Consider the following 72,089-nt stretch of genomic DNA (forward strand, 5'->3'; position numbering starts at 1 on the left):
TGAAGCCAAAAAACAACCACTGGTGATAATAGGTATTACAACAGTGATTATCAACTGTCTTTGCCGACCAAGACTTTCTGCTTGAGGCAAAAATTGTGAATTTTCATTTGACTTGTTTTTTGGTCAAAATGGATAAATTGAGTGCCACCTGCTACTGCCAGAGACAATATGAGACACAGGTGTTAGAGACACATAAAGAATATAAAAAATATAACAAAAGGCAACCATTGTTGCTGCAAATATGGAATGGGAGAACTGCATCACAAAATCATCAGTCTTGTGATGTTAATATATTAATATATAATATATTGATTTATCCACTCAGTAAGCTCTTAGCTCTGCCATTTATTTCTAACACAATACATTACATCTACCACATTACTTTAATGACAGATGTGCAAAATGCTTTTTTTCTTTTTGTTCAAATCACACTGATGTTATCTTTTGTGTTGCTCTAATTTTACAGCGAAGCTTCTCTCACCCATATTAATGAGATCCAGCTTAACAGGTTGTATATATGCATGCATTGAGCTGAGACCGTGTATCAAACTTTGAATGGCATCAGAATGTTTAAAGTGGTGCTTACAGGTGATTTTATAACCCCTAAAAAATGGATAAACCGCAATTTTTTTATTAAACTTTTATGAGGATAGCTATTTAACTTTGTACTTTTTTAATAAATAAAAAAGCAGATATGACAGAAAAACGAATTCAATTAAATTATTCATTTTCCAGATTATTTGGGGACAAAACTGAATTACCTCGTAATCTACATCTCCAGAACAAATATTTTGCACAGTCTTTACGAGGTTTTGATAATGCTCTAAAAACTCAAATATGCTTGAGCAGCCTTTACCCCTGGGACTATTACTGGATGTCGTGTATGGGAAATTAAACGTTTCCTCAACATTTTGGTGAAAAAGAATTCTATAATAATAATTTATGTAATTAATATTAATTATTATAAGAGACTGAGTGATTGATTGGTTGATCATTTATTTGGATCATATGTGTACATGTATACAAAATAGACATATACATTTAAATAAAATAGACTGGGGCACACTACTGGGGGCCCACTACTGACCCTTAGGGGACTCCACAAGCAATTTCCATGTTCCATGTCCCAGCTTCACAAACTCTTGTATTCTAGATAAATAACTTCTGATCCAGCTCAGTGCCACTCCAATTATGTCATAACGTTGTAGTTTATTTAGTAGTATTGAGTGATTAACTGTATCAAATGCTTTCTTAAAATTAATGAATACTACAACTGCGTATTGTTTTAGGTTCAGTACAATTCTTATTGCTTCCATTGCTTTAATTATTATCCAGTGAAGTTCTACTTCCTTTGGTTATTTAAATCATATTTATTTAATTTCTCTAGTCTTTTGCTAAAAAGTTTTTTTCCCAAAATGTTTTCAAATTGAGAGAGGAGCATTACTGACTTATAGTTTGTGAAAAGGTGTTTATTCCCTTCCTTCTTGTTCTGTAATCTTTGCTGCTAAATCTGGTCCAACATTTACATAAAAGTAATTAAATCCATTTACTACCATATATAGAGAGATACAGACATAGTATAAATAGATACTGTGAAGTTAAAATATTTGAATCTTAACTAAATTATTTATTTAGTAGTTTGAATTGTATACTGCAGCTCAGCTGTCACGTGGCATATTAATTGACCAAAATATGCTGAAGCACTGACATAATACTGTCTTACAAACTACTTTCTGGATCTGTCTATAGACACAATATGACTGACCTTATAGCATAGCTTGGAGAGCAAGAAAAAGAAATCTTCTTTGTCTCTTTCTCACACATGCTGTGTGACAATATGTGTGAATAGAAGAGTGAAGATACAGCAAAGAGTAATAAACTACAGACTTTAATTTGTATTACTAAAACCTTGGAATAATTTTCCTGGAGAGACTCCCCCCCCCCCCCCCCCCCCCTGCACAATATACACTGAAAGTAAGATAATCACTAATATGTGGGTCCAGACAAACACTAGGAAAAAAAGACCTCAACAGCTTTTCAGTATAGCAATAAAATGACATTTACCTACAACAGAAATATTAACAAAGACAGCCAGCTCAGGTCATAGGGGAAAAAAAGCTAATAAATGTCAGGAGGTTGAAAGCTAAAACATCAAACAAAAACCGCTCACTGCGTAGAAAATAAAAACTCAATTTATTACAATAGTGCACTCCAGTTTTCTTTGCCCTAGAAACGCAAACAGGCAAAAAACGGAGTAAAAATAAATGGTAGACAATTCCTACCAATTTTCCTTAAGTTAACCTGAACAAGCAACATTGAAAACACTGCAAGCCAATGCAAACTCACTAACTGCACTCACTCAGAACATAGGGCAGTGGCCATATAGCAAGAGCGACTTGGTCCTGGGGTTTGATATGCAGTTCCACTAATGACCAGATGGGTATACTACAAAGGAAGTTTAACACAGCTTGGCTTTCTTTAGGTTAGCTGGTCTGGGAAAACCTAAAACCCCAGTCAGAGATATTAGGTATCATAGTTTTCAGCGTTCTCTGTTAAGCCAGGCTTTCTGTGTGTATCTCTGTGTGTGTATTCAGATAAAGGGGGGGATTCATGTGTCATATGACTCATCTTGTGCACAATGTGATGCTTGGGAGCGCCGCCTGCTCCACTAGAGACATTATCACATCACAATGGTAAAATGGCGATAAACGTCTATAAAGACCATTTGCAACACTGTTGCAAATAAGACAGGAAATAATACTGTTGAAAATTGTTAATTTGGGGATTTAGCGCACAGAGACAAAATAAACATTTTAATTTGAGTTATTTTATTGCTGAGTGCATTCTCAGTGCTGCTGTTTATTTCTGCCACAATGACTGCACATTAGAGCTCTGAAAGTTTAAACTGCATGCATTTAAACATTAAATGTTACCGTCTCATAGCCTAACAGAGACATGAAAATCACTTTAGTTTGCCAGCAGATCAGAGTGAAATTATACTGAACGAATAAGAATTCTTGGGGTGTGTTTGCAATTGCGGCACTTTAATTAAAACAAACTTAGCAGCAGATTAGAATCAAATATAAAAACAACCAACATTTTCCACATTACCAAATTAACACATGCATGTTTCAGTGTCAATGAAATGCACAGTTTGCACTCCTGTAATTTTACAATTGTGGTTCACTGGCGAAGTACAACTTACTGTAACAAGTTGGACATAAAAAGCTCTGCTAAATATCACAATAAGTGCATGAGAAAGAATCTAATTTTAAAGCGGACAGGGGCTTTCATTTTATTAATAGCAAATTGTCATGTTTTTGCTTCAGAGCCATCTTTTCAGCAAAACACAGAGATTCTACTTTACTTTTTACTTGACTGAGCTCTGCAATTTGATTTGAAGTTAAAACAAATAACACAATGTGCAAGTACAACATTAAAAGAAAAGTTGTATGTGGTTAGGTCAGGACTTATTTCAGTTATGTCATTGTTCTTGTATTTATTGCTTCTATTGGAAATTAATAAAAACCCATTATTAACAACCTTTTGCGAGGAACCTAGGAGTGATTTCTGACTCTAATCTAACGTTTGACAAACAGATTAATGCTGTAATCAAGACCAGTTTCCTTAACCTTTGGCTACTTGCTAAAGTGAAGCCATTTCTCTATTTTAGACACTTTGAAAGAGCTATCCGTGGCTTCATTTCATCTCCTCGACTACTGTAATAGTCATTACTCTGAAGTTAGTCTGTCATCAATTAGCCATCTGCAGCTGGTCCAAAACACTGCAGCATGATTACTAACTGGCACATGCAAGCGAGGCCACATATCCCCCATACTGGCATATGGGGGACACTGGCTGCCAGTTAGTTTTAGAATTAATTTTAAGGATTTTATTATTTGTTTTTAAGGCGTTGCACGGGTTAGCACCCTCATACCTTTCTGATCTTTTAAATTGGTACACTCCAATGTAGCTTGCCATCACCAGTGTGTGAATGTGTGTGTGAATGGGTGAATGACTGAATGTAGTGTAGCGCTTTGGGGTCCTTAGGGACTAAGTAAAGTGCTATACAAATACAGGCCATTAACTCCTGCAAGATCACTGAGGTCTGCGGATCAATTACTCCTGCCTGTCCCGAGGTCCAGATTTAAGCACAGAGGAGATCGGGCCTTTGCTGTGACTGCTCCTAAATTGTGGAACAAACTGCCCCTCCACATCAGGACCTCACCAACATTGGACACTTTTAAAACCTGTCTGAAAACCCACTTTTACTCCATGACTTTTAAATCAGAATAAGTTTGTACTACTTTTATTTATCTTACTTCTTACTCAAATCTTTTAATTTTATGATTCTTTTTCTTAACTTTTATCATGTCTCTGTATGTTTTTATTTCTTTTGATTATCTTAATTGTACAGCATCTTGGTCAACATTTGTTGTTTTAAATGTGCTATATAAATATATTTGACTTTGACTTTGAACAATTGACTATACTGGATATCTCTGTATCTACTCACATGGCTGCTGTAATTGCGTGAATGTTAATACATTTGTTGTCCAATACCTTTGAGGTTATAAACAAAAACAGAATCAATACCAACTTGTAAATATAAACAAAAGCAGAATGAGTATCAACAAGTAGCCACTTTTGGCAGGAATTGTTCTCCACACCTCCCACAAACTGCACTACATGAAATTTCCCCTGTGTCCTGTGGTGTGCCAATATCCAGGCTGCCAGGGATCTAGAAAGCAGCTGACTAAGAACCAAAACAATGGTGTGTGACATCCCAGTGCTTTCGTGGGCTGGCCATTTGTGTTTTCTTTGTGGTTTTGCTTTGTCATCAACAGTATTGCTTTTTTACTTTCTGCCACAAAGGCAACAATAATCTCTGGAAGCCCCCAGGATCAAAGCATGCATGGCAACAGCCAGAGGGTGGTTTGGGGGGCTATTTCGCCATCAGCCACTACTGTGCAGCGCTCAGTCTAGCATGAGACAGCCAAGGGTGAGCAACCAAGTTTTCACACATTAAAGGTGCTAAGGTGGACCAAGCACTCCGGGAATACCACCAGCCCACGGGAGAAAAGCGTGCCATCATGTTTAAGACAAGCTACCGGCATGAGGTGCACAAGGAAAAGTATGAGCGCTCAGATATCTTTGAGGACGATGCTGAAGAATCTGCAGGTATCTCAGCCATCCAGGGCTGGGAGAGCCTCCAGGAGCTCAACAGCCGTTTTGCCCGGTACATCAACAGGGCAAGAGTCTTAGAGCAGCGCAATGCCGTGTTCCGCAAGCAGCTGGAGACACTGCAGCGAATGGAAGAGGCCAGCGGCTTGGAGGAAGCCTTCACAGAGCAGATTGAAGTCAACAGGCAGCGTATTCGAGAGCTGTTCTCCGACCATGCCAAGCTGCAGCGGGAGCTGAAGGATGCTTGCCGCTTGCTGGATGAATATACCAACAAGTAAGGGAGTGGGTAGTGGCTGGTGTTTTATGTGTGTAACGAGTCAAACTTCTTCCTCAGATATGGAGTAATGAGAAAAATGTTGTTACTATAGAAATGTCATTAAAATGCTAATGAACCCAATACTAAGATGATGATGACAATTGTTGCAAGAAGCGTGGCATTTTTAAAAAAGCCTTCAAATGATCCTATTCTATAATTAAGAATCAGAGTACGGCAGTCAGGAAAATGTGGTATAAATGGTTTAAATCATATGTGCTGTACTGTGTCACTAGTAATTATAAAACACAATGTTAGACATTAAATTGTGATAATGCTGTGAACTGTATAAAGGAATCAGTTTATATACTTTTATATACTTTTTTCCTTTACCCATAACAAAAAAGCAACACAAGCAAACATCCATCCACCCATTTTCTAATGCTTATCCACTCCAGGGTCATAAGGAAAAGTCTCAAATGTTTTTGAAGTGAAGCCCGAAGTATATCCATGGCTCCAGTATACTATTAGGAAAAACAGAGAGAGAGAGATATTTCTTTTGTAAACAAGGTGAATCAGTTGATTAATTGGAACTGTCTAGAAAGGCCTTGTAATCATTTATCTGCAGGCTTTCTTGCTGCATTATTGATCAGTTAAGAATAACATTGACCAGCTTTGGTTGAATTAGCAGATAAAGGCAGGTGGATTTCAGCATGTATAATCGGGATTTTTTTACTCTGACACATTACAAATACAACAGAGTTTGTTCAGCTATCCCTTCTCGCTGTGAGCTTACCATGTCAGCAGGGCATTATATATAAATAATGTGGTGGTATATAGTGTAATCACTGCACTCTGGCTTTATATGAACACATAAATGAGTTTTTTTGTCATTCAGATACAGAAATGAATGTGATTATCAGGAGCAGCTTCGAGGCACACTGGAACAGTTAAACAAGGTAATATCTATAGTTAAAGCTATGTTTGTTTAAGCACCCCTACAAAAGGACATTTATGACTGCGTTTCAGTAAATGTGCACTGTTACTCTCTAACATTTAAGTGTGGAGCATGTAGAGTAAGTAAAAATATAAAAAGCTTCGCTCATGATATTTTGGAAAAATTAAAGTTTGCCTTTTTTCCAATGCATTCTTCTGTATTTTAAAAACTGAAGAAAAGCAGAACCACAATGAAAAGATATTTCATCTGAAAAATATATATATATCAGTATAAAGGATGAGATATAATTCATTTAGATTGAAAATACCAGAGCGCTACCACTATGACACTTTGTGGGACAGTAGAGAATTTTCTTCATTGTTATTTGAATGCAGTCTGCCACTGATGTTTTTGTTAAAGAAAAAAAAAACAACATTGTGGCGTTCAGTTATTTTTTCCTCTCTTGGGTCTCTTTACCTGCAGGAGGCTGACAGCGCTCTGCTGAGAAACCTGGAGTACCAGATTCAGTCTCAGTTCCTGCAGGATGACATCAGTTCCACCAGAGACAGACACAAGAAGGTCAGTACTCTAATGGGAAATGATCAAAGTTAACCTAAACCAAAAAAAGGAAATTACTTATTGAGCTTTGCTAACTACTAATCCTCTTAACATCTTATTTAATCATACATGAAGTATTCTCAGCACAGAAGGCATTAAGAGCTCACTGAGATCTGACTTCTATTCTGGCAGTGAATAGTATTAACAGCCAACTTAGCGACATAGCAACAAAGCATGTTTGCCTAAGTCATTAGAGATTACTATATCCTATTTCATATTTATCTCATTTTTTTATATACATGGCAATATCTTTTCTAGACAGATCTTGATTGAATACTATGATTGCTACTTGAAAGATTTACAGCACACCAGATTCTCCTGAGGCTAAATGTAGTCTGCAAAAGCACTACTTTATTAAACATTACTAGAATAACATGGACTTTTTTTCTGCATATTTACACGAGATTATCATTACCTAACTCATGTTTAGGGTTCATAATTAGCAATGCTAATACTTTAGTTGCTATCAGCAGATATTATACTGCTGAAAAAAAGAAAACGTAGAAAAAAGGCAAAGTCATTGTTGTGCTTTGTGCATTAAGTTTCCTTCAAAACTCATTTGCAGTAACAAATTATGCTAATTTAAAGGGAAAATAAGCAAATGCTGTAATGACGTGGATTAGAGGTTTCTAATCTGCTCTGCTTGTTTATGCCATGTGTCTTTAAAACATCAAACAATGGTTAAAACTCTATAAAACACAAATTTTTTATCAACTACAAACAAAGAGCGCTCATATAATAACCCCCTTTCAGTGTTTAATTACGCTCTGGCATCTTGAAATTGTTTTTTGACAACATAAATAAACTCAAGAGAGTTTTTTTGGTCTCGATTTATTGCCTATTCCCCACTCAGTCCTGTTCCTTTTGACCAGGCAGCCCACCTCAGGCTGCAACTCTTTGTTGTGACTCAAATCCTTGAAATTATTGCCAGTGGATATATTATGATGTTCCTGGGGATTTGTGAATTTACTGTCGGTGATGTGAGCGGGGAAAGTATTGCTCAGAAAATGCTCATCATATGACTGGAAAGCACATAGAAAAAATAAAAATAGACCCTCTTTTGTGATGTAGCAATAGCTAGAAGGTCCAAAACAATGGCTGCAAAAACACTGAAATAAAACAAGACAGCATACTTTGCACAGAATTTCATGCCTAAGCATTTTCTCTCCTTTTTACTTTCACCCAGCAGCGTGTTTGGTAATGAATTAATACATGACTCTGCAATACTGAGATCATGAGAAGATCAATGGGCACTACTGTCAGTGTATTATGTCGGAAATAATAGAGTCCTCTCACATGAATATTGGGCTTGTGGTCTCGAGCTTTGAAGTATCCTTGTGGAAAGACTCTGAGCTCAGCCTATTACAAAAGGATTTGGACAGAAAGTCTCGGCCATGCTCGAAGTAAATGTTGTTCCATTTATAAATACATTTCAGCTAAATGAAAGCCTTTTATCAAATATTTCATTTTCAGCTGATTTTCAATAGATTGTGATAAAGAAAGGAGAAAGGTTTGTTAGCTGAAGATTTTAGTCTACAAAGTGGAAGAGTTACAGATTAATTATTTTTATTTTCATTTTACTTTTGCAGAGTTTTCTTACTAAAACTTTCCTTTTATATTGTCTTTCTCTCCATAGAACCTCGCAGAGATCCAAACCTATGTAAACATTTTAAAGCAAATCAACCAGACGCTCCCCCTTGTTCCCAATGTGTCAGTTGGCATCTCCGAGGTGAGGTCACTAATGCTGTCATTGTGTGTGTGTGTGTGAGTGTGCATGGCCCTCCCTGGGGGAGAAGATGGTGTTTGCATGTGTGCCAGCCCCGGCTACGTGTCTGGGGTTGATGAGGTTACTGGCTTCTCTGTCCAATTGGTTGCCTGGGACTGCATCTGTGTTTTTGTATACGTGTGTGAGTGCATGTGCAGAAAGCACAGGAGAGAGACAGTCACAGTGCCATCCAGACACATTGACAGGCTTGCAGTATGAGAGTGTCAGGGCACATAATGAAGCAAATGCTGTGAAGAACGGCTGTGCATGCTAATTTTCTAGTAGCGGCGCCACAGTGACAAGCGTTTGTGTAGCAAATTGGAGATTTATTTATATAAACATTTCTCAGAGGCATGTTGACTCTAAATGCAGAAATTGTTTAATTGGTTGGATTAAGTCTCTGCGGGTACTAACAAAGAGCCACAACTCTTGGCTCTGCTGTGCTGAGCTGACATCCAGTGGAAAATAAAGTGTAAGCAAGTGGGCATGACTTGTGCATGTGTGGCAGTTCCAGATGTTTCCACAAAGGACAAAGGAGGACACTGATTGCTGATGAAAATGGAAACTGTGTGGCCTTTGGAATCGACAGACCACTTTGAATTGATAGATATAATTTTGTTGCACATGTACAATGACAATAAAGGGGTGTTTTATTATATTCTACACTCTAGTCTAGTCTATTATATTTAACTGGGTTGAAATGGGGTATTCTTTCTTCTGAAAAAGATAAATGAGGGTATTTTTTGGGGTATAGTCACCCTACAGGGAGGTTTCAAGAACATCAAATACATGTATACTGCAGATTACTGAAACTACCAGTTTGCCCAGTTAGACTTTAATATGTCACATTGTATTTATGTTATCTTTCATGTCATCTTGAGCTCTAGAAATCAAAGCATGTCTTTTCGGAAAAATATTGGCATGGGCATTTTTTGAGAAAATTGTGAGACATCACTTCTCCTCAACAAAACTTTAATAATATTTATTGGTAGCAGTAATTAATTTAAAGTACATGTGAAGTGTTTTGTATGTTTCTTGGTTTCTTTTTAGTTGTTTTGAATGGAAAAAATGAAATAAACTTATCTTCTAAACCTTTAAGCTATATAATAACAATTAAGCTATTTCAGTCTTATAAATGGATGCCTTTTAAAGGACAGAGAAGCACACCAGCTTGTGACTTCAGTGATGCAGATGTGACTGTCTCTATCTTTGAGGCAAGATTAAAAAAAAACATTCTGGGCACATTGTGAGCCAAGCTGATCTCTGTATACTGTATTTGACTCACTGACCTGCCAGCAGTTTGAATGCCTTGCCATGAATGTAATGTGAGTAATTATGAACATTTATCAAATCCCAATGTATCTTTAGTTCTACTTGCAGCCTTTAGTTTAAGATGACCTAAAAAGTGTAAATTTCAGAAACGTCCTCTTAGTTTAACCTTTTATTTTACAGCAGAACAGCCGCACGTATTAGAGATTGTCAGAGTAGTACAAACTTTTACTGCAGTAGCTGATGATACGTTTCAAGTATGGATTGGAAAAAATGTACAAATGTTAATAATGTCACTTTCAACGACAACAGCAGAAAAGCCAATAAGTATTAAAAAATTACAAACTGTTAAGATCTAAAAGGAATGCATTTCAAATTAACATAAAAAGCCACAAAATTCATTAAAAATTCCTTACTTCGGGAAGAGAGACCTTATTGCTGGCTAAGTATGTGTGGTATTACCTTCATGTTGTAGAGACGCACTGCATTTGTCTGCATGTGTTCACTGATTTGTGCTCCATGTGTGAAGGAGCAGGAGAAGCTGCTGGCCCAAAAAAAAGTACCAGTGCTACAGAGTCAGCTGGAGGAATACAAGAGTGCCCTCTGCCAGCTGCAGGCCCAGAAACAGCGACTACAGACTGAGGTGGGTCACCATGACAACAGGAGGTTTCACCTTAATTACATCATGTTTTTTCTTTTTTCTTTTCTTTCCTTTGCTCTTTTTTTTTTTTTATTGCCAAGCTGATATTTATAGAAGCACACAAAAGGATTTCTCAAAGAAGCCAAGAGTGTTTTTATTAGAGGAAAACTATATTCCACAAAGACCAGTCCAAACTCCCAGTGGCTGCTGTAACTAAGCTCACTTTTAGCGTTAACTGATGATTCATTTGGTCTAATTCTGCTAACATTATTCAGTTACAAAATACACATCTGAAAGACTACAATATCACACTGCTCAGTATTTGATTTTTCTCAGACCAAAATTCCAAAATCAGTATTTATTCTGATATCTTTGCACATTTGAAAAGCTGCATTTTGTGTGCTTTTGTTCAAGATGACTCAAATATGCTGTGTATGTATTTCCTTGTCTAATTAATCAATCCTTTCCATTCTAATGCATAGAGTGGGCTGTTATACAATTTATTTACAACAGTTTACATTTTTCAGTATATATATATATATATATATATATATATCAATCCGCTGTTCTATGAATTGTGTTTCAGTCTTTATTTTCCTACACTTGGATCTGTAAGATATCCATATCAGTGGACATCCTTAGATATACATGCAACTCTCGCTCTAAGTTCAAAATCCTGGACTGAGAGATAAGGATCCTTTAAAGCTATTCTAGTAAAATTCAAAAGTTGAAACACGAAGCTTGAAATCGAGGTAACAAGTTCCCTTTAAATAGGTTTTCACCTAACAGCGTCATTATGCCACAGCAAAAGATGCTGCAAATGTGCCACTAGGTGTCAGCAACGGCCCTGCTGTGGAAGATTAATAAGCTAAAAGGTAGAGTTTTGTCAAAGTAGTGTGTCCTTTCATGAAAGAGAAACAAAGCAGTGCTTTATTTCAATAGCACAGATAACTCAAAAATAAATATATTGCCTGCACTGATTTCAAAGCACCTGTTCTTTCATCTGGCTGCTTTGCTTTTGATATAAAACCTCTGTTATATGTACAAATAACGATCTTCAGTCAGCTTTCGTTATGCACTTTACATACCTGTCTATTTGATCCTGCAGGTATAATAAAGATGCATCCAGTGCCATTTAGTTCATTCGCAATATTTCTTAGACACATTGCATTACCGCTAATAACGTGAATTTCTCCTTGAAATCACCCTTGTCTATTCTTCTCTGCCTCTTTCTATTCTATCAGTCTACAATGTTGGAGCAAGCCATCAAAAACACACAGGAGAGCTATGACGATGAGATCCAAATGTACAATGAGAAAATCGAATCTCTGCGGAAAGAGATTGAGGAAACTGAGAGGTCCTTGGAGAAGTACACCAACGAATGTCGCCACCTGGCAATGTATCAGACATCCCTTGAGAATGAGTTGGAGAGGTACAAGAGGATCATTGAGAATGAAGATAACAGGTAGGCTAACACCACTTTGCTTCTATTACACCTAAAGACACACTCGCGCACACCTGAATGAGAACATTAGTTGCTCACTTCACTGAGTGATCACTAACAGGAATGTCACATACTGCTGGCGCTCAGTAAATCTGATACAGAGCAATAAATTCATTTAAACGAACAAATTATCACACGGCTAAAAAGGTTTAATCACACAGTCAGCGTGAGCATAGTCTTGCAGCAGCTAAAATAAATGAAATTTTAAAAAATAAAAATAAATTAAAAAAAATAAATTAAGTTTCTGAGATCAGCATAGATTCAGGCAGTGCACACTTCTGTAAATATTGTCTCTCTTAAGACCCTACAATAATAGAGAGAAACAATCAGAGAGCCCTCTATGAGAAAGCCTTTGGCAATGGAGCTATTTTTTATTAACAGGCTGAGAAGTGATGGGAAAAAGAAAAGAAAAAATAGAACATGTTCAAAACAAGACAAATTTGATGTACGTCTTGCAAAACATCCTTTTAATTGTGTGTAAAATCTTCAAAATTTAAAACATTAATACTGTCATGGGTAATTTGTAATTGGGCAAGTATTTTTATGTATCACCTTTGTGGCTTTTTTGACACTTAAAGCCAAAACTGCCAGCATAACTTCCAGGGTCACTTTCTTGAAAGACCTTTGGTCACCTGGCCTAAGGCGTCTAAGGAGGTTAGATTTGCTCCTTATGACACTCAGTAGGTTTATTTTCTCTGTGCAATCCACCAACAGATGGCACCGTGTGACAACAAATGTGTCCTTCCTTACCAGCTCAAGGATTTTTGTTTTCATGTAAGATTGCCTATATTTAGGTCATTTTATGTGTTATGTGTTATTTCATATTTTGAATCATATGAATGATCAGGTTCCTCTGCACAGGAAAACTGTTCAGAACATCACTGTGTAACAATTTACTGCTCCCTTTCCTGTAGGTTGAATTCAGCAATAATTGGCACTCCCATTACCCTGCTTACCCCTAATTACCGCTACACTCCCAGATCTACTGCATCAAGCAGAGGGAGAGGTAAGATCACCAAGAACATAAAACATAAAACAGCTAGTTTCAGTCGCAGTCGTTATAGTTGAGACACCAACACGAGTCTTTAAAGATTATGTCTAATAAAAGCAATGTCCTTATAATATTTAGAATTTACAAAGATTTAATAGTGCTGGTGTATACATTTTTTAATTTTATTTATTTATATCTAGTTGATCTAAACCTCATTTGCGTCTAGATATCACACAGGCTATTCAGGAGATCACCAGTATCAAGCCACGACAGAAGATAATGGTTAAGAAGGGCCTGAAGAAGAAGGATCTGACCCCAAAAGATGTGATGGACTGTGGCCAGGAGGAAGAAAATGGAGCCAGTGGAGAGGGTCCAAATGAAGAAACGAAGGGGGTCAAGTCTGAGGAGGTGAAAGAGGAGGGGGTGAAGAGAGAAGAGCAGAGACCTGCTCTCAGTGGAGTGTCTCCACAGGATGTTCCAGATGGAGCTCAGATTAGCAAAGCCTTTGACACTCTCTGTAACATTGTCAGAGAAAGAATGAGGAAATACAAGAAGCCTGAACCAATCGCTGATTTCTACACCAAGGGTCGTTATGTGCTTGTCACCGGTGACGCAAGCTACCTAGATCCCTGCTTCTACACCTCCACACCATCAGCTGGCCACATCTTTGTTACTATCAGAGATGGAATGATGGCTCCCTATGAACCATATGGACGTGACACACCATCCCCTCCACCTCCTCAACCCATGGTAGATCCTAGGCCTCTCAGTCCAACCGTGCCCACCTCTGGAGGAGAAGGAAAGGAGGATAAAAAGGGTGGAATACAAAAGGATAACGGAGAAAAAGGTAAAAACAACAATAGAGAGCCTCGACCTCACTCAAAGGAGCCAAGACCAGTATCTCCACCCTCTGGCCCAAGCTCTGGCCCCAAAGATCCCACCCCAGGTGCTAAACATCCCAAGAAAACTAGGGATGACAACGGCCCAAGCGGGCCCACTCCAAAGCCTGCACCTCGTGGTGCCAGCACCAGCTCCAGTTCAAGTTCCAGCACTAGCACCAGCACCAGCTCGACTAGCTTTACTCCAGATGCCATGACTTACGAGAAGCTGGAGGTTGTGGAGTCCGTGGAAAAGTTCTCCAATGGCCGCAAGATGAAAGGTTATGAGGAAACTTCCGTGGTGGTGGAGACCATGATTGAGAAGTCCAGCAAGAAGAAACACTGAAACCATGTCACCTGACATAAAGGGTCAGAAAACCAGGACCCTACATGAGACAGGTCCTCTAGATGGAAGATAATATTGATACACTCGGACTTCATAACCACCACTGTTTCTAAAACTACTGTTTTAACTCTAATGTTCTTGTCTCTTAGGGAGACCATCCACACATAAAGAGCAACTAGACATTCCTGCTTTGATAAACATTGCTCTTCCATTTGCTTGCAGTCTCTGGTCTTGCGTCCAGAATATGTTTTGCAGGTTCCATAAGTACTGCTGTTGTTGTTCGAGATATTCACCCATACTCATGCTGAGTCCTTTACTGTCTGAAAACTTGGAACAATGAAAAAAACAAAGCGCCACCTATAAAAAGAGAGAAAAAACCCAAAAAATTGAAAACAAAAAGCTGGGCCACCCTTTTTGAACTATGTCTTAGAACTCTGACCTTCCCCTTTTTAGCTCAATTGTTCAATTGGATGCCACTGCCTGCCCTCAGCACAATTTTGCTGTGTATTAATTTGCTTTGATATATTTAATAATAAAAAAAAGACCCAAACATCAGTTGATACATTGTTGTGTTTGCCTTCACATAACCAACATGTAGCAAGCACCTTATACGTTCTATTAATATATGATAAAAGTCTTTTTTTTACTGGACATTGTAGGTGCCTTTGAACATTTACAAATGGCTCAGAAGGTCTTACTGCAAAGGCTGCAGCATCTGCAAAAAGAATAATAATAAGATTTTTTTTAATGTGACCTTACCTTGTTCATAATGTAAGACAATTGTAGGAAACAAACAAGATACAGAGTATGTAAAACACTTCAGAGAAGATTCCTAAGACGTATTTGAACAGATTAGTATGAAATCTCACTTTATAAAAATGCATATATTACTTGGATTACTGCTATTAATTGTGCTAACTTATTTGAGTAAGATTGAATAATGGCTGAGATAATTAAAAGTCTTCATGCTAGTAATGGTCTTTTCCCACATTCTCTCCTCATAAATGAACACTGATTTAAATTTCTGCCCAATAGAGGAAGTGGAAGTAAGCTGTAAAAGCAATTTACTGACATTAGATTTTAAGAGCAACAGTTGCTTACTTACATACCAAACTGCACACTGAAATTAGCACAGGCATTAGCATTCATTTTGGATTATGAGGCAGCCTGATGAATGCATATCTGACATTCACATTGCTTTTAGTTCGGGTTGCATCTGGGTAGCTAGTTCAGACAATTGCTAGATTTCTGCTCTTTGCTGCTGCTCCTCTTTCATTCTGAAAGAGTTTGTTTTGTAGGAAAGTAAGTGTTTTAGTTCTCTTTAGACGATTCTTACTGAGTGAAGGCTCTTTGTTTTAAATATTTACAGTCAATAGGCTGTAAATAATTTATATGACAGTGATTTATTGGTGCTACATTTTGCTTCTATAAATAAAGGAAGTGTCTATAGTACCTAGGCAAGGAGCATTTTAGGGGGGTTATTCTGTTTATTGAACAGCACAATACAGAATGAAAGAAGCCTGGGAAAGATTAGACGATTTTACTTGTTGATGTGTTTTACAGTAGGGTGACTGCTATCCCACGGTGATCCTGCCTGTGCTCCAGTTTTAGTGGAGCACATGCAGCATCATGTAACTGAGAATGGCTGGTTTTCTACATGCATTCACTGCCTTTGGCGGCATATTTCAAATCACTCAAGTGCTTTAATAAACAGCTGAATAGATTTATTATAGTCCATCAAAGATTATGAAATATGAACTGATGACTACAGGCTGCAAAATGAATTACACATTCTTTCCATGTTTATCTAAACAGTGCATGTCACAAAAATATAAACAGAAAGAAATAGCACTGCTCTGTTTGCAAGATATTAAACTTTAAGTAGAATGGCACAGAAAATCATTTACAGTCACAAACTGTACAACATTTGGCAGAAGAGAGGTGTAGGGCAGTTAAAGCAAGAGCATGAAAGAGTGGCTTGCGTTTGCTTTATGTACAGTTCTGTAGAGTGTAAAAACCCAAGTGATATAGTTTGTTTTCTCTCTATAGAATAGATTATTGAAGGTTACACTTTTATCATGACTGGATTACAAGAAACATTCATCGAAGGGGCTAATTTTAACATCTGATAACAAAAAGCAGAGACAGGAGAGGAACGGAGGTAGACCAAAGGGAGGATAACAAGGGACTTAGGAGAACTTAAGAGATGCAGTGAAATTTTAGAGAAGGACAGAGCGAGACTGCAGAAGGAAGATAGGTGATAGGTGAGCTGGCAACATGCAGATGGGATTCTAGTTGTTTTTACTGAGCAAACTCTTCAGACTTCTCTCTACAGCCTCATCCAGCTCCTCCTCCAGCTCCTCCTTTTTGGACATGGCCAGTTTGGACTGATAATCACGTACTATCTGGTCTATATAAGGGGCACTTTGTGTTCCGTGCAGCATGAGAGTCCACTCCTTCAGGACCCCTCGCTGTGGCTCGTCACCCTGAAAGCCCACCTCAAGGACCCAGGTCCCACGGGGGTCCTCTCCCCAGGTATGCGTGGTCATGAAGGGCCACTTGTCAAAGCCCACCTTGGAGTCATCATCACGGGGCCTTCGGCTCAACAGTATGGATTTTGTGCCCATTGGTGAGGTCATGTTGATGTTGAGGTCACCACGGCGGCTGGCATTGACAGTGACTACAGCCTGAACATGCTCCAGGTAGCGGACAAAGTTGTCCTTTCCCTGACAGGCTTCAGTGGTTATGGCCAGCACCAGCTTGTTACCAGACTGGATTTTACTGGGGAAGAAGAATCAGATTGGAGAAATGAAAACTACATGTTAGAGAAACATAGCAAAGTAACATAACAGCTATAAAAGAGAATGATGAAACAAGACCATGTAGTATGTGTAGTAAGTATTATATGGCACTGGACAATGGCACTGGGAATCCCTGAATGTAATCATGAGAGAACAGGTGAAAGAACCGTTACCTTTTACCTGCTCTTATTTTAATGTTCCAGTAAATACAGCACCTGACCTATTTTTTTCAATAGAACCAGCCAACCCTGACAAAAAAAGGAAGCACCTTTTTTTCTTGTTCCCTCATTGCACAAAAGCATTCATGACTGTCATGTCTGATTAATTTACTCTGTACTTTTTTTGTTGCAGTGAGAATAATATGCTATTTGGTCAACACTAAAAGACCACATACTTGATATTCTAGAAGTAACCAGTTTGCAGTCTAAAGCTTGTTTTCCAAAATTTAGAGCACATATGTCATAAGTTCTTCTTACTCAGTAATTTCACATGTGTTCCCTATTTGTTAAATTGACTGGTAGTTGCATAGCACCTTTTTACTACAAGTCTCACACAGTGTGTTTATTCTAATAGAATAAATTATTGCATATGATCAAAATTTCTAATGATTTCTAGGCTCATCATGAGATTTGCTGTTTGCTATGATGGCTGGTTTCACAAGTGTTGTCGCTTTTTGGTTGGTAAGACATACTTTTATATCTCCCTGGGTGATGGGAAGAAAGAGTGGGAACACAGCAGGGTAGGGGTGGTGGCCAAAGGCTGTGAAGAGGCTTAATAACATTATTAGAGGCTAAGGCCACATCACAGCAGTGGGAAATGGGCCTGGTTTAGGGGGCGAAGAGAGGGAAGCAGAGAAGAAACACAGAAACTGAGAGAGAGAGAGATGCATGGAACAGCATTCAGTTTGAAAAATGATTAATAGAGCACTATGCAGAGCACAGCGAGGTGAGTGCAGTGGTGAGCTAATGAAGTAAATTGCTATTCCCAGAAAAACAGAACAGCTCGTAGCGCAGTACTGGACAACAAGTTACACCCTGTGATAAGAAATTTGACATAGCCAAATATAAGAGCTTTGTTTTTTCTCCATCAACATTAGAAGTGTTATATGTAAAAAGCCCATACTGTAAAGAAGAAACACTTCTTTAAAAACATGTAGTTAATGTCTGGATGTACTACAACAGCTTTTCTTGGCATCTTCATTTTTAAAAGCATTATTCTTGGGGAGTTAACTCATGATTTATTTTTTTTATTACAGCGTGTGCATATGAACCTAAAAGGGGGATCTTGTGTGCAGCAGCTGCATTGTGCCTATCAGTTAACATGCAAGAGTAATTACAGCAGTCAGCCGTGGAGCAGGGACAGAGATGCCTCTGAAGGGCAGGACCAGTGGAGATTAAAAACAAACCTGCCACACAGCGTGGCACTGTGTGCCAGCTCCACTGATAATGAGAAGTTCTCCTCCAGCAAAGTAAGCTGCAGCGAGCCCGAGCAGCTATCAGATCAGTGCTGAGAGTGTGTTTGCTAGAATGGCGATGTTAGTGTTTATTGCTTTTCTCCGCTGATACAATATCATCAGAGGTGGGCTCGTTGTAATTATAGCTCTACCACAATAGAGGCAGCAAAAACCCTGCAGTGCTGCTTTGGAAACAGTGAACTGATGAAAAATATGGCACAGCCAGTATAGCTTTCAACACACCACTCAAAAGAAGAGAGAGGTTTCTTTTGGAGCTTCTTACCTATGAACATCACCCGCTACTCATTTTTCCCTGAGATATGCAAACCTTTTTCATGTCAGTGTAAAAAATAGGTTATTTTTTGTTTGGGGGTTTTGTTTTGTTTTTTGCACTGGAAGCTTAAATATCCAGATAATGATGGCAGTGTAAAGTCACCAGCACTCTGTATAAGAGAGCAGGTTCTTTCCACCATTTGCATGTGGTCTCTCCAGGGATGCAACAAAAGCTGTACCATGCTCTTTTTTTATGTGTCACTGAACTCAGGGGAGGGACACACAGACACACAGACACACGCAAGCACACAAAGGAACATTTTCACACCATGTTGTCGTGACTGAATCGTCTGTGAAGCTCTGATTAGAGACCGAAATAAGGTACTGTGGGTGTTGATGGTGGAAGAAAATACAAAGACGGACTGCATTCACTCAGCTTTTTATCTTCACCCACACACTGACACTTTCACAATACATGTTAGAGCATTACTTTAGGTCACACACATCTACACAAATGTACACCTCCGCCAGGATTGATGGCATTTCCAGGGAACTCCAAGCCTACTTGTGTTGCTCTAATTAGAGCAAATAAGAGGGATGGAGGAAACCACCAGGCATCGCACACTTAAACTCAAAGCCTTACGATATGACAGATGAATGGATACCAGAACCCTTGTGACTGGTGCAGTGGTGGGACAGGGGAATCAGAGGAAGGAATCAGAGGACGACAGAGATGGAGATTGGAAGCACAGTGAAGTGAAAGCAAGGCTGTAGATGGACAAAATACAGGGAGAGATCATGTACTAATGTAGTGAGGATAAGACGAGAGGGAGGACGCATTAACTACAGCTGCATCTGTGAAATATGAGGGCAGAGACTGAAGCTGCCAGAGCTCAAACTGATGTAGTTAACATTATTTCATGTGAGAAATGCATCATGCTTAGAATGATATAGTCATTTTAAAGGAATCCCATCCAAAAAACTATATTGCCTCCTTCCCACCAACTCCTGATGTAGCCACAACTTGATTACGCACTCAGACATATGACTCATAAAGGTCACTTGTAACAGGCATGCAGTTTTAAGCATGTTACATATTCCCTTCTGTGCTTTAGTAATTCTGTTGCTAAAGATGCTCTCCAGATATTTTTTAGACATAGATTTCTTGTGAGTGCACACTGGGAAACAACAATAGTAATGGTAACATTAGCAAATTAAAGGAAAACCAACAAAATTTTAAAGGTCTCATGAAATCTCCTGGAGACAAGGACCAAAGCTGTTGTTTTATAGGTGGTGGAGTAGAACGTTACCTTAGACATCAGGTCAAAATCTCGCTTAGGTTGTGATATAGTTCACTGTGTACTTCATATTATTGTCATACTCAAACATTCAGTGACTGCTTGTATCCTATGGTTTGGAGTATTGACATCCTGGAAGAGACCACTCCCAGCAGAACAGAGGTGTTCCATCATAGGATAAATATAATTATCATCCATAGCAACTTTGTATTGATTTGTAGGAAAGCTTCGCACATATGACACATCTGGACCCAAACCATGCCAGCAGTTCCCCTACCCCTCACCCTCACGGCTTTAGAGAACCACCATATCACCTTTCTCCGTAGGCGATTGCAGGCTTTTCCTTTATTTTGTCCCCTATCTGTAGTTGTATTGACACAAAATACTTCTGGTAAGTGCAGACTTCATGATGTGCACTCAGTCACTTCCCTTTAACAGATAAATTAGTCATCTGATAAACTGAGCGCATACGTCATTCTTCGCGATGAAGGTCAAACATCCCAGGGAAGTAAAATTAGCAAAACTGTCACTATCAATCAAAACAAGACAACACTAGACAAAATGCTCAAATCTATATGACCACTTTAGATGTTTGATTTAAGCTGAAATTTAGAAATGTAATTCCTCCTCTGCCAGTGTTGATCTTTTAGAGGTTCAAGACCAGCAGAGAGACTGATGACCCAATCCAAACATTACAGCATCATGAAGTAGACACTCCCTTTGCAATGTTTTATTGAATTGGGCTGTACTGGGATTACCCAGTAATTAGTTGAGTGTGTCTTTTGCACTCAGCAGGGTTTCCCTTTTAAACTTTTGGGGAAAAAAAGCAGTTTGAGATTGTGGACTATACGTACATACACAGCGTACATATGTAATATGCAGCATTTGGGGCACAAGAAAATGCAGAATAAGTAAAAATGTGACTCACTGGACTTCCTGAATGGATCCAGCTACACAATGAAAACGCTCAGGCACAGTTTTCCATTCCTTTGCCATTTTCACCATGCCCCCAGCATCCAGCACGCCATAGCCAAAAAGGTGATTGAACTCAAGTCCCACGCCATTCCTTCGCCACTGGTGAACTTCGTCATGGAGCTGGTTTCTCTTAGAAGTTAGGACTGACAGGTGCTGCATGTCTCTCCATGTCAGGTTAGGGCTGTGATGGATTGACAGTCATAAGCATACATATGACAAAGGCAAGGGGGGGAAAAAAGAGTGACAGAGAAGAGACAGCATTGTAGGTTAGCTGTGGTAGGGCTAACTAGAAAAACACGGAAAGCTTAGTTACAAGTGGTAAAAGCAAAAGAAAACAAATGTTACGATTGTAAACATTTCTGATTCGTGGGTTTGCTGAAATTAATTCAATTATCTAAAACATCATCGAGTCTATGCTTGGAGGCAGAAAGGTTGCTTTTGTCTGTGTCTCCCTCCATTATATTGGCTGTGTGTAGTGACAGCTTTGTTCTGGCTGACTCACTGACTCCTGCTGCTGCACGATTCAAGTGTGTTTGGGCAGTAAAAAGGCTTGTGGGTTATTTGCTGCCGGACAGGGTGAGCATCCGCTCCTCCCAACAGCAACATCATTATTGTGTGTGCAAAGCAAACACCATTTCTTTACTCAACTTTACTATCTGGTGTTAGTTAAAGGCAAGAGAATTTTGTCACCCTTTAACGTGAGAAATGAAGCATCTGAGAAAAGGAAACGTCTCCCCCCGAGGATTATAGAAGCTGCAATTCTCTAGGTTTCATCATAATGTGTGGGTGGGTTTGCTTAAGTGGTAAATGTTTTCAATTACTTTCTGATCCACAAGGTTCCTTTTCTTTAGAACTAATGAAACTCATAAAGTGAATTCTATCTTGTAATGGAGTGTAAATGGCATGATTAACAGATTTAGTATGACACATCAAGAATGGAATCCATAGATTGCAAAGATTAGCCTCCAGACAGAAATGTTTTCAGCAAGCTAAGATAATAAGTGTTGTTTTTTTGGTATCATCTGGCATATAGGGGAAAGTACTGAACCCTCATAAAAGAAAATGAACTGAATTTATTTTAGCCTTGCACTAAGGTATAAAGAGCATTGATCCAGGGTTATTTGTGCCGTTGGTACAAACATACATTGAGTCTGTGCTCTGTGGGCGTTAGAGTGAGTGCAGTTTTTCCTTTTCACAGTTGTGATAAATAAGCAACTCTGTGAAAAGTGGAGAGATTATTTGTGCTCTCAAGGAGTTTAGATGCACACAGACAGAGGACGTTAAAGCCATTACTTCAGAAATACACAAAAGCTCGAGGTTGTACTTAAAAACAAACTGAAGATTGTCCAGATCTAATGGTTAAAATTATACCTTGTAATTATCACTTTCTCCAGCAGAGTGAAGTTGAATAAGGAAACCTAATTATGTTTTTATACAGACAGTCTGTCTAAATCAATAATCGCAATTATTATAGCACTTCGAAAGGGCCAGTAGAGTACATACTTAGCCTCAAGAGCCAGAGCAAAGACACCAGCTGCCTCTGGCGCTGCTGCTGAGGTTCCCGAGTGACGCAGTGTGCAGTTCCCATACAGATCTGTAGTAGCCTAAAATAATCACAAAAAGGCAACTTTATACGTAGAAGATCAACATTTTTTATTGTTTAAATTTGTTTTTAGAAGGCACTCTTCAAGTACAAGTGAAAAATATATATATCAAAGTAATTTGAATCTTTATTTTGTGTAGTTGATTTTGCCGTTGTTGCAAATATGCAAAAAGATGTAATGTTATAATCAAAATTTCATTTTAGTAAGTCAGTAATATGTTATAATAATTGTTGTATTAAATCAGATAACTCAATATGCATAAAGAAAATCTGATATTTCTTCATATACGGTACACAATTTCATTAAAGGACTTTGTGAAATACAAATAAATGTTGTGGACACGGGGAACAAGGACAAAAAAAATTGTATGAAATAACAGTGATTTTGTCTGAAATAGACACAGTTGTGTAGTGGAAATCGGTGCATGTGCTTAGCAAGACGTCTGAAAGCCACAACTCCAGACCTGTTACTGAGCCATTATGAAATTTAAAAAGCAAACGTTAGGCCAAAAATGGGAAAAATTACAACGGCTGGTCTACTCGGTTCCCGCTTACAGAGTGACACGTGATGCAAGCCAGGGGCAAACATGCTGTTGTCCTATTTTGAACCATATTGCTGGCATCAAATTAAAAACAAGCACAAATTTTAAAAGAATATATACATTCATGCATTCAATTTTTTGCACTTGACATGTTGTATTTATACTATTTTCAATGAAATCCTTTATTTAACGTGTTTTCGTTGTCTTTGCATATATTATCATTATGTTAGTGAGAGTGCACAAGATACAAAACAACCTTTTTATTATGTTTCTGCACAAATATGAAAAGACATAGAGAGATGTGCATGACCAGGGTGCTTTGGCTGAACTGCTGTGCACACACATTGAGAAAATGTTTATGTCTCTGGATAAACAGTGTTTTCAATTTTAATTTGTCCTTAATTAGAAATGATAACAGACTGACATTAATTAGAGGGGAAACCCTTGGGAAGATCCATGACTTTGTCAACAGCCAAAGGTGATTTGCATAATCGCTTATGCTGCCTTTGCATGCTTCATTCACAGCATGTTATATAGGATGTTGATCAATTTATGTGCATACAAAGACAGAAGAGCAATTTTTATTATATATTATTATCCTGGGATTATCCTAAAACAACCCAAGATGTCATGTATTTGTTCTTTGCGTAAATGTGCAGATAGGCTTTAGTCAGCTGCACTTACACACACTCACACAAACACACAGACATCCATTATGCAATTAAATGCTGGGCTGTACGTCACAATGAGGAGCAATTCTTCTGTCAGAAACTGACAGCTTCATAAGTTACATTCATAGTATCTTCTGACTGCATGGCGAATTGAAAAGCTATTTCCAGTTCCATCTATGAATCAGAAGAGTCATCGTTTAAAGGCATTTAACATCACAAACGAGCCTTGAGTCATCTTTGAATGGAAAAAGATCAGGGACCCTGAACTATCAAAACATTTGATAGACATTACGGCAAACATTTGAGGTTGTTTCTTCTTTCAGAACTGTGTTGCACATTGAGATCAAATAAAGCACAAGCACACTCACCACTCCAGCCTCTGGGTTCCTCTTCCGTCCATTACTGAATGTAGATGCCAGGGTGGATGAGCAGCTCTCGTCATACAGAGCAGTGCGCCCATCGTTGATGGCAGAGTTGATGGAGATTGTCCACATACTTGAGGCATAACCATCGCAGTTACAGTCATCATAGCTACCACCATCTCCTGAGGCCCAGACATAGATGCTGCCTTTCCCTCCGCGCCCCTAAAACAACATTATCATCATGATCCTAGTGAAATAAAAGTGTGTCACAGTGCTTCTCTTTTTCGCTGGAATTCATTTGGGTGAAATGAAAATTGGAAATCTGAGAGTTTATGATGCACATCAATGCGTGATACTTTGCTTAGAACTTTAAATAATTGAATAACAGGACTCCTGTGTATATTTCTCAATTACTCACTGACAACAAGCCAGTCAGACCTCCCTTGTCACAGGTGGTTTCCTATTTGGAATCATTTCTTTTAGTCACTTCGGGCGTGCTCTTTAGAAGAAACTGCTTAATCACCCACTGCCCACTGAAAGCTGGCAAAACTCTGCTGTCTTTTGGCAGGTGTTTTTTTTTTTTAATTATTTGTCTTCTTTATTATTTCATGAAGTAGAAAGAAGGATCTGGGGGAAACTGGCAGGGAGTAAATGAACAATCTTACATTATTAAAGGATCGACACAGAGGATAGCGTTTAAGCAAAACACATAAACTCCACTGGCCCACGCTGTCCAGCCCACTGGTATTAAAATAAATTGCTTTCTAGAGCTAAATAAATTTTATTGTGATATTCTGTGCCTGTAAGCATGCAAAGCAGGCAGATCTCATCAGAAGGTCGTAATATTAAAAAAAGAAACAATGCTATTGATGAAAAACTTTGTGATGGCACAAATGATAGCAACAAGAAAAAAGAAAGCACTCAAAAGAATTCAGTGAAATTTCTATTGTGTACCAGAACTGGCAACTCACACAGGCACACAAGCCTGTTTTGTCCTGTCTCTTATTTTTCCATTACAGCATGTAAATTGGCATTGCTACAGTCAAGGAAGGTAAAATGACAGCATTTTTTTGTCTTTTTTTCTACACCTCATTCTGCAAATTTAAACACAGTAAAATGACATCTTTGTTACCGATAGAGTGCCTTGAAACATGAAACAACTGACTGTGGCTCCACGCAGAGAGCATCCTCCTCACCAAATGCTGCACCTGTTCTACAAAAGGCCGACCATTTCCCCACAGAACAAAGGATCAAGTGGAGGAGGAGTGCCATGTCCTACCTTTCATGATGCTTATTTATCTCTTTTTATTTGAAATGCAAAAAGAGGTTTGAGTATTGTTGAGCACACCTATGTGCTCTAGGCCTTCTGCAATCTGTCTCCTGCACTATCCAAACAAAGTGCTTTCATTTGGAACAGCACCCAGTGTATTTAATTCCATTAAAGCCGTGCTGCCTTATTCAGCTGTTAATATGAAATAATGTGCTTCTTAATTTTAAATGTTTCCCTTTGTGCACAATGCACATCATGTTCGGCCTACACAATAGCTTACATAAGTGATCATTAGAATCTAAGTTGCAGATCGCAGAGTGGCTGCTTGATTAGTTGTGTTTACATGATCAGACATTACAGTGAGCTTTGCTCCCGCTCACCTACCCTGCCTACGACAGGGTCGTTTCAGACCAACCCACACCTGGCTAGATGATGATTAATCAGGCAAGCAACTGGCAGTGGCACTACTAGCATGACGGCTGTGTGAGTGTTTGTGTGTGCGTTTGGTCCAGACATTGCTGATGTTGTCTGGCCCTAAATTGAAAAATTATTTATTTTCAAGGTTGGAGCAATGGTTAGTAATAGGTTTAGGTTAGAGTAAGTCTCTAGGAAGTGAATATGGAGTGTGTTCATGCATGCTCAGTCGTCCAGTAAGGAAATCCCAGAAAGGTGATTATGTTTAACTGGAGAAAGGCATCCTGGACTGGGAGGAATGCTGGTTTGAGTCAAGGAGGGAAGACCATCCCTTTAGGGGGCCGAAGGGTTCATCTTTCACCATCTTCCAATGCTTTGATTGCAGCCATTCCCCAACTTTCTGTGAATGGTACTCATGGCCACTGATCAATGGTCGTTGACAGTTTGTATATTAATAATCAGGAAACTGACCACACGGCCCATTGTTAGTCAGTGGTCTTAGTTTCGGTCACTATGCAAATGTGCTGTTCATAAGGTTTGGAAAAATCTGCAGTCAGCTGAGACTGAAGAAGTCACTTGGATGAGTGAAAAAATCTACACTGATCTACACTGGCTGTAGATCAGCATCAGTGTACTGTAGAGCGCATGGTACTCTGAAGGTACCACCTTTTCATCTTTGCGTTAGTATAGTAGTTACTTGTGCCTCACCATCCGCAAAGAGTAATTTGGCTCATGAGTATCACTCAAGCAAAACATGACAACGAGTGTGAGGCCTCTATGAGTCTGCATTGTAATCTACATGCTTTAAGCTTTGCTAAAATGCCCACAAGTACAATGCTGTCATATTAAAGTTGAGCGATAGATTGTCAACATACAGTTGCACTTGTTTAACTACATTTGCCTACATTTAATAACTGCCACAAAACACAAAGTATATTTGTGGGTAATTGGGATTGTTACGTACATGCAAATGCTTTGACTTTAACTAAAACTAGATTAAAAACTAAAGCTAAACATTTTAATTAATGGAAATAAAATAAATATTAGATTTAAAAACTAACAGAAATAAGAGCACTCACAAATCTGAGATAAAACAAAAACAAATGATACAGCATTTTGTTGAACAAGGCCTTGGTTCATGTGTATTGAGTCTTTAGACTACCTACATGATAGTGAGTCAATTAAAGGTAATTAAATATATTTGTATTCTAATGTCTCTTATGAACATGTAAAACATGAGCACCTGACAAATCACCTCATTCTAGAAGAAAAGTAATAAAAAAGAAAATATAATATAACTAAACACAATAAAAAGAATATGAAATCATACTCTAGAAACTAATTGAAACATTAAATTAAAAACAAAGTGAAAAGAAAATCTTATGGTAACCACAACCCATTTACAGTTTTGAACAGGTGACTTTACTCAGTTTCTCAAAACCCTACAGCTGCAATAAAAGACCTTGTTTACTTGTTAGTGCCACTTCAAGGGTGAGTAAAACCTTCACAAATGGGCGGCACTAAAAAATGAAGATTTCTTTCAAGAGATTTAAAGATACATCAATAAATTTCCATCACAGGTTAAAGCTCACAGCACAAGGTAAAGGTGTGCCTTTACCTTGTTCACGCCGTCTGCCATAGCCTGCAATGTGAGCTCTCTGGGTCCATCCACTGTCTTGCCATCATCAGTTGGTCCCCAGCTAGCACTGTAGATGTCAATAATCTGGGGCATGTGACTGATGGATGATGCCTCAATGATGTCAGTCATAAATGGCTGGTCCAGCATTCTGATACCTGAAAGAGTAAAAGTCTGACTTGACTTTTTTGGTACAAACGGATGCCATCAAGTTGATTCCAAAAAGTAAGTATAAGTTACTAATTTACTTCTAATTAAAGAAAGCATAGGTTTTGCATATCCATGGTGTGCAAAAAGTATGATGCATTCATGCATGTAAACCCTAAACAATGTTTAAAGCAAATCTTTATGTTAGCTTTGTAGCAGAACATAAATCAAGCTGTCAGTACTGATTTTCTTATTTCTAATTTGTCACTCAAAAAGCGAAACAAAAACAATAAAAATCAAAATGAAACAAAAACTGGACTCTTGTCCTGTTTTTCAGCTGAATCTAAATCTTCCTACTTCTGTGAGCAGAGAAATACCATTTTAACATGTTTCAGCGATGTAACTCTACTCTTCCACAGTGCCCTATAGTATATTTTATAGGAGAAGCATTTAGTATCTCCCTTGCTGAATCACCCTCCCAGCTTTCACCACATCACCATCATCGGGCCTGATGTTTAACATTGCTGTCCCCTCATTGTTATTCCTCTGTTGAACCCGCAAGCTTATTATAACACACACCTGCCACCTTGGAGTTGTAGGCGACTCCCACACCACAGATGTTGTTGTTGGCTGCCGCAGAAACCTCTCCAGCACATCTTGTGCCGTGACTGGTGACAGCGGAAAGCAAAGAAAGCGCTTAAAATGATTTGCATTAATTTACATACATTTGAAAATGATATATTGTGGTTTAGGTCTGAGCTAAGCATTCACACATTCATTGTACCCCTTGTCATTGTTGCCTTTGTGTGTGTCTTGAATGAGGATATTGATAACAGCATGGGTAGATTTAGCCATAAATCTATTATAATTAACAGAATGGCTCTGCTTGAGGAAAAGCAACATTTCCATCCATTTTCAGAGCATTTATGAGTCTGAGTACGACTGCACATATCAGCGTTTTGTGTTCGCCATGTGATGCGTGTCTATGTCTCCATCCCGTTACTCCCCACAGGGACACTGCAGTCAACCCTTCTTTCCCAGCATGCTTTGCTACAGACAGGCAGCTATTTATAACAACCAGCCGATTAACCAGCAAGTATTGCCCGACAGTCAGCAACTGCTTCAGTACCAGACCCAAATACCCGCTTCTCTATGTAACAGACACTTGCACATATGTAGATATAGCTGAGCAGATGGAGGTACAGAAGGAGAGAGAGAGAAAGAATATAGTTCCCTTTGCTCCTTTGCTCCATGTGTTGTAGTGGTAGTGGATCCCCTGGTGTGATTGGGAGATGGGAGGCAGATAAGACGTTATCAGACAGAAGGTCACCACCATGAACACTTGTCCCTGAGAGGAGACTAGACTTGTGGTTGTCCGCCTTTATCCACCTTATCTCCTCCAAGTGAGAAGCTAAAAATAGCCATTGTGTTTTCTATTCTCTTGTGTTGGACAACAGCTCTGTTTATACCACACCATTATGTCTTAATGGAACTATGTGGAGAGAAAATCAATAGAAGAGAGCTGCCAGACTCTAGGGAGAGCACACACGTGCACACAAAAACACACTGAGTATGTGTATATAGAAATAGGCAACGTCTGGGCGAGCTTTACCTGTTAAACCAGTCATCTGTGTAGCGCGGAAATGGGAACGGGTCATTGCTGCTGAAGTCGTAGCTGGCATCGGCATTCTGAAAGGACCGAATGGATGCATTTACGAAAACAACATAGAGACAGAAAAACAGCAGGAGAGACGACAGGGAAGAGCATTTCACAGTCAAGTGCTGACCTTATCACAGTCTGTTCTGTCATCCTTATGCACCGGTCAGGGGTGATTTTGAATTCTAAGCTTGCTAGTGTGGAAGTTAATCAGGTAAATCTAGCCACCCAACCTGCAGCTCAGGGAAAATTTAGGCATTTTTAGAAATGTTTTCATTCACTTTTTTTTTTTTTTTTTTGCCAAAAGGCTACATCTAGTCTGATATTGTTTTTGTTAAAAACAAAAACAAAAAAACAAAACCAAGTTCTTTGCGCATTTCTTTATATGTTGCATGGAAAATGGAAAATAGGTGAAGCATTTGCAATTATACTTGAAAACAGAATATATAAGCCAATAGTCATTATTTGCTCTGACCACCTTTATTTACACAGCCTGAACTCTCTTAGGTTTTCTGGGAATTATTTAAAGTAGTCTTCAGGAATAACTCTCTGAGTTTCTTGAAGGACATTCAAAGCTTTTCTTTTACTGTTGAGTTTTCCTACATTGTGTGTCAAGATGTTCACACTGCTACAATAATGTTGAAGTCCAGGCTCTGGGGAGGCCAGTCCATGAATGATAGTGTCCATTATGTGTTTTTCCATCGTTTATGCTTTTATGTTTGACCTCATTGCCATGCTGAACAATGTAGTCATTGCCAATTAGATTATTTCCAGACATGGTACAGCATGGTGTGTTGGACCAAAATACTTTTCCGTGATCATAATTTCAACAATTGTGAAAAGATCTTCAACACCAGTGCCTGAAATGCCACCTTAAACTATACCAGACCCACCACTGTGTTTCACAGATGACTTAAACACTCACTGTTTTACCTGACCTCTTTCATACATACTGATATTTGAATCAAAGATGGATTTATCATTCAGTTCATACCTGCCAGTTCTTGTGTAATTTGGCATACCTCAACCTGTTTCCCTACCTGAAGAATGACTCCGTCCTTGACAGCCACACTATTATTGAGATCATTTCTGTTAAGACTTCAGAAAAAAGTCGATGAAGCAACTGAAATGACAGATGCACCTCTCAGGTCTTCTGGCAGGTCTTTTGATTGTTTTCCTATTTTTGAGTACATGACTTTCAAATACTGTTCAACTGTAGTAGTTTTTTAAGCCTAGCACTTCCTCTTTTGTCCTCCGCTTGTCCAGTTTCTTCAACACTGTACACTATGCCAAGACTTGCCTAGGTTTTCATTTAATAGCTATTTTTTTCACCTTACTGGAAAAAATATATATTTCATGCAAGTCAAACTGTGTTATCTTTGACATTTTTCACAGAGTCAGCTAAGAAAATTGGAACAAATAGGTTCTTTGCCAAGTTGTCACCATAGAACAAATGTTATCTAGACAATACTGACTCATCCTTTAAGATATATGCCTTTTTATGTTTGAAAGATTGATAGGTCAGTGCTAAATGGCTAAAACAAATAAAAAAAAACAATTCCTCTGAAATTAAAAAGATAAGACTCAGTAAAGAAGCAGTCAATGTCCAAAGAAAAACACTGAAAGACCTTTAGAAAGCCTGGAGAATTGTTGGCCTAGATCACTTTAAAAAGTCTGGCCTGGTTCTTTGGAAGCAAAATATAAACAAATGAGTGGCGGCTCAAGACTTTTGCACAATACCTCAGAGCAGCAAAGAAAAGCTTATGTCAGCATTGAACATTATTGTCTAACCTTCATAAAGACATGATTTATTGTAGTGCAGAATTGTATTCAACTGTATTAGATTTAGCTAGCTCTTCCTAATAAACTTACAGTATAGTTTATACATTAAAACTCATTTGAGCACCTTCATGCAACACTTAACTACCAATATTTAATCTGCGGCAATATTAATGTAATGTGTGGTCACAGTGGGGATTTCAAACTGAGAAAGTAATGGCCAAATCACTGCCAACATTTAATTCCACATGGCCAAAAGTAATATGATCAGAGCACACAGCAACGGAAAAGCAAGAGAAAATGCAGGAGACAGACACACATCCGCTGGACAGATAGTAACCCAGTCAACAGAATTATCAGAATAACCATGTCTGGAAGATATACACACACAGTAAGACATCCTCGGGTAAACACTACACTTGTTCTTACTTTAATACAAAATGGCCTATTGACTTATTGCAGCAGGTGAAGTCTCTCCTTTACTTGTCACTCTTGTCACTTGGAGTGCATCCTGTTTTGAGCTGTGTATTTAGTCCCTATAACATGTCGCTTTGTGTGGTCACAGAGAAGCCACAGCACTGTTCATTAACTACAGACCCAAATACATCAGATCATTCTTGGAGGCTGTTTCCATGCTGCAGATTGTGAGCTGTGTAGGCTGGCATTTGGAGGAGATGACTCAGTCAGCAACAATGGAAGAAGAAAAACGACAATAGCTTAGTGACCCAATGGAGAAACACTGTAATTATCACAATGTGGAGCAGACAACTAGAGGACAGTACAAATACTTAGAGCCACTAGGGTTACGTGATGGAGATCACTTCATAACTATCTAATTGTTTAAAGAGAAGGGGTAATAACCAGAAAGGTGAAAGTTACCTAAAGTATTTGTGACATTTGGTTTCCTCTTTTTCCTGCTCTAAGTAGGTATGATGCCACACAAAAATTGCATATAACATATTGCTCAACAAAAGCAAAGTTAAAAATCTAAGGTTTTGTCTTTAAATGTTAATACTCAGAGCAGAAACATTTGAAACTAGAACATGCTGTTCCCTAATAGATTTTGAGTCCACGTCAGACGCAGGAGTGTGTCCTTGTTCTCTTTTATTAAATGAAGTGAAAAGTCCTGAGCCCTAGTAATAAATGACACCAAGCCTGTCGATGAATCACTTTCTGTGCTTCTCAAGCTCTTCTTCTGCTATCAATCAGGCTCTACTCTTTCTCTGCTGTCCTGTACACAGCAACAGTCGGAATAATGGATTCTGCCGAGCCTCAGCCTTGTCGCCTTTCCCCAGCAACCACTAGCTGTTCACTGTCACATGAGCCTATGGTACTTAAGTGAACAATGAAGCAAACTTGTCATCCATCCAATTAGATCACACGAGTTAACAGCTCATTCGCTCAATTGACAGCTGCAAAGCAAGGTTGTGCAACTGTACAACTTTGCAGCCTCACTTCGTTTGCTCCATATTTCTGTCAGCTTTTTGGCTCAACGGGCCAAAAGGAGAAGATGTATCCGGAAAGGACTCTTGCCACATTTACACTAAGCATTTTTAAGATATCCTGTCAAAGAGATATTTCACCTTTAAATTTGACTATGGCTTTATTTAAACACTACTTTTAACTTTTTAACCTGAAGTGGTAAAAGCACTGAAAATACAGAAAACATTTAAGAAGAGCTTAAAGATTTTAATCTAACCCTCTTCTTATTTTACAAATCTTGTTGTTTTGTCCAGCCCAACATGGGAATGACTGGACCAAGTCAGTGTAATACGAGTGGGATCCCTGAGAAATTGCTCGAAGTAGTTAAAATTTGTTTGTTTCCTGAGGTATGTTGGTGATGAAGGGGAAAACTCAAACAAAACGTCCTTATGTATCTCTCCCAGAACCATTTATCATGTTATCAGGACAGATTTCAACAGGCCACTAGTGCTGATAAGCAAATTTATAATGCAGGAAAGTTAATGCATGATTTCTTGGAAGCCCTTGGCAAAACACTTTAACTATAGTACAAGGTCCCAACCAATTTCAGAGAGTTTACACTGCCTATTCTCTGTTTTAGTGGACATAATCTTAGGCCACATAATTCTCTTTAAAATCTTTTAAAAAGTCTTTGTGAAGACATCTCTCCGTTACAGAAAACAACATGACATTCCTCAGAAAGGACCTAAAACTCAATATTACAACCTTTCACAAAGTTCAATTTAAAAGAGAAAAGACAAGTGTTATATCCTCTAAAGCCAATAACAAATAACACCATTGATCAAGTTGCATGGACTTGTCTCAGAACTATGGCCCCTATAAATAAGCAGTCTCTTTCTTGTGCCATATCGCTCATGCAACTTTTGACTAAAAAAAAAGAAAGAAAGAAAATTGCTCTGACAACCATACACAGCAATCTGTAGTGGTCACTGAAATCAGCCAGTAATTAAATTTTCATTTAATAAAAATCTATAATATGTCCATAAATCAGCACAGTTTGAAATCCCCTCACATTTCAATCCTTATGTCTCAAAATACTATTAGTGTCTTAATCTGTTTACAGTCTCATGCAGATTTCAACCTTTTTGGTGCTAAGGTCACACCCCTAGAGACACCATAATAATTGTAAATAATTTAATTATCCTTAAACTAGGCTTATGACATGACATATAACAGCCATTTAACGTCCTTAATGTTATCAAACACAAAAGTTAGAGATCTCATACATGGCAGTTTGCATATCTGATAATTTAGCGATACATGAAAACATTTGCAAGAGTGTACACACAAGAGTGTTTGTGTTTTTGAAGTAGCAAAAGCTAAAGAAACACATCCGTGCCCATATAAGTAACAAACTAAATTAACAAGCGGCATCACTGTGGTATTTTAAAATGCCATCTCATCAGCCTGAAACACACTGGCTTCCTCAAAATGCCTTGGTTGTGTCATGGCACGCCACTCATTCGACACGCAGTGCAGCAGATTACTTAACATTATAGAGAAATCATTTACAGGTGGATACAAGTGCCAAAAAACGGTATTTATACTCTTATGATTACTTTCTTGAGAAACCCATTAGCCATTTGAAAACCAAGATGATTGTCATTTTCAGTATAAAGAATCTAAAAGATTCTAAAATGATCTTACAACCACAGACATTCAACAATATAGAAGTTGATTTTAGAAGTCAGAGTCATTAGTTATTTAGACCTTTGAACCCCAGGTATCTCCTGAGACATCCATGTGGGCTCACGTGTCCGTGAGTGTTGAAATTGTGTCTGTGGATCCAGTTTGCAGTGTAAAAAAGGATTTGAGTGTTACATGAGAGTAAGAGGGCATTATATAAACCAGGAGAGGATAGAACAAAGACAACACTAACATTAGCATTAAATACTATACGTAATGTAGTTAGATTAGTTGTATCAGTGTATCAGCACAGTGGTACCGGTCACCTCACAGTAAGAAGGTTCTGTGTTTGAGTCTGTCCAAAGACGGGCTTACCAGGTTAACTGGTGGTTCTAAAGTGGCTGCTGGTGTGATGTAGTTATCTGTCTATTGGTGTTAGTGTTACCCTGTTAATAACAATGATAATAACAATAATAAATTGATGACAAGACATAGAAGAGCTGAGCCATGGGTAAAGAAGTCTTCATGCATTAAATACATGAATTTCACTGAACTTCAGGGGGATAAATGGGCCATGTTTGAATTAAATTGGTTTTCCTATGGTAGAATGCAGATAAATCAAAAGTTAAATGCTGAAATTTATCCAGTGGTTGAATTTCTGTAGTGAAGTAGTTGTTTCCTAGGAAGGGAATGACTGCCCAACTGCAACATTCCTAAATTTCACCCGGCTAATGGGACTTTTCAAACTAATGGCTGCAGAGGAAGAAGCGAGCAAACTCTCATGTATGTATCCACTTTTGAAACATTGTTTCAGTTATCTGCTGCCTCATGCTGTTTCATTAGAACCATGCTAAGTATAGTGAAGTGTCATTGTGATATTTTAGCATACTGTTTCATCAGCCTGGCTTCCTCAAAATACCTGGCAGCTCAGAACAGCTGGTCCAACATACAGTGAAGCTTAGTGCTATGCTTTCAGCTGAAACAGCTCTTCATTGCAGCTATGGGACTTCACGTCATGTCACATCTTGTGCATCCTTTTGGAGAGGGACCTGTTACAGCTTCACTCTTTCTGGCCGTTGTGCTGGTTAATTTTGACTCTAATTCACTGTTTTTAACAACTGCTGATAACTGAACAATACTTAACCTTCTACGTGAGCTATGCTAACCTTTGTTAACAGGCGATGTCCTTTTTTTGCTTTCTCTCCCTCTTCTTGCTTTCTTTTCTGTGTGGATACAGTGGCTCACGGTCCCCAAGGTAGAATAAATAAAATATTATCAATGCTGTAAAGGGCAGTCCTGGTATGGGGTGGACCAAACCATTTTGTTTCATTTGTAAGGGGTGAGAGTTGGTATTTTAGGCAATCAAGCTCAAGTCACACAGTCAGTTTATTCAGGCAATTATGTCATTGTTATTTAGAAATTGAAAAAAGCGAAATAAAATGAACTTTTCATTCCAGGCTTGCAAGGGTCACCAACACCATTGGGTCCTGTGTTCAACATTTTACTATAACTACAAGGCCCCTGCAGATTGTCTGCATGCTGAGATACAAAGAAAGATCAACTCCATACTCATCTGTAGGAATTAAATCAGATTCAATGTCTGTTATTTTGCCTGTGATTTTTACTACTATTATTTTATATTCAGTTCTTTAATTTTTTTGATGGTAGTAAAAACAATATATAGAACTTGTTAGAATATAGTGAAAGTCTTGAATTGTGAGTTTTTGTGAATCTTGTGAAGCACTATTACTCCTGCACTTGCAAATAAATTTGCCATGAAATTGAAGTGTCACGTTATATTATTAATATTTTAATATTTTAATATTTATCTTGAGAAAAACACAGCCTCGCATTTTATTTGTCATATCAAAATGTATCTCGTAAACTGTAGCATTATGATCTTGAAAAACAAGCAGCCTAAAACCCTTGCATGAGCTGACATTTGTCTCCCCAAAGCAGCTCTACCACATGATCAATTCAAAGTAACGACTCAAGATCAACTCAAAATGGTTTTTAATGTTTTCTTTGTTTTGTTTCGGGGGGGTTTTCTAGGTATGTCTAGGTCTATAAAAAAGCACAACAACAATAGCACCACAGGATTACATACACAGTGCCACGCACACAGACACACACTTTGGATCTATGCACAGCATGATCCATCAATCCAGCGGAGGATGCTCCCGTATCAACACAGCTGAGGCTGTGTTATTTTTGGGCCACAGCTCATCTCTGTTCACAGGCAAGACATGCAAAGGCAGGCAAAAATGGATGCAAGTTTCAGGATACATGCATGCATGACAGGGGGGAAAAACAAGCCACATTTAATGCGCAATAGCTACAGCAGACAAGTACAAACAGAAAGCCCTTTGCGTCAGGATAATCTCCTGGAAACAAAACATTAGCAAACAGCTGAAAAAGAGCCAAAACTCTTGGCATTTTTAGGTAAAAGCCTAAAAAAAAAGTCTGTTTTCAAGTAGGAGGATTTTGAAATCAACAAAGCATTAGAGTTTCTTTAGAAGGTTTGCATTTGTTCATCCCTAGATTGAAGAAGACACCACAATGCAGACACACTGATGAAACTGCACAAGTTATAGTGTAATCAGACTGAACCTTCAAGGCCGTGTTCCATTTAGCAATCCCTCTTGTCCTTTAAGGTTTTATCAGTATTCTGGAGATAGAGCATCACATTATGCAGCACCAACTACCCTGGCATTATCTCTGCTTGTGACAGATCGGCCTGCCATTGTGCCTGCTACAGTGCAGTGTGCATTAACATTAAACAGCTTGGCTGGCCGTCTGCCTGCCTCTGCGTCCTCCGGGAACACAAGGAGACTCAGCAGCCATGAAGGCAACTTGGAAAGCACCTGTCACTGGCAATGACAAACCACACGAAGCCCATGAAATCCTCGACCTAAACTCCTGCTTTGTTTATTAACAGCACTTTACGCAAGTGAAGGAAAGTATGACATTAAAAGAAAATGTATGTACTCACATAATTTGATGCCAGGTCTGGATGTAGATAGTCAATACCTGAAATGGGACTTTTTAAATTAATATTGAGTCATATAACATGCATCACAGATGGGTTTTAATATCACAGTTTCATTTTTGCTTTATTATATTCTGAATGCTGGATAATGAGGATAATGATGAATAATATTATTCTGACACAACTTTTCACAAATTAGCAAATGACTCAAATTGTGCAATTCAATTTAGATGATTAATGAACTGGGAAAGAAAATAATTACATGTTAACAATCTCTAAAATTAATATTCCACAATCACAGGGTCCAGCTTCTCAAATATAATGAAATCAAATGCAGTTGTATCTTTGGACTTTAAACTAGAAAATTGAGCCTGTCAGCTTGGATTCAACAGTTGTAATGGTAATATTCAATATATACAAAAATGATTAAATGCTTCTTTGTGTGTATAAAAAAACAGCATGCATACTAAAGGAGAAAGAGGTTTCTGTTTTTTTTATTGCACAATGACATGCGGCTGTTTGAAAACCTGGTCAGTAAATCATGATTTCATGCTGTGAGTCCCCTCAAACAGGGAGACAAATTAATCAGAACCAACATACATTCTTTATTAAGTTCAACATATACAAATAAATCGGCTCGATGGATATTTGGAGGTGTGATTAAGTGCTTCCAGACAGTGCTCCTGGTTATAAATTAAGGATTTTATACTCACCGTCATCCATGATTGCAATGGTAACTCCTTTGCCTGTGTAGCCCAGTTGCCAAGCTTCAGCCACATTAAGATCCAACCCAGGGGTCCCGTCTGCCTGGCCTGTGTTTATCTAATCACTCAGACAATATGGAGAACGTCCATGACTCATGGCACCCAGGTGAGCCACCATTAGGAAATTAGTCAACATGCAGAATGTGTGTATGTGCAGGAACAGGATGTTATGGATAAGGACTGCTTGAGGGTGATTTTGAAAGGAAGGGGAAGTAAATGTCAGCAGATTCATCTGACATGCCAGATGAATGAAAGCGAGCTTGCTACAGCATCAAAGTCCTGCTCACCGGTTAATGTAAACGAGGGGAAACTAGGCAACATGAATGCAGAGATGAGATGGCATGATATTTGCCAGGCTAATTTAACAAATAATAACAATGTTCATACAGAAGGCGGTAGGGAATATGGTCGGTCTCTGAGTAATTAAGGTGGAAAAAATGTGGGCTGGTGCTAAAGGTCAGGCTTCGCGCAGACAGCTAGCTGGCTTATTACTCACCAGATACCACTGCTTGGTGAATAGAGGGTCGCTCATGTTAACTTCAATATCGTTGATATTTCTGTAGCCTCGCTTCTGACGACTGAATCCCTCCTGTTCGATGACATTCTTCACCTGCGGGGGAAAGGGAAAAAAAGAAAAAAAAGTCAGGTCAATGTCAGTTTAAAATCAACAATGATCTCACGCACATTTTGAAAAGAATCATACAAAGAGCCAAATGAAACCCAGGTGCGTTTATGCTGGAGCACAGAAGCAATAAGATTCTGCTTGATATGACGCTTGAGATGTTGCCTGGGATTGCTCTGTGCACAGGAAATCACAAAACCCAGCTGTGCTCTACTGTACCGTGAAGGCAGAACATCACCTAAATGAAAGAGGCTATTCTTTTTCTCCTAATAAGAGTGGCTGCAGCTGGAGCCGGGGGCTCCCAAACTCACCTTGTCAGTATGCTCAAAAGCCACAGCAATTACACTCGCAAACACGCTTGTGTTTCTCTGAATCATCAAAGAAATCTCAGCAGATGAACAGCTCTGATTTGGATTACAAATGCTTACTGAATGCTGCCACAATAACCATTATCGAGCTCAGAAAGATAACATAGGACAGAACAAATAAATGATTGGGATGAAATGTAGTTGCTTGATTAGCTGGTGGTTGGCATGAAAATGACTGGTTGTCTTTGATAGCGATGTTGTATTTAATTTCTGCTCACACTTCAAATCATAGAGCTAAGAAAACACTCCCATTATTCCGCTGCCTTCATCTCTGTCAGCAACTGAGGACAGGAGTAATAATAACCTATCAATTTAGTCATTCTAATTGGGAACTGCACCCCATCTCCTGTGACAGTTTAACTTTTTCTCTCTCTCTACAAAATACTGTACCCATATTCAGTCATTTGGAAAAGCTGAATAGGTGAAGTAGAGGCAAAGGAACAACAAGCCACTTAATCTTTTAGAGTCTGGCACTGGCTAAACCAAGCCTGAAGAGAAGCTCTCAATTTGAAATTTATTGCCAACACTCTGCTTGTCTTGAAGGTCATATGGACAATGATTTCATTTGAAGGTTTTGGGTCAGTTTCTGATTCTCTCTCTCTCTGTGCGGTTGTACGTGAGAAACTAAATGTGTTTTTCACAATTTCAAAGCTTCATTTTGAAAATAGGTCTCCAACTAAATGTTCCTCTTATGTTTACCCTTCACAAATTCCCTCTAGTGTGTCACAAAGAAACAGGGATTGTCTGGCGTGTTTACCCGCAAAGATAAGAGAGCGGAGCAGCACTTAAATGTGTCCTTCTAAAATGGCCAAAGCCTATTCAGCTGGCTCTCCTGTTATGGTATACCCTACACAATCATGAGGCAAAGAAACTGTAAATAAGCACACAAATCAGCTAAACAGAAACTAGCCCTGTAAAATAAGATCTCTTGCTTAAAGTAAGATCGCTGTTTTAGCCTTATATTACTTTTGTAATCACAAAATTGCATTCATATTCAGAGCGGCTAGCGGCAATATCTATATTATCCTGGCATTTCCTCGTCTTCTTTCCATCCATCAGCAGTTTATTCCATTACTTGGCAGGAGAGTTGGTATTTCCCTTGAGACAGCATGTCATACTGCCCACTCACAACATCAAACAGTGCCCATGCACTGCCATCACTCTCCGCCTTTGCCACTGCCTGCTCACAATGCTTCAGTTCACTCCAAATCAAAGAGCAGTGCTGGCTGTCTCCTTTCTCACTGCCCTCATTTCCCTCCTGGCTTTTCCATGCGTGCATCTTTCGGGGTCAGGGGATGCTGCTCACTCACAACATTTTTTTTTAATGTTTTACATTCCACCTTTGCTACATTCCCACTTTTTAATATAGCCTTTTAATCTCTATTAAAAGGTTATATTATATTATCTATGTCTCATAAAAAAAAAGGTGTATTTCAGGATTTATGGATGGACAGATCATTGGATAAACTGGGAAAAAGCAGGGAAGTATAGACAGGTATGCACAGAGAGAAATGCAAAGGAGAGATACAAGTAGATTATTTTGGTCGGAAGTGGGTCAACACGCTCCACTAATAGAATCTGAGGAATAACAGGGTTCTTGGGACACCACCCAGTTCCATCAATACTGCTACTCAATTAGACTGCATGTTAAATGAGTGTTTAATGACTCAGTTACAGGTAAAAGGAGGTTTAACAGAATATAATGTCTACTAAATACAATGCTTCTTTATTTAGGGCTGTGGAATACAATTTCCACCAATTAGATCTTTCTTTTATGTTCCCAGAGCTGAGAGATATTGCTGTAGGTTGGGAAATGACAGAAAGATACCTCAAAATTATAAACAAAGAACATAAAATCAGACTTGTTGACCTCATAGGTTCTGGAAATCCAAAGAAATCAATAGCCTTGGTGTCACACGTGAGCATGTCAAGCAGCTGATTAAAACCTGGAATGTGGACCTGCCCATGTTCGTGCTGTCTCACTTCCATTTGCAGAATTAGCTCGTCAGAGTGGCTCGCATTTATTTTCATTAACACCTCTCACAAGCGCAATTAGAGAGGTTAGTTGATTGTCTGCAGCAGGACCTCCACTTTCACTACATCCAACAGTGGACGGAGCTGAACACACACAGCTCAGCACACAACAGTACTGAGCTTCAAGATGCGGCACATACATGTTTTTATATAAGAAAAAACAGCTGAAACAATTTGTGAGTGAGTCCAGTGTCATGACTGTCATGAAATTACCATAATTTACACTTGCTTCATAATTGATTGAGTTATTTTTCAAGCAAAAAGAGCAAATATTTACTGCCATAAATGTAAGAGTTGATTTTCCTTCATTACTGTAAACTGATTATATTTTGGGGTATTGGACAGTTGGTCAGACAAAAAATAAATATGATTGTGAGACTTTGTCTTACAGGACAAGTAGCAGTTAATTGAGATTAAAACATCAGTGAAAGTGGGCGACTTGTAGCAGTGACAGGGGAAATAACCACTGGCAACCCAAAGTGGGCGAGTCAGGTCAAAACGAATCTCTACTTTGAGGTTGTCATAGGCCATTAGCTACAAAGCAATCCCCAAGAAAGGCATTGCTTTACGTGTGTAAGGCCTTATGAGCTGAACAATTGTGGTAAATGGGTAGACTTATTAAATATTAACCCAAACAATAAGAAGATTACTTGAAAATGAGAATAATGTTTACTTACAGCTATTGTTTGTCAAGAGGTAACAAACTGTATGTGGAAATCGATCATTGCACGACTTATTACCCAATCCAAACATTTAAGCTCCCAAATTAATGATTACATACTTAACCAAGTACAACATAAATGTCACCAGACTTTGTAAGAAAGTATATTTTTATTAGAAAAGCAGATGTCAGAAGAAGAAAAAAAGACACTTTTTCTCATTAATATAGCTCAGCTTTTACTACTGCAAATGCAGAACCACTGAAGCGCCGACTAATCCAAGAAATGGCCCTGTTTATTTATGGGTGCAATCAAAATGTTTCTGAGGAAAATGCTAATCATAAAATACAAAAATGAAATAAAACAAGGAATTAGATTCACTGCAACATTATGAAAAATAAATTCTAAAATAACGTCCAAAAACAAGTGTATTAAGTTTTAGCATGTTATTTAGTGCTGGGTTTGGAATTGCTTGCATTCTATTTGGCTCTGATGGGAAAAACAAGTTTTCTTTTTTTTGTTTTTCTGAAAAATAAACAGAAAAAAGTCAGGACGACAACCAGTTAATCTTAGGCTGAGCCACAGCTTATCATAGTGTTACTGCATAATTACCCCGTAGTTGCGTAAGGACTGCAATTTCTCATTGAGAACTGGTGGTAAAGCTGCTATGACTATATACACAATAAAGCACTAAACTAGATGTGGAGCCAAATGATTTTTGCTTCACTAGCTCATTGGAAGTTTCAGTTTGATGAAATGAGGGTGATTGTGTAGTAGTTTATTTCATTTGTTAGAATTTCTTTTGCCTGGTGTTTACAAAGTGGCTTGTGAAATCTCGTCCTTGTGAGAGTTTATATCTATGTATTGTCTTTATTTAGAATGTTTCTCGGAACCTTAAAAAAACATTTTGCTTTTTTGTAACGAGCACTGTTTAAGTTAAATCTCTTATTTAGGACTTTTTACATATAGAAAAAAGACTTTAATGTGAAGTGAAAGAAAAGCTGTAGTGGTTACAGCACATGTATACACAGTATATTGTTTCATTGTCATATGCATTCTTACCCTTTTGTCTTTTTGGAGCTGCTGTCTCCTACGGGCACTGCGTTTGCTCCGCCTCTTCGAAGTATCCTGAGGGTAGAGGTGAAAGAGCCCTTCTCCGAAGGGAAGCTGGAAAGAAAAGAAAAGAAGTACAAGACAGGGAAATGGATCAGGGGCAGAAATACAGATGGGAGGGTTGAGGCAGCAATCATAAAGTGTGAATGACAAATCAAAATACAATAGTTCATAAAGGAAAGAGGATAGCAGGTTATCTTCCAGATGGAAACAAGGGCACTGACTCCCTGGCTTTCACAGACGGTTAAGCCTGGAGAACAGCATTGGGATCAACCATAATAAGTCACATGGGGAGGGAAATGAGATGCATCATCCAGAGCGTTCCCTCTAGCACTATGCACAGATTAAAGACCCCCTTATGCTTTAGTAACAGTCAGGGCACAGGTCAATCCTCAAAATAAATGGTTTCAGATGCGGCTGTCAGATCTAATGTGAAAATGTAACACTTATCAAAAGATTCTCCTTATCTGCCAATGCTCTTTCATTTGAACATTTTTGTCAGATTGAAATGTCCTCATAGTATTACAATATGTGTTATTATTATGGTGATGATGATTAAGAGTAGTAGCAGTAGCAGTATCATTATCATTGCTTTACATTGGCTGATCACAGATCTGTTTTGCTTTTCTTTTGCCACTCTTTAGGCTTACATTTGTATGCGTGTCCCCTGTCTGTATCCCAGTCTAGTTAATTAAGCTACAAAAGAAGAGAATTCAAACAACGCAGACATTGTTTAATGGCGCATATCCCATTAAGACAAATATAGCTGCAGATTACATAACCTGGGAGGCAGTAGACGGAGGGGATGATCTATTGCCTACAAGAAAGCGAGCAAGCCACAGCAGAAATAGCAATGCTGCACAACTACCACAATGATGTTATGAGATTATGATGATGAGATACAAATCAAACACTTTTCTTTATTATTATTATTACTGTGGAGGTGAGAGGAGAAAAAACACACATCCTCATTCAGAGCTGTGCAGACACCCCTCCGTTCACTGCTACGCCTCACTGACTAAGGCTCCAGCCAATTTCACCCACACATTTATTTTGACATGTGACAAGGAACACACACTGCTGGGGAATTATTTCTATCAGTCTGCCATAAACGCCTTGTTAAGTCTTCTGACATGTTGAAAGGCATCCGAAATTTGTCGAGCTATCTGATTTGTCTCAGGTGAGACAAAGGAGGGCCACGAATGTGAATACACTATGTGCTCTGCAAAAGACAAATAATAAAGAGATGTTTTATATTTTATTGGAAAATGTGTTTTTTTTATGTCAGCCTCTGACAAAGAGGGCATCCAACAAGGTATCCAAGTAAATTTGCTGTTTTTTAATGTGATTTGGCAACTAAGCATTAAAAAAGGGGAGGGGGTGTCCAAAACTGTGAGGATTATATCAAACCAGAACTTCGTGTGATGTTTTGTTCATGAAATGTTTTGTCTCTTCTTCAGCAGCATCTTTCACAGATAGCTCCAGGTGAATCTTCCTTTTGCAGGACACTGAAATTTGATGCGTTTTTGAAATAGAATTTAGCCCACGGGCCGGTGGCAAACCTAATAAACAAGGCCTGCGGTTCAGTGAGAATGACGTCATCAAGTCAAGAAAAAGTGCAGTGAAGTCAAACCAGAAGAAAACCAGAAGAAGCTTCTCAATGTCTCCTCTACTGGATAGTTTCACTACGTGCAGTATGTCTGATTGTTTTAAAAGAGCGAGAATGCCCACAAAGGTTGCTAAACAACCAGAAATATTTCGCGCTGACATTTTCATTTAATAATATTTATATCAATTGGTCGGTTTACTTAAGAAAAAAAGAAAAGAAAAAGAAAAACATTTGCTGCCAGGATTGCGTGATGCTTTTTTAATCAGAGCATCCCTACCTTTCGGGCACTCTGGAACCCATGTTGTGTTGCAACTTGGTGCGCTTCATCCTGTGCGTCCTCATGCAACTGAACCAGAAAATGGTCCGTTAAGACTCCTTCTGCAGCCTGCGTCGCAAGCAGCAGCGCGTTCAGCAGCACTGTAAATCCCAAGGCTGTCCCATATCGGGGCGATCCAAGCATCGTGTCTGGCTTGTGTCAGTATGCCTTGTCTGCTTGCCCGTCAGAGTAAAATCAGTGTATGGGATGCTCCTCGTCAGAGAAGCGAAGAGGAGGAACAGGGGGAGAACAGCGGGATGTAAAGGTGTCGAATCAACGCTTTTGCGAACGCATCTCCTCGTCGTCAGCTGATGGTGGCACTGGAAGTTGGATTTCACCGAGGTGTAGCCGCTCTTACCGTGTGCTTCGAGTTGGGGCGGTTGTGGACCAAACCTGCATCCTCAGCTTTCTAGCTCTCCTCCTCCTCCTCTTCCTCCTCTCATCTGTTATTCATCTACCTTCCTAGCTCGGGTAGTTTCTGCGCGTGACGTTGTACCAATGGCCTTGGCGGGTGTGTCCCGTCGTTTCCTCCCCCGGATGCGCTCGAGGGCACTTTTCAGCACCTTGGAGAATTCCTCCTATCGTCCTCAGAGTTGATGGGGATTCTATTGATGGGTAGGCTGTCTGGGGCTGGCCATCCAACTGGGGGGGGAAACTCATGTGACATATAGCGACCTTTAAATACAGCTTTCTGTAGAAGTCCTACAGAAAGATTTTTATGACATGATTCTTCAATATATTTCTGTAGGCTGAAGTTCTCTTGTTTTACCCTATATATGTGCAATGATCAACCTGACCGTTTCTGTGCAGTGGAATGAAAGAATAGTCCCACTGGACTATAATTGGTCATTTGGAGGTGAGCAGCATGTAGCAGCAAAAGGAGTGCTGGTACAAAGGTAGCTCATTAAAGGACTCCCTGTCCTCCTGCTTTCTTGCTACTGTAAACTAGAAGGTGGGCATACAGGGCTGCTGGGAGGTGATATGAGGGTGGTCTGCATGAATGAGAAAGTACAGCAAGATGGGGAAATGGTTGCTTGCTGTGATGCTACTAATTTCCTTTACAGAGACAACATTCGCCAAAGAGCATCTTGAGTGCTTATTGCTGCGCAGTTATCTGTTGTTAATGCTATAGCCTTTTCTGTTCAGCCACAAGGACTCAATAGTGAGAAGCACTCATTGCAATTGTTGAATAAAAATGCCTCCAGAGCCCCCTTCATTCATGAGCCAGTTTCAAATTCAGCAAATTTTCCTTTAATGCAACTTTGCATGCATTTTTGAACGTGAGCAACGGATTGAGAGCGGTACCATTTTTGCTTAGAGTCCAGTAATAAGCAAAATATCATAATTACAAAAATACTCTTGTGCAAATCATTTCCTCCCCCACCAAATGTCAGTAAATGTCAAGAGGCAGCATCATTAAATCAAATATTTGTGGAACATAATTAGAACAGCCATACAAAATACGCAAAACCTCATTTTGCATTTAAAATGTTCCTCTCTGTTAACTCTGTATGTACTTGTTTGAAATATACTAATGTACTTATATAATGGCATACTGTCTGGTATAATGTTCACATTAAATTAATCTGAAAGGCGTGACGAGGGAGAATGATAGCACGGGGATCAGTTAGATGTCTAGAAAATAATGAAGGTGGATTTTCTATAAGTGGATCTGCTTTACTAATCACTGTTTCCATGCACCATGCGGACATCCTCCCACACTCCTGCTATTCTGTAGCCCAGCGATTATTTATTTAGCTTGGGCAAGCCCTTCTCTTCAGCATCAGTAAAAATTTCTTCCCTGCTGGGGCCACATAAGTGATCCGCATGTCTGTTTTGACTGCTGACTCACATGGACTGTATCCTGGCCCGCCTGCCTGCCTATGTGCCTGACGTGCTGTAGCATCTTCTGCTTTTAAAGAGCAACCTAGATTTTTTTTGGCAACTCAGTAACAGTTTTGTGAGAGACGTGGACTTCAGCAGGATGTTGAAAATCTTCTCACTGTCTGAAGTGATGCTGACATTACGCCTCTGTCTGCAGTTATTACAGAAAGAAAAAACAAACAAATTTTCTTTGAAATGCAAGTAGTACAAACTGCTCACCTCTCACAATCAATATAAAGTTACACAATAAACGAGGGTTTTAATTTTAATTTAATGTTAAAATTAATAATATATATAATGATACTTTTATAATAATACATAAATACAATGCATTTACATCATGCTCTTTATCTGAGATTGCTGGCACTGCTTGCTGTGCAGCTCTGCATCTCCCAAATGATTTCTTTTGAATTTCCCTTGAGTTTTATAACAGTTTGTACATAAGAGATCTGTTTGTAGCTTGTGGGTGGATGAGTAAAGTCTGATTTTTAGAGGTTTCGAGTAAGTGCATGAAATCCTGAGAAAATGTGAAATAAATTAATGAATCATTTGAAGAAACATGTTTTAGCTCATATTAAGGAAGGCATCCTCTTAACTCAAGTTTGCTTGTTAACTCGTGAAGTAGAAATTTGTTATCCATTCAATTTTAATTGATCCAATTCTCCACATCTCACTGCAGTGGTTGTTCTATGAAACATATTATAACAATAGCATTTTAAAGTTGAAATATTGCTGATGTTCAGCACTGGAAAGTTTTGTTTCCACAAGCATGTACTATCATAAGTTAATTAAAGAGCTCAACCTCTGGCAACCTTTGGATAAAGGATAAGTTACAGTGGAATTTAATTTACAACTGGACAACCGTCTATTAGAAAACTGGCTTTGCAGAGATGGCATTACATAAATGGAGTTGTTAAAAAGCATTGATGTGTATCTGCAGTAGTGTTGGAGGAGGTGCTGAGAATCATGGCTCTTTAATTTTTCATATTTGCCCAAGGCTGTAGAGGAAGCAGGATGCCTGTCAGAGTTTGGGCAAGAGGTAGATAGATTAGACTGACAGCTACAAGGTGATAAACGGCAGATAATCAAACACGCACACACACATACACACACACGGGCACACACACACACACACACAATGAAACCCACTGATTGCTAAACCACGACAAAGCCTCTGCAGCCTTTACCAACCTTTCAACCAGACAAGAAAAAAAACACTATTGATATTTCACGCTGAACTTTATATTGGGTTTCCAAAGATAAAATCAAATAAACACTGAAACAACCAAGACATTTACATCTGATTCCAGTTTCTTAATATATTTTGTGCGCAGAAATCATAAATATTTTAAGACTATAGAGAAAATGCATTTCCTTTGACTCATTTAAATGTCACTCACACTCTAAAAATTAAACATTCAGTGAGAGAGCAAGTGTGTCTCTTTTTCTTGGGAAACCTGCAAAGCAAAACATTAATATATTGCAGTTCTCCTCTTTGTTAGTGCCACATATGTTAGGAGCCACATGGAGGGAGAGGCATGGATAGAAATGACAGAAGCTTGTCTTATCTCCCTCAGTAGTTAAGCTGTCATTTCAGAGGCAATCCTCTAATGCTTCGGCAGTGCTGGCTATGGGATGGGATGTCTCTGAGCGAGTTGGGGGTTATGGTTGCTATACTCACAATGATTGCAGATAGTTTCAGCAGCCTCATATTTGATGGTTTTGTTTGCTCTCTCTCCTGTCTGTTTCTGTATGTTTCTCTGTTCCACTCTACCTATGATATAAGCAGCTACTGCATGTCGATCTGCCCCTGTGACATAAGATGACGGCCTTTATGGGTAGACCTGGGTAGGCAGACATCAAAATTCAGACAACACTGGTCTTTCATAATTTCACGGAGGTTGCAAGTGATCATTACTTTAGTGTCTCTTCCTTTAGATCATTCAATTTGGCTTTGACTGCGGTTCAGGCATCGTGCAAACCAAATATAAATGATGCATAAGTTGACATATATAAAATGGGATTTTTGGCAGATCTCATTGCTCTAAAAATTGAGAATAGTTCATTTTACAGACTCGAGACACGAATACGAGGATGTAAAACTGTATTCACCAGATCTATTATATTCCATCGGAGCAGCTGGAGAAGAGGTTAACAGGGAGCTGCAAGAAGAGGGATTATATGTTGGTCTTAATGTGCTATGAGGCAGACAGCACATGGCCAGCTCAGGTGCAAACACCAGCCTGATTTGTCATGGACCACTCAGCTCAGCACCGAGGAAGATTAAACTGAAGTCATCACTCTCTCTATTCTTCCTGCAAAACACTGTATCATTTAACATTTCCTCCCCCCATCAAAGCTACTGAACTTGTCATGTTTCATTGTAAGTGCTGTTTACATCCCCTCAGTAGGTCTGAGGGAGTCTCAGGAAAGCCCGTTCTATCCTTGGGGAAACAGGTAATTCAAGTTACCACAGCCCACAGCTTTCATATGAAAAGTCCAAAGCTACACTGCTGTGATGTTTTGATTTTTCTCTCTGTGGGGCGCTAGCTAATATGGTGCTATTGATATTCCTGCCTGTGCTTCTGTTTAGCCGTGAGCTAATAATATAAACCATGAAATACTGTAATACATCTATCAATATAAGTGTAGGTGAGCCACATTCTACTTGTGTTTAATATGCAGCAACATGATGTAAACTGACTGGAGTAAAAACTCACTATATCCGTTTTGGTTGTATTGAAAATATACTATGTTGTGCACATGTTTTCCACTGCTAAAATATCGGCACTCTGTCGATTGATGTTTTGGCCAGCTGTCGATTGTGATTTTGCGAGCAAATCTATTTATTTCTCAAGCAGAGGAAAAGAATAAGTCTGTTTTTTATTCTCACCATTAAACTTAGTGCACAATTTTTCCAAGTATCTCCTGAAAATGTAGTCAATTAAATACCAGGAATACAGGGAAAATGAGAAATTTCAACTATTCCTTTACAAACATTAAATATACATGGAAATACAGTATATAAGGCAAAAACAGAATTTGTAAAGTTTAATGAACTTCAAGTCAATATTTGGTATGACCACGTTTAAGCTTTCTTATTATTTCTTTAAGTCGTAATAGCTTTGGGGAGGCTATTGTGTGTTTTCTCTGTCCAGGCACTCTTTTGCTGCATTAGGAGTGTATTTAGGATCATTACCATTACACTTTAAGACCTGTTGTCATGTCTCATGTTCTGTGCCAAGTCTTTGCTGGATACTTTTTTATATTTCTTTAGGACATAGCTTTTAGATACTGGTCATCTGTTGTAGATAGATTTCTAAGCCTGCCACTTTTACTTTTGCGCTCCACTTGTCCAGTTTTCTTGGATGTTTTAACAAGACTCTGCAGACCATGCTGAAATATGCCAAGTTTTTAGCTAATAGCTCTTTGGAAATCACCTTCTTGGTGCACAACATTTATTTTATGCCTGTCGAACTATGTTATCATTAGCATTTTTCATAGTTTCAACTAAATTAATGGAACACCTTGTGCATTTTTGTGACAGGCTGCTAGTAGCAAAGAGCCCTAAGATCAGGGGCTAAACAAAATGATTAGGGCACTTTTTGTTAATGAGTAATTAAATCTCATAGGCAGGTTACTGCATATTACTAGTGAATGAGTCCATTTTTCCTGTGCTACAGCCTGTCATCGCTTCCAGTGACAGCAGAGAGATACTAGCTCAGTAATAACAAAATAATGACATCGCACAGCCTGCTTATAGTCTCATCGCACAGATTTTTCTTCTCATTTCTGTAATGTGTTCATGGTGCAGATGCAAAGTTGCTAAACAGTCAGTAATGACTATTCAGCACATGGAATTTAATAGTCTGAAAATGTAAATCTTACACGTGATGTGCTAAATAATTTTTAATAAAGTTTTAAAATCAGATATTGAATCTCTACATTATGTTTTGGTTTTTGTGAAACATCTTGTAAAACAAACTCAAGTAATTACTGAAGCAATTCAAAGATTCCACAAACATATCAAGCAGTTTAATATAGCCTTTACAGTGATGAACTTTGGACTGGTTACACCTCGGGCATTGTTACTAGGTTACATCAAAGGCAGCAGACATCAATTTTTATTTAAGATGATGCAGAATAAATTCACTCACTGACTTCTACCTTTTATACAAGCTTTATATTCACAGTGTCAGTACAGCTTGCATAACATCTGCTTAGATCTTGTTGAATTGCGTTGGTTAAATCCCCAAAGAGCAGTGAATAAATAGCAGAACAGGCCAGCTGATCATATTCCGTACACACACACAAAAAAAATCTACATTGTTATATGACTTGGAGACACAAATCCCCCGGGTGTAACAGATCAGCCAAATCACAGCTACCTGCTGTAGCATCCTCTTCTCAGTAAGGGAGCAGTGCTGTGCTGACTGTGTTGTATTGTGTTCTTCTTCACTCTCTTTTGTGACAAACTTACAAAAACAAAGTTGGAGGTTATTATTGTTATAAATAATGTACAAATGTACAAAGCAAATTATTTTTAATGTATTTTATTTCATTTATAAGCATACATTTGAGCTGAATGTCTTTACTTGAAATGACTGATGCTTCATTAAACATCACATAATTTGGTTTTGGTCTCTAGCATCAGTGGAGATTGAATCTAAATCGATGCCTGACATCTGAGCACTCTTTGTGTTTTTCACTATAGTTAAATTTATTACCCAATCAAAAAAGTGCTGTCTCAAGATACAATGCATTATGATTAACAGTCCATTAACAAGCTAAAACTCTGGCTTAACTCTGACTAGGGATGGGTATTGATAAGATTTTCACGATTCCGATTCCATTTTCGATTCTGTTTAACGATTCGATTCTTTATCGATTCTCTTATCGATTATTTTTTTTTTAAAAAAGGAGAACACTAAGGTCAATTAGCTTAGATCTTTGTTTTATATCTTCTCTTTGAACAAGATAGAAATTTAGGAGTAACATGGCCTTACAAACCCAACAGTGAGATCTTAACAGATCCAACCTACGGCTCTTCAATGGGGTGTCACAGGGTCCCCAGGAAAAAAAATTGTGAATGTAAAATAATAAAATAAATATTCTTCTGTAGCAATAACAAAGAATAACATAAATGATTCTGTAGCAATTACACAAGAATATCCAGTAATGTTCCTGCCTACAATTAAACACATTCACTTACCGAAAATCGGGGGCATCTGCTGTGGCAAATGGGTGCAAGCCTTTTACCACAAAGTAGTCACTGCTCGGTGACATTCGTCTATCCTGGCCTGAAAGGAGACGCTACCGGTAGACTGTAGCAAGAACTGCCAGCATCTGAGCCAGACTCTGTCTGTCTCTCTCATCATGGTCACCTAAACGCACAGTAATGGCAGGTTTTGTAATAAGGCAGATCGCGCTAACATAATATGCACTGTTAGTTGATTATTTACCTGCCGCATTAACGGGAGAGGACGTGCAAACGTTACCGCTACTGCTGGGTTGAGATTCACGAGTCCGGAGCGGAATTAAAAACACGACATTCATTTAAGGTTATCGCGTGTTTTGTGAGCAAATGCTTTTGCATATTCGTAGTGTTTCCTCCCTTAAATGAAATATCTACTTCGCAAGTATTGCAAGTTGCCCTGTTGTCATCCGTTCTCGTAAAGTATAACCAAACTTTTTAGCGTTTGAGCCGCCATGTTTCCTGCCAGGTAAATGACGCTCCGCAACGTGGTGACGTCATTCGGGGCGACTGGAATCGATAAGGGAATCGTTTGCAAAAATGGCAAACGATTCCAAGGAATTGAAACAGTGGGAACCGGTTCTCAACAAGAACCGGTTTTCGATACCCATCCCTAACTCTGACTATGATTAAGAGTGTGTAAATATAATAGTAATTGATTGCCCTTAAGTTACATTCATTCATTTAATCTGATTTATCCCCATTATTATATTTTTTTAGTGACTGTGCCATTGTCTGTTTATCTGTGTTAGTCATACGACATACCTTGCCTCTATAATTTCTTCTCTTTAGCCCGTCTTTTCTGTAAACCCAGAAATAACATGAACTCACTGGGCTTGTACAAAGGCTTAGTATCAAAAGGGGGAAAATGCCCTATATTATCAAAGATGTATTGCTTTCTCAGAAACTGGAAAAACAATACACCATTGTAGCCTGTAGCAATGCGGTTCTCACGCAGCTTTCTTCACAAACAGCAGTGAAGGTGAGGCAAGAGCTGCCACCTGCTATGATATTCAGAGTGTGTTCTGAATATAAATTTAGTTTAATTGGAAAAGAAAAACAACTGTGCGAGCAAAGATTATGCATAATCACAATAATTATTTCCCTCTGTGTATTACTTATTTTGAGGTGTGCTTCCTAATGAAGGCACCACCTAGGAGGGAATAAAGGACATGCAAATTAGCGTTAGGGATGAATCACTTGGAGAGAGGGCTGAGGGCTAAAAAAAAAACATTAAATCTGATTTGATTAATTAACAAACTCACTTTTACTCCAAAGTAAATGGCATCTTTTACAATTTGCCTGAAAATATTAAGACAACAGTGTTTTCTTACTTTAAAAAACACTCATCAATCAATCATTTATGTTGATTTTCCTCTTCTTCTTAAACTACTGTGACACATTTGTTACTGGGATATCTGAATTTGATTCAAGCAATAATTTTCCCGTCTGCTCACACACTCCCTCCAAAGGTCTGGTTCCCTGCTTTGCTGCTATTTGAAAACAAAGTGATGCCTTTAAACTGCAGTCGTTTTGGCTGTTGCCACTGCAGTAATGTCAGATCAGCAGTTTTAGGTAGAAAAGTATACTACATTGCTGGCATTGTATTTCATGCCAGTCTCATTTGCGAGAAACTGTTCAGTGTCACGTAATGAGATGATTTGTCAAAAGCACAACAGCAATCAGCTAAATGATACCAGTGGGTGCTTTATAGTTTACAGTAAGTTTGAGGATAAGTCATTCTCATCACTGTGACAAGCATTCATGCTCAGCATGTATTCAGAAATTATGTTGATGTTATGACTACAGCAGTTTAATTGCCATTAGTAGTGTATCATGCTGCGTGCCCCCAACATGCCAGATTCAAACACCTGCTGATGATTTTGATTGGACACTGTGGAAAATATTACCTCAAAGTTAATTTTTACTAATCAAGCCTTCTGAGCTGGACCTAGTCCTCACCTACTCATAGCACTGCCAACTTTCCCATTTCCTTTCATACGCTCATTAAGTCATCACAGAAATCAGCCACCTCCAATTGAAGGTGTCAGCAATTATTAGCTTTAGTCGAGCTGTGGTATTTGACAGTGACATTGCATGCCTTTTTAAAAAGCCTGCAGAAACACTTTGACCTTTGAACCACCAAAAACACTCATTCCCTGAGTATACATATGTCTCCAAAAAACAATGAGTCTCTAGAAAGTGGTCTAAATACCAAGAGAGGTCAACCTTCGGTTACGGACACTATAATATACCTGAATGAAGCTAAAAATAGCTAAACAAACCCAGCAAATATTGGAAATGAATGTAAAATGCTCAACATTTCCTAATCAGCTTCTGCAGTATGCCAGTTGCCTCAGTGGCTAATTTCTAATGTGTCTGTGACTACAGGAAGGGGACAGGCCTGGTGACCTTGGCAGGATATCATGACAAAGAGTTTGTATCACTCAAACAACATACACAGCAGTCTCTGTGTGTGGGCTCTGATGCTCTTTCCATTTTAAAAGGACATTAGGGCTAATGGTAATGGTATCTCAGAGGTTTCCAAGCCCCTTTCCAGTACTGTCCTACACCCACAGCCAAAGAGCATAGTCCATTAAGAAAGCAAACAATGTGGATATTTTTCATAGTCCACACAGGGCACAGAGTAAACATAGCTACAACCACAAGCAATTAAAGGCTAATTATGTGCTTTAGCTTTTTACCAGTTCTCAAAATTCTGAAATTATTCTTTAATAATACAAAGGGGTGTAAGAGTAAACATTTCCAGGAATCTGCCTGTAAACTTGCAGGCAACATCCCGTTTACGCATTAGGTACTGAGAGCAAAGTTTATGTGTGGAAAAAAAATGTGTTGCTGAGCATTGTACATGTGAATACAATTTTTTTTTTTCCACGTCGCCAAGCTGCAAAGGCTCATTATGATTATGTGCTTTATGTGTAAACAGAGTACACGTTAGCTATAGCCGACTCTCATGGAAACATGGGGTTTGACACCTTTTGGCAGACTCTTAGCACAATTGTGAGAAGCTGCATTGTTTGATCCAGCCTGGGATTAGCAATGGCCACAGACTCCTTTGTAGTCCAGTAACTCCACTGAGTTTCCAGGAGCTAACCGATAAGGCTGCCATTCTGTGTACTGGCTGTGAAGTCAACACAGCTAATTATCAGTCCTCCTCTGGGCTGATTAATTTATTCAGTCTAGACTAATTTATTTAATCGGGTAAAGGTAATTCATTCGAATGGAGTTTTATTTTCACACTTTCACTTCCCAACTTAAATAACCATAGCCACTTAATATTCTTTTTATTATCAAAAGCTGTTTGCCCCATTGTAGCCAGTCGACTGTGGATGATGTGTATTGCTTCCTTGAACACCTTCTTCACATATCCATCATGTCATTCTAAAAACAGGCTGTGAGCAAAGTGTGTAAATAAACACTGCACTTGCTGCTCCAGGAGGGTCAATAAAACTACAAACAGAAATGCATTTAGAGATCCTCAATGAGAATCTCATTGTTCATTCCACCCCTGCAATTTGTGAGGATAGCCCAGCAAATCAATACAAGGACCATTAAGCTTAACAAACCTGGTTTGTCTATAAACTGCCTGCAGGCTCTCTAGGACAGCCTGCCTACCTGTAAAGGCTTAAAGGCAGGTGGTTTATATAAAGCAGAAGGAAATTTGCCTCTGACACAGTGTATCCTGACATTTGCTTGGCACTTAATACCAAGAACCTTTCAGGTGTCATGTGGTGACGTAGATAACCCCTCACATAACACCACAAATGTATGCCCTTGCACGCGCTCGACCCCCCCACCACCACCATCACTGCTTGGTATGATTTGACATCGTGAAATGGAGCAGTGCATAACCGTTTCCCCATTATGCAAAGTTATATTACAGCTATTTTTTTGTAATCTCTGTCAGTCATGTCATTCTGTGGCAACAACCTCTGGGTGGCTGTAACACTGAGATATGGAACTTGAAAGAAACAGGATGAAACCTAATAGATGAACCACAGCCTAATGCAGCATGCAGACACAATGACACATCAAGATTCAGCGCTGGAAATGAGAGCTGCTATTAAAAGTCCAACTCTATATGTTTACTCTGAACTGATAGCACAGCTTTTAGCTTGAAAGAATGACATATGCCTCACTGTATATCTGTTTATTGCTATTAACTTCTGTTCATTAGAGCATTCATTTATTTTAATCATTTTAAGTTTTCCATTAATGTTTAGTTAACAATCACTATTAACAGCATACTACTTCTTCTGCATAACAAATCATATTCCCTGTAAAATATTACTGTATAATTACATTAATGTTTCCTGTTGTTTAATAAAACAATATTGTTGTGGGATTGTTACTGTGAAAGTACAATTTTTACAAAAAAGTATTGCATAAGAAAATATTTAGATTTTTTTTTCCTCCGTAAAACTCCACACAAGAGTATTTTGCTGCTTTCAGACACTTTTGCAAGCAGAAACACATGCAACAAACATTTTTTTCACCACTTAATTGCCTTACTTAGCCTTGCTGCTTTTGTAATGGGTAATTGGTTGTCATGACAGTCTATTCATAGCTCAGAAGCCTGAGCAAAAAAAAAAAAAAAAAACCCTTACCAAATATATTTGAAGACAGCATGTACAAGATCACTGATGGAAGCTTTCCTCTACTCTGATGTCTAGTAATAAAGGAAATTACAGAGTCTTGCTAATATCATGCAAACATGCTGAACTGGGTTTAGTTTATTCTTTGTGGTGGTGCAAGCAAATGTATTATTTATGTATGAGGTCTCTGCAAACGCTGCAATTATTTAACAAAATGAAACAGGAAATCAGCTTGCTTACTAAAACCCATGTTTGCAGGTAACATGATCATACTCACAACCTAGGTAGATTTCATCAGATGATTCTCTGTGTGCAAACATGACGAAAAGAGGTCAGATCTTAAAATATTCAGTCTTTGAGCTGTTGCAGAAAAACATGCAAAGCCAGCGTTCACCAAGGTCTGTTCAGAAAAGAAAGCACTATTAATGTAAACTGCTAATGAGATATATACATTATGCTTAAGTGGACTGGCTTACAACAGATCTCTGCATGCTTCATTCAGTCATGGTGATTATCTGTTAGCGCTATTCACAAGAATTTAGATTAAACTTTTTATCATTGTCGACAATTAAACGCTGCAAAATACTAATTATAGGAGCTGATGTTTGGATGATGTATTTCCACCTTTTGGAACACTACAATTGCTGGTCTTCAATTATGTATGTATCTTCTAGCACATCTACTACTAATTTGTTAGAGCTGTTTCAGAATAATACCTCTCTAATTTGTAAAACAAAATATTACAGGTTAATGCTGCCAATTTCCTCATGGTCACGTTCATTTCCTGTCTTGACCTTTTGACCTACAAGAACTTCACTGGCCGAACAGTTAAGGTTAACTGCTGTATATAACTAATTTGTTGAATCGTGAAGGTCCTGCTGTACACTGCTAACCTTCCAAACACCCGCTGTCATGCACAAACACACAGTAACCTTTCCCTGTCACTGTGGTAACCTTTCTGGTAACCACAGTGACAAGCAAAATAGAGGGGGGGGAGTAATGGAAGGAAGTTAGCCCTCTCGGTTGGAGAAGGCTGACCTGTGGAGTTGGGTTTGTTCAGGTGTGACATAAATGTAGGCGACCAAGGTAAGGAAACTGAAATAACAGAAACTCTTTTTGGCAGCTCACCTTCTCTTTACCAAACTCACACTTCCTATGAGATATTAACCAAGTTCACTGAGGGGGTACAGGTATTAATTTCACTGGAAAAGTGCAACTTATTTCACTCTATATCTCAGCTGCCCCCCTTTTATCCATGAATACAGATTTTCAAATGCCTACCAGAATATAACAGTAAATATCAAACAGTAGATACAACTGACTCCTGAGCTATTTGGAGGGTTGAACAAGAAATGAAATCACTGGGTTCTTCGTGTCATTGCTTGACAGAGAATTGGGGGGAATTACACTAGCTGGTGTAATTATATGAGTCAGACATAACACAGACACACACACTCTAAGAGAGCAAGAATGTAAGATAGATAAATACAATAAGAGAATAATAATATTATTGAAGCTGCACTTTCTTCTCACTCCTATTATGACTTATCCTTGAAATACAGCAGCAGTACACTTGGCATGGCGCATTTTTTTGACACAAAACATGGATGACAAATGCACTTTGAAATCTAGAGTAAATTAAAGCAAGAAGGCCACCATACATCCTCAGGCTAAAGCAGTGATTGATTCGTGCCGACTGATTGATTGACTGGTTGAAACAAGCAGTGAGTTGGCATTTTCTGACATCCTTGAAGAAAATTAGTGCAGACAAAGCCTATTTTTCAAGCACCTTGAAGACACTACTGATTAAGTCAAATGCTGCCCCTAGTCGTGTATACATACATAACCGGAGAGAATCTTCCATCACACAAATGCACAAGTTATCAAAGTTTTGATGACAGAGTGGGATTTTCTCAATGACTGCACAAGGAAAATGCACACGTCAAGCACTTTTGGGCAGTTTTTGTCAAGTGTCTGTTCAGGGGATGGTGTGTGTGTGTGTGTGTAACCATTACAGAGGTTGCTTCCTAACACTGGCTGTGTTTGTCATTGTTAGAATGGTTTGGCATGCAATTATGGGTAAAAAAGTTTAAAATAAAGATGCTGATTGGTCTCTTTCTGTACTTCTGTATGACATTAAATGTCATACATACTTAAGGGCTGTATATAGTGTTACTACTGGGCACACTGAGTACCATGGCTTTAGTGTTCAGGAAATTGGTGTTCTCTCTGTCCTTTTCCTGAGCAAGAAATAACCCTTTTTCCACTGGAAAAAATATATAAAAGCAACAGTTGAAGCAAATTGAGCTTTTTCCATTAGAAAAAGTGAGGATGGGTCATCCTGTGTACGAGGACTGCACAGCAGGTATTTTCTTCAGCTGTTCTTCTCCTTTCCTTCTCTTACTTTTCATTAGTTTTCATTTGATGTCAATTATGCAATTTGTTTTAGATTATATTTATATAATCTAAAAATATAATCTAAAATATATATATTTATATTTTAGATATACATTTATTTAAAAAAAAATCCCCTCTTGTCCCTGTTGTCCTTCAAGCTTGGGTCCTCTACCAGAGGTCTGGGAGCTTGAGGGTCCTGTGCGGTATCTTTGCTGTTCCTAGAACTGCGCTCTTCTGAACAGAGATCTTGGCTGCTGTTCCTGGGATTTGCTGGAGCCACTCGCCTAGCTTGGGGGGTCACTGCACCAATTACCACTGGGACCACTCGAGCTCTTTTCTGAGCCCTTGGTACTTCTCTAGCTTCTCCTGTTCCTTCTTCCTGATGTTGCAGTCATTAGGTATCGCTACATCTATCACTACAGCCGTTTTCCTTTGCTTTTCCACTACTACTATTTCTGATTGGTTAGCCACCTGGAAGTCCCAGGATCTTAGCTCGATCATTCTCGACCATTGGATGTCTCCCATTTTGACCTCGGGACTTCCAGGCCATACTCGGCACAGATGTTCTGCTGGCAATTTGGTTATGATGTTCCATGTATGCCCTGCCTGCTAGCATCATGCACTTATGTGCTGCTATGTGCTGAATTGTCTCAGTGGTATCTTTACACAGCATGCACCTGGGATCTTGCCTGGTGTGGTACACCCCTGCCTCTATGGAGCTTGTACTTGGTTGCGGCCATCTTCTTGATGTACTTGTGGATGTTCATTGTCTCCTCCTGGACCGTGGTACTGATACTCACTAGCCCCCCAGCGTCCTTCCTTCCACTTAGCTCATATCCGAGGTAGGCTTGGTTAGCATGGGGGGTCTAGCTCGGGGACCCTTACTGGATATAAACGCCCTGATTGGGAGTCGAACTCACGACTCCTGTTTCAATGGCTTGGAATGGTACATACTATTTTTATCTTTTTCTTTCTTTGTTATTATTTCTTTGTTTTTTTAAAAATGTATTGCCACCAATTGGATCACATAGACAAGCAAAGCATTTTTTGGCCATGGCAACTTTGGAAAACTCTAAAGGAAGATGCATATCACGTCTTAAATGTCACACTTCGCTGGCAGCCAGCCCCGAGGTTGTTGATTTCCAAGCTCCACGGGGCACTATGCCGCTGACCGCAGAGGTGTGGGTGGGATACAAGGTGGAAGGAGGAAAAAAGTGTTTCTTGCGTTTGCCAGCTGCTCCTTTAGCTCACACAGAAGAAACACACAAACATGCACATACATCAATCTCTTCTGTCACAGTTTCACTGCCTGTCACCATGGTGACACCCTAAAGCTACAGCTGTCTGACAGAAGACTGACTGAACTTGCCGTGATTTGTGTATTTTGTGGATTTGCATAGGCTTATACAAATACTCTCGCAACTTCAATTGGCAATCAGCTGAAAAAACGCAGAGTTTTTCACCTCTTTAGGTCAATTGTTAATAACAATCACAGAATTCATCATCCACTTCCTCTGTGGATGCTGTGCAATGATTAGAATTTCATTCAAATATGAACACGTATTAAAACAGATGTTGTTTTCCTAACATGAAATTATTTTCAGAACTGCTTCAGGAAATGTTTCACTCTTCTCTTCTCTTCTCTTCTCTTCTCTTCTCTTCTCTTCTCTTCTCTTCTCTTCTCTTCTCCCCTCTTCTCTTCTCTTCTCTTGCTCTATCAGACCCTTGCCCCAGGCATGTTTTTTTTTCTGAGTGACATTCACTGGTGGCACATTTAAAGCAGGTTAATATTGATCTGGGCTGAGCAGGTGATGGGTTAAATCGATTATGTATGTGACAGCCCTATTTCCTAAACTTGTAAAGCTTACTAAAGAATGCCTCCAGTCAAACAGAAATAAACAAGATGAAAATGCACAATTTTGCAGTAGTATCAAAAAATCTGTGCATTCAGTAGTGACGTGAGAGACTTCTGGAGATGGCAGAGACACTAAATGGCAACTCTGAAATGCATGAACTAAATCATAGAGTCTTCCTTTATCAAAATGAAATGTCTAACTTTGATAATCCACAGTTGGAAACGTCAAAGGAAGATTTGATTGAGATGTTATATTCAGCACTTTATCTGGGTGGGTACTGTGACACAGAAATAAAAAAAAAAGACTGATGATTCAAAACCAATCAAAAGGAGATTTAAATCATCCTTTGGAAAGAGTCTTAACAGGGACAATATGCCAGGCCATGTTTAATCATGACAGATATTTAGAAACTGCGTGGGCGTGTGGGAGGGTGGGTGAGGCAGAGAGACAGACTGGAAGACAACGTGCACTCATTTCATACATCGTAACATTTGGGCATTTTAGCACTTTTATTTTGTATAAAAAAAACGTGGCACTATTCTTTCTTTTTTTGGAAAAGCGACAACAGTCATAAAATGTGAAAGGGCAATAAGCAGCCTTTGTGAGCTTTTAAGGAGGTCTGACCTGGGTATTTTTCAAATCACCATGGAACATCTAACAGAGCTTTTAGTAAAACAGGTGCATTTTTAGAGAATGCATTCATTTATTTGAAAATTACCACTGTGTTTCTGCTGCTCCATCAAAACATGCTGTCATGTTGTCTCAAATGCAGGTAAAATAAGAATACCCTGACAAAAACAAAAAAAATAATAAAATACTTTAAATAGTGTTTTATGTATTTTTGTCACATATATCATCTTTGGATACTTACTTGCCTTCTGTCCTGAGCTCTTCACACCAGTCATGATACTTTTTTTTAAAATTAATTCTGTTAGATGACATTTCTTTTGAGAACATAGTGGAGTAGAACATAGTAGAATGAATGAAAAGTCAGGATTTTATAAGATGTCTCTGATAACACTACCAAGAAACCTTGACTCCAATAAAAAAAAAGACTTTAAGCTTTAGAAAACGAATTTAATCATTTTCACAGCAGCTATTTCTCAGCATAAGCAGCTCCAAGCCAGTTTCTAGATGTGTAACAAAGACAAGTACAATATAATTGCAATTACTAGTCAAGAAAAATCATAAAAAAGGTGTCTGGAAAACTCATTTCTTTAACTTTTATATACTTATATATTTAAAACGTTGGAATGATATAGACAACTCATCGAGTTAATGTCTGCATACTTTGTCCATTATAAATGCCAGAGTTACTAACAGAAAGAGTTGACAAGGAAGAGGTTTCAGTCCCTTAATCGCAGTAGAAGTCCATGTCCTGAAAGACAAGCAAAACATCAGGCTCTATTTCCTAACATGGAATGGAAAAAAAGTATTCATTCATTTAAAAAAATGTTGCATAAAAGAATTTAATGTACTAACAGTTGTTTGGATCTTAACTGTGTTTTCTGTAAACCTCTGTGTCTCCTTCACCACAGTTGCAGGGAAGTATCCAATGATGCCCATCTGGTCCACGTACCGCTCACTGTAAATCTGCCAGCAAAAATAATATAACTCCAGCAAATTAGCATGCACCACACTCTATATGTATTATGCATAACCTTTCTTACAAAACTTGACATAATGAAAAGCCTGCTCGTTTCAGATACAGTGGACTCTGATATGCAACCAAATGTCTTTTCTTGTCAGAAAAGCCAGAAGGTTTGTGTTTGTTTACCACAGCTGTTGCACATCTTCTGTCTTTCACAACTCAAGTGTACAGTGACATTAAACAGTGTACAAAATCTGCACATACGCTTCCAGACCAGAAGACTCCAGCGCCCTCTGCTGCAATGAGTTTGGAGTACACATAAACCACCTGACCCTTTCTGAGGTTGAGAAATCGGCAGTCAGGAGATATGAAGTCATCCGAGACTGTGGCCATGGAGAGAACATCTAATACAGCACAGGAAAAAATTAAAAAGAAGAATGTGAAACATAAGCATCTACTGTTGATTTTGAAACGTGCTGCATCCTGCATGCTCTGCTATGCTTCTGTTTTTAATGCTCAGACTTACATGAGCACTCTGCATCTCCGCAAATCTTCTGGTCTGCTAGTTTATCCATGTGGACAGCCCTCGTGGTCTGGTGGAGCAGTCCCACACACAACAGAATCACCAGTGGATAACCCATCCTCGCCAAAAGACCAAGAACAAGCGACTGTTGTGAGTGTGTGTACGTCCGGATGTGAATGCAGATGTTTGATGGAACTTAAGGCTATAAAAATCACAAACACTTCTCTCAGCCAGGACAGAATGGGCTGAGCCCCTTCATCACACATCGACTAACCAATCAGTGTCGAGTTTCAGAAATTCCAAACTCTGTAAGTATTCATTTCCATCAGGGGAGTTGGCTGACTTTTCTCAATTCTCAGCCTCTTTGCAGAAAGAAAGTTTGCTGTAAACTGTAAGTGTTACACTATATAAAAAAACACATTTGTAAGAAGTAAAGGCCTTTAAAAGCTATTTTTTTACAGTCAACCAGCTTTAAGATTTATCAAATCGATGTAACCATAAACCATCTTCAATAAATATGCAAATAAAGTACTGTTCAAAAGTCTTATGCTACCACTCATCCCTTTAACTTTTGCTTCCAAGAAGCCAGACTTTGTTGTAATTTTTTAAGTTGTCTTGAGGAGAAGTTCTTTAGTTTTTTTGTAGGCCTTTCAAAGGTTTTCTTTGAACACTGGCTGCTGACTCATTTTCTGTCCACTTGTTGCACCTGACTACTTTCACCGACCGACCTATGAATCACTGAAGCAAAACATGTTTACTTAACTCATAGAATAAACCAGTGTTGAGTCTACACATAACAGACAACTTCACAAATAATCTATTTTAAATTGTATCTTTAGTAGCTGCCTGTTGCCAAAACACATCAATTGTTCCCATGTCTTTAACTGAATTCCAGAATAATGCACAAGATAACACAGTTTGACAGGTATAAAATAGTATTTTTGCACCAATAAGGCAATTCCAAATGTGCTATTAGCTAAAATCTTGCTGTATCTCGGCAAAGTGTGCAGTGTGTCCATTAAAACATTTGAAATAGGACAAGTGGGGGACAAAACAAGAAGCAGCCTACAAACCTGTCTATAGCAAATGAAAATCATGCTCTTAATAAACAGAAAAAGATCCACCAGAGACTTGACACGGGACCTGAGATGTATATCTGGGCCTTCAGTTGATCCATCTACTGTTCACTGAAGCTTAATCATCAATTATCTAAGTGGAAGTGTGGCTGCTTAAAAGGGAAGCATGCTTGCATGCTTAAGAAAGGGAAACAGTTAGAAAATGCTGAAGTATGCCATATTACACAAGATCATCATCAATATGTAAAAGGGAGGTCAGGTTAGACATACAACAGTGAGTGCCTACAGCCCTCTGTGAAACACAGCAGCAGTTGTGTTAGTGTCTTCTTAAAATTGTTGTAAGTATGATTGTAGAAAAGTACCATCAGATCCGCCATGCAATGCCATTTCTGTAGTGTGGGATTTGCAATCGCTTAATTTTGGCAACGATGAAAATTGAAAATGCCTGGATACAAACACACACACACACACACACACACACACACACACCATCAGTCATGGATTGACCTAGACTACTGAAGCAGTGTGGGATCATTTTGATAGCGAAGAGAATGAAAGGCAGCCAACAACCAAAAGAAGAGCTTATAATGTCCCGGGGAACTATTCCTGAAGACTACTTAAAGAAACTGCAAGAAACCTTCCTAAGACAGAGCTCATCATCATGCTGAAGAATAAAGCGGCCATACAAATATTGACTTTCAAGCTCGTTAGACTTATAAAGTTTGTTTTTTTACCTTGCAAACTCTGTTTGCATTTATGTTTGCACACATTTCAATGAAAGCCTGCACCTAGTTCCCACTTTACTAGCAAAATATAAAGAAACAAAGGGTGACAAGACTTTTGCACAGCATTGTGATTCATATCAAGTTTGTAAAATGTTTAGCTTACACATCACTTCCTTTGGGTGTCGCTAAAGCGGCTGCAAAAAATATAGGTCAAACAAAATTACTAAATATTGTCTAAAATTGGGTACCCGATTTTACACAATATTTAGTAATTTTACGGTTCATGGAAAGACGTAAAGAACTGTCTGTGAAACAGCTTACAACCAGACTTGAATTGAAAAACCTTGCGTATATGACGTGACGTGTAAAGAAATAAATCCCTTAATCTTAGCAGTACAAGATGACAAAATCACCAATTTAATATTTAAATACCTAAAGTGATTACAACGTTGAAGGTAAATGTGCTTGACGGTCTTGAGGTTCTGGTTGAAATATAGTTCGATTGCAAATATAACAACGCCCAATCAAGTTTAATTTTTCAAATAGTGATCTATTTGAAAAGTTCAATGTTGTCCTTTCACCCACTGTGTTCTCGGGATCCCGAAGATTTTATATATAAGAGCTGTATTTTCAACACATCTTGTCTAACTTATGGTCAAGAAATCACACCATTTTACAATTCCCTCAGTTTCTTTTCGCTGCTTGCTGCGTATCAATTCAACAAACCACTTTCAGTTTACCTGACTAGATGATAATTGTTAGTAATTATAACGTCTTTCTTAGCAGCTGAAATAATGAAGTTGAATCTTCCCAGAAATGCCATACAGATACAAAACCTGAGGTAATAGAGCCTCAAGGGCGTTGGCATGTAGGTAACATTCCTTATAATTAAACTGGTGACATATTTTAGATGTCATCAACTTTGTAAACAAACTGGACATTACGCACTTATTTCCTTCATCTGATGCAAACCACTGAAAACCGAGTATGTTTACATCTAGATGTAGGCGGGTGGGGTTTAAACTTACATGCAATATGAGTAAATAGGAAAACAAAATGAACCTCTCCCTCGCGCTACGCAGTTATTTAAAACAAACGCACCATTGGCATTGGCTGTGACGTAAGCATACTGTAAACTCAAAGCCGTAGTCTCGGCCGGTGCTGTTGTTGTTCAGTTCGCGGAGTTTGGGGGAGGGTAGTGCTTTATGTTTTATTTTGGGGGCTGCACACTGCCATTATCGGGGTAATTACAAGCACCCCAATGCCTGGCCCGAGGTATATATTATTTATATAGCATCAGAATCGGTCTAAGTAGTTGTAAGCTAACAAGTTAGGTCCCAAAGTAGCCGATGGATGCGCGGGTATCGGAGTTATTTGGCTCAGGAAACGGACACAGCTCTGGATCTGGTGGTGTGTCCAGCGGCAAGCCTGGGAATGGCTATGGGGTAGCCCCCAAAAAATCCTCTGCAAAGAACAAGAAAGCAAAAGCTCGATTATCCCGCAACTTCAAACCAAGCAATAACACCCCGTATCTACCTCCAGAGGTAAGGCTAAAAATACGCGCACAATTAGCTATTTCGAGCTAATATTTCCCGGGCACTGGAAAGTCTGTCACTAAGAGTAAGCAGATTGATTTTTGTATGTTGTAACGATACTCGTAGGTTTGTCATTGTATTTCCTGTTTTGAGGGTTAGCTTCCCCACTATTGACTTGTCTTTGAACCTGCAGTGACACGTAGCTAGTCGGTACAAAGAAAATGAATGGTACCATTTCAAGCGTAGAGGTTTTGCGTTTGCTGTTAGCTTACGACTTTCTGTTTACAGTAGTTTTGCAGAAATAGGCCTAACGTGTATTAATTGAAAGTTGCTTGATTAAAAAATGCAATGTATTTTGCTAGCTAGCAAAAGAAGATCAGCTGTGTTTGTAAATAGGGGGCGGGTGCATAGCTCAGCCGGCCGACCTCTAGATAGTGATACTGTGAGTGTCTGACATTCACTCAGCCAAGGACTGTGTTACTACACAAAACTTCTTTTTTTTTTTTTACATGTATTTATTTATTTATTTTACAGTGTTGTCATTACCCACCAGCTGTGTTTTTTAAACGTGACACTTAATCCTAAACTGTTCTTTAACCTTTAATGATCATAAGCTGTCCAGTATAAAATTGCTGTCAGCTGATCACTGAATATAACTAGGTCCCCTGTCATAAGTGATTACATGACAGATATTTGACCTTATTTTCGCGACTTGGTTTACCTTAAATGTATTGATTTTGACTTTTAAGCATGCGTATGTAATGTGTAATAATATATTAAGTCGCTGTGTAAGGCTAAGCAAGCGGTTAGCCTGTTTGTATAGCTCTCAGTGACTGCCTATTCATAGAGAACACTGACTGCACATTCAGTCAAACTGCTTTTCTTTTTCTCTTTAAACAAATCAATAGTCTGTTGTCTTCCCTACAGTTTTACAGCTGTTGTTTCTTTTCTGTCTCTCTTTGTTTTACTCCCTGTCTCTTAGGCCGAAGAGGGAAATATAGAGTACAAGGTAAGCAAATTAGCTGTGATGCAAAGGCTTTGTTTTGTTCAGAGAGCTAAAATGCTTTACATAACACCATAAAACTGATTTATATATGGGTCAATTCTTGTGATGTGGATGTTATTGGTAATTTATCAGTATGCAGTATGTGTGAATATATAGGTGCAGTCTTTCCATTGAAATATAACACCACTGTGGATTAACTAGAGTATTTGTAGTATCAGGACAGCCGCTTCTTGTCAACATAGAGCTTTTTTATTGCCTTGTTCCTACAGTAATAATTTGTTTATGTCCAAAATAGGTTTGTGTTGAGTACTAATTAGTAATTTCTTTTCTTGAATAGCTCAAGCTAGTGAACCCCACACAATACCGCTTTGAGCACCTAGCAACACAAATGAAATGGCGACTGCAGGAGGGCCGAGGCGAAGCTGTCTATCAAATAGGTGTCGAGGACAATGGCATGCTGGTAGGACTATCAGAGGAGGAAATGAGGGCTTCACTAAAAACGCTCCATCGGCTAGCAGAGAAGTAAGTCCAGTATTTTTATTCCGTTTACTGACTGATAGTTATTCTGCTGTTGTAGTTTACCTCATCTACCAAAACACAAAGAACTGTACTTACGTTTGTTTTTCGTGACAGAGTTGGAGCAGATATCACAATTTTAAGAGAGCGAGAGGTGGACTATGACTCTGATGTGCCTCGTAAGATTGCTGAAGTTCTCATTCGCAAAGTGCCAGATGACCAGCAGGTTAGTGTGGCTACCTGCACATGGATATCTCTGGATGTTTAAATTCTTGGGCATTTTTAAGTCATTTTGGTGTTGTGTTTTTCTCCTTAGTTCTTAGACCTACGAGTAGCCGTACTGGGCAATGTGGACTCGGGCAAGTCCACTCTTTTGGGTGTTTTGACACAAGGTGAGCTGGACAATGGACGGGGAAGAGCGAGGCTCAACCTTTTCAGACATCTACATGAGATTCAGACTGGACGTACTTCGAGCATTAGCTTTGAGATTCTTGGCTTTAACAGCAAAGGAGAGGTGAGAAAACGTCCTCTATCAAATAATATATATATTACACCTTATTTATGTACTGTTACACCAGTTGTGATAAGTAGCAAAAAGTAAATACATCCATTATATCATAATTTTTACAATTTTGGATGTTTTACTACAGATTCCTATTCTGATATATATTAAACTACTCCATCTGCATGAAATGTTAGTAACTGATAGCTAATTTTGTTTGTTTGTTTTCTTTTTTTAGGTTGTGAATTACAGCGAGTCTCGGACAGCAGAGGAGATTTGTGAGAGTGCCTCTAAAATGATCACATTCATTGATCTGGCGGGTCACCACAAGTACCTGAAAACCACCATCTTTGGCCTCACCAGTTACTGTCCAGATTTTGCAATGCTTGTGGTCAGTGCGAATACTGGAATTGGTGAGTATTAAGTGAACGATTTAATTTTCTCCAAGTTCTATTCAAAATAACTGTTGTTGTGCAAGATAGTAATGCAGTTTGCCGTTCTGGTTGAGAGATAGCCCATGTTTGTGTACACCATACCCCCACACTGTAGTGCACAGTTATGGCTTGGCACTTTGCTGACATGTGATAGCTGAGGTTATGTAATAAACCAACCCTCATCTTTGCTTGGCAGTGTAAGTCCCAAAATATCTCAGATATCATAATTTCAGGGCAGAGTGCTTTGACCCACTGGAGATAGTACTGCACTCTTGCAAAGCTAGTGTGTATGTCAGCATTGCACTTGACAGTCGCAAGAGGTTTTGTCAAATCTTGCAAGCATTTTGCCTTTTCAGTGGGGTTAAGGCTTGACATGTGTTTTTACCATATAACTAAAGATAAGAAGAGAATTCAAATAAGCTGATCAGGGGCTACACTCTTCCAGAGGCAAAAGAAACATGCTGATTTGCATATTGTTGTGATACAAATCGGATCTTCACAGTCCAGCTTTACCCAAGTTCTTCCTGTATTTTTATTCTTCTGTAAAAATGAAATCACTAAACCTTACTTCAGCATTATGTTTCACATCTTGTTCTATTTATAGGTAATGCGTTATTGTATAATGTGCTCAACCCCAACATTTTCATGATAGCATTAGCTGACATTGAGTGCAGGAAGCTTGTATCCAGGAAGGACCTACTTGGAAACCTGAGCCGCTGAGACTGGTTGGTCAGCCTAAACAGCTTTCTGTTTTACATTTGAAAACATACGGTTTGATTATGTTTGCTGTTAGAGCTGAAAATATAAATATAAATAAGTGTTGAACTACAAAGCCGTTTGGGATTTACACCAACAATACCAGTTGGCACACCCTTAGACCATTCACCCATTGTGACACACAGCATTTCAGTGTGTATCAGCCCCTCCAGATGACTGTGGAAACTGCAAGTAAACACAGATAAGAACCCTTTGCTCAAGGCAAGAGACCATCTGGAAACAGTCCGCTATGCAATACACCAAAGTAATATATTGTTATTAAGAAAGCTGTAGTTTTGTTTTCCTTTCGCAAGTGGCACTTAAGCCTGTATAGGAAACCTGAGCTTTTGAGATGTTAGTCATTAAGTGCTGTAGCTCACATCCGGTTGGAGTTATTGGATGAGTTATATGCATCTGCTGTTAATACATGGCTGTACTTTTGGCTTCTCCCTTACTCACAAGGGGTTGTTTCGCGTGTTTCATTTGGTAGATTTTATCCCAGATTTTCTGACACAGCCCCAAAGGGCTTTGTGTCACTTCCTGGGAGCGAACAAGGGATCTTTCACTTTTAGGCCGATATGAAAACCATGACATTACAGAGCCAATAAAAATATATATATATTTTCAGCTGCTCTTATTATTCACAAGGGGTTGCCACAGCAGTTAGCTCTGCCTGTTTGATTTGGCAGTGTTTTTATGTTGGATGCCTTTCCTGACACAACCCTGATGGGATTTGTGTTTTCTTCCAGGGTTGAACTGCTATTTAAGCTTATTTTGATTATATGAGTTGACTGATTCCATGCCAAAATAAGTCTGTGTTATTTTCCGAGGCTGTTTATTTCTAAACAGTATTAAATTGAAATACTGCAATTTCATAAGCAGTTAGTTTTACTGCTAACGCAAAAACATAACTGATGATTAAATATTAAAAAATACTAAAGGGTTTATTGGGCACAGTCAGAGTATAATTAAATGCTTCAGAAAGTCCTATCTGTACTCCTTGTTTATTTACACTGTTCTGCAATGGTTTGTCTATCTTTGAGTAAATAACTAATAACACTGTCAGCATCAAACGAATAACTGCACTCAGTAAAAATAAAGGTAATTTAAATAATTTGTAACAACAGGATAATACATTTATTCCTGATTTTTAGCAAAATAATTAAAATCACATTAAAGTACAATGCTTTTTTTTTTTCATAAAAAGGGCATAGATAAATTAAGTTCGTAAATGTATATTTGTTTATACTTAAATAACCCTTATTAATGCAGCATAGGCGTTACTGTGTTTATGTGGGTGTCTGTTCTAAAATAGGACATGCAGGAAAAATGGGGTCAAGAATGTAGATAGGAAGGGACATGCCGTCTGCAACCCAAGAACTACAGCTTTAATTATGAAACAGCGTAATGGATCAGTGTAATGCATAGGGCTTCTCTTGGGTTGTAACTTTTAAGCTAAGAAGCCAAAGAGCGAGTAATCTTTTTGCTTTACTTTTTACTGCACTGTGACACATTCACCTCACCTCATTTTTTTTTTCAAAACTCAGTTTGTTTGTGTTTTTCTAAAATGTGAATCTTCTTGAGACCAAAATTAAGAGAACATGAGAAGTCACTTTGTTTAGAAGAGCTACTATTTGGCACTCGTGGAAACATCAGAGACATAGTTACAGTATATTTTTGAGTACTTTGAATCAGTCCTATCCTCAAACTGTTTCTCTAATGACATAAAAGTCTTTTATTGTGGTATGTGCTGTATAACCCTTCGTGTATATAGTCTTTGATTCGCATTAAGTCTGGGTTTGTAGATAAGCACTCTTATGCTAAGCAATAGGTGTTTGAGACTCAGAGGGCAGCTGTTGTGTTTGTACAAAGAATAAATCCCCTGTTTGAATTGGCGTATCTTTTTAAATTTCTTGCAAAGTCTTATTTGGATTACCGTGTCAACAGTTGGAGCTTTATAGGTTGGATTTAGCTTAGGCAATAGTATTTACGTGTGTTTAGGAAGACTTCATCCCTTCTGAAAACATGACATTAAATAAACATTGCCTTTGTCTGCTTGCTTGTGAAAGCTATTTTTGGTGAACAAGTAGTAGGCAAGATATAAGCAATGCAAAATCCCAGGTAAATCCTCTTTCTTTCTAATCCTCTCCTTCTCATTCTTTTCCAGCTGGTACCACACGGGAGCATCTTGGCCTTGCCATGGCACTGAAGGTTCCCATCTTCATTGTTATCAGTAAAGTGGACCTCTGCACACGGGCCACTGTTGAGCGCACAGTGCGGCAGTTGGAGCGTGTCTTGAAGCAACCAGGCTGCAACAAGGTGCCCATGGTTGTAAGCAGTACAGATGATGCTGTCACAGCAGCACAGCAGTTTGCACAGTCACCAAGGTATGAAACACACAAGTGCAGTTTTCCATTTAATAACATGCAGTTAAGTTTGCACTCCTTCTATAATAAATACTGTAAACAAAAACTGGAAAGTAATAATTTTTATTTTGTCCTGAAACTCTCTCTCAGCATCACGCCAATCTTCACCTTGTCCAGTGTTTCTGGAGAGAGTCTAGATTTGCT

At 38.7% G+C, this 72,089-nt stretch overlaps 4 protein-coding genes across 4 annotated transcripts in view; 2 read left to right on the forward strand and 2 right to left on the reverse strand.

Annotated features, from left to right (window-relative positions):
• The first annotated feature begins 4,955 nt into the window (after nucleotides 1-4,955).
• On the forward strand, nucleotides 4,956-14,940 carry bfsp1 (beaded filament structural protein 1). Its single transcript, XM_006783770.3, has 8 exons — nucleotides 4,956-5,458; nucleotides 6,336-6,396; nucleotides 6,858-6,953; nucleotides 8,629-8,721; nucleotides 10,556-10,669; nucleotides 11,911-12,131; nucleotides 13,085-13,176; nucleotides 13,388-14,940. Exons 1-8 carry the CDS (start codon nucleotides 5,094-5,096, stop codon nucleotides 14,383-14,385), a joined length of 2,040 nt encoding a protein of 679 aa, XP_006783833.2. The 5' UTR covers nucleotides 4,956-5,093; the 3' UTR covers nucleotides 14,386-14,940.
• Nucleotides 14,941-16,087: 1,147 nt separating this feature from the next.
• pcsk2 (proprotein convertase subtilisin/kexin type 2) lies at nucleotides 16,088-45,371 on the reverse strand. Its single transcript, XM_006783771.3, has 12 exons — nucleotides 44,810-45,371; nucleotides 42,873-42,977; nucleotides 38,624-38,737; nucleotides 38,077-38,185; nucleotides 37,367-37,404; nucleotides 29,443-29,519; nucleotides 28,410-28,498; nucleotides 27,666-27,841; nucleotides 24,370-24,585; nucleotides 22,689-22,789; nucleotides 21,139-21,366; nucleotides 16,088-17,166 (listed from the first exon to the last, which is right to left on the reverse strand). The coding sequence occupies exons 1-12, from the start codon at nucleotides 44,990-44,992 to the stop codon at nucleotides 16,677-16,679; spliced, it is 1,926 nt and encodes a 641-aa protein (XP_006783834.1). The 5' UTR covers nucleotides 44,993-45,371; the 3' UTR covers nucleotides 16,088-16,676.
• A 16,593-nt stretch (nucleotides 45,372-61,964) lies between these two features.
• On the reverse strand, nucleotides 61,965-63,159 carry LOC102796219 (otoraplin-like). The gene is made up of 4 exons (XM_006783772.2): nucleotides 62,973-63,159; nucleotides 62,711-62,850; nucleotides 62,338-62,448; nucleotides 61,965-62,233 (listed from the first exon to the last, which is right to left on the reverse strand). Exons 1-4 carry the CDS (start codon nucleotides 63,085-63,087, stop codon nucleotides 62,210-62,212), a joined length of 390 nt encoding a protein of 129 aa, XP_006783835.2. The 5' UTR covers nucleotides 63,088-63,159; the 3' UTR covers nucleotides 61,965-62,209.
• A 2,759-nt stretch (nucleotides 63,160-65,918) lies between these two features.
• gtpbp2a (GTP binding protein 2a) overlaps nucleotides 65,919-72,089 on the forward strand; it is a 9,931-nt gene continuing 3,760 nt past the window's right edge. The window contains exons 1-8 of the mRNA XM_006783773.2: nucleotides 65,919-66,314; nucleotides 67,288-67,314; nucleotides 67,649-67,833; nucleotides 67,945-68,053; nucleotides 68,144-68,341; nucleotides 68,568-68,742; nucleotides 71,687-71,906; nucleotides 72,036-72,089. The exon at nucleotides 72,036-72,089 is cut by the window's right edge and continues 82 nt beyond it. Coding sequence (XP_006783836.2) covers nucleotides 66,120-66,314; nucleotides 67,288-67,314; nucleotides 67,649-67,833; nucleotides 67,945-68,053; nucleotides 68,144-68,341; nucleotides 68,568-68,742; nucleotides 71,687-71,906; nucleotides 72,036-72,089 — 1,163 coding nt within the window. The 5' untranslated portion in view covers nucleotides 65,919-66,119. The remainder of the gene's footprint in view (nucleotides 66,315-67,287; nucleotides 67,315-67,648; nucleotides 67,834-67,944; nucleotides 68,054-68,143; nucleotides 68,342-68,567; nucleotides 68,743-71,686; nucleotides 71,907-72,035) is intronic.

Source organism: Neolamprologus brichardi, chromosome 13 (assembly GCF_056152115.1).
Source record: "Neolamprologus brichardi isolate AB-2024 chromosome 13, ASM5615211v1, whole genome shotgun sequence".
Classification (NCBI taxonomy): domain Eukaryota; kingdom Metazoa; phylum Chordata; class Actinopteri; order Cichliformes; family Cichlidae; genus Neolamprologus; species Neolamprologus brichardi.

Bases quoted from the DNA above. Each gene is read 5' to 3' on its own strand.
- pcsk2 (XM_006783771.3), bottom strand. From the start codon at position 44,992: ATGCTTGGATCGCCCCGATATGGGACAGCCTTGGGATTTACAGTGCTG. The intron at 38,738-42,872 runs GTAAGAATGCAT...TTTCCCCCGCAG, and splicing joins AGCTCCAAAAAGACAAAAGG to GTGAAGAATGTCATCGAACA. The intron at 17,167-21,138 runs GTGAGTCACATT...CTTCTTCCCCAG, and splicing joins GGATCCATTCAGGAAGTCCA to TAAAATCCAGTCTGGTAACA.
- LOC102796219 (XM_006783772.2), bottom strand. From the start codon at position 63,087: ATGGGTTATCCACTGGTGATTCTGTTGTGTGTGGGACTGCTCCACCAG. The intron at 62,851-62,972 runs GTAAGTCTGAGC...GTGCTGTATTAG, and splicing joins CGGAGATGCAGAGTGCTCAT to ATGTTCTCTCCATGGCCACA. The intron at 62,234-62,337 runs GTTAGTACATTA...CTTGTCTTTCAG, and splicing joins CAGTTAAGATCCAAACAACT to GACATGGACTTCTACTGCGA.
- bfsp1 (XM_006783770.3), top strand. From the start codon at position 5,094: ATGTTTAAGACAAGCTACCGGCATGAGGTGCACAAGGAAAAGTATGAG. The intron at 10,670-11,910 runs GTGGGTCACCAT...CTATTCTATCAG, and splicing joins AACAGCGACTACAGACTGAG to TCTACAATGTTGGAGCAAGC. The intron at 12,132-13,084 runs GTAGGCTAACAC...CCTTTCCTGTAG, and splicing joins ATTGAGAATGAAGATAACAG to GTTGAATTCAGCAATAATTG.